The sequence below is a fragment of the Colossoma macropomum genome, unplaced genomic scaffold, assembly GCF_904425465.1.
Source record: "Colossoma macropomum unplaced genomic scaffold, Colossoma_macropomum, whole genome shotgun sequence".
NCBI lineage: Eukaryota > Metazoa > Chordata > Actinopteri > Characiformes > Serrasalmidae > Colossoma > Colossoma macropomum.
In genome coordinates, this window is record NW_023494788.1 from 12264718 (window position 1) to 12323895 (window position 59178).

Sequence of the window (59178 nt, forward strand, 5' to 3'; positions counted from 1 at the left end):
ATCCTTCTTTAAAGGTTCTTTGTTACAGGCAAGCTTGACATTGTAAAGATTAACATAATATGCCTTCACCATGAATGGATTTATTTATGTATTTTTTTTTTTTTTTAAAAAGGGTCCGTCTATTATTGCAAGTCATAATCATAATAATAGAAGAACCCTTTTTGGTGCTTTATAGAACCATTTTCTAAAAAGGTGCAACTTACAACCATATTCAACACATTCTTCATCAATCTGAAGAACAATTTCACCATGCAAAGAACCATTTAAGCATGCAATGGTTCTAAATAGGACTATTGCCTTTACTATAGAACCCTTGAAGATTCATCTTTTTTAAGTGTGTATTGAACACTCCTGTACTGCATCCTAAAACCACATATTACACTATACGTACCACAATAATGGACAGACTACAAATGATTGTTTATGGTGACATATTTTATATGGTACTATGCAGTTCTGGGTGTAGCCTAGTGGGCTGTGTGGATCTACATGCTTGTCAGCTCTGCCAATAAAAATTGCGGCCATGGAGGTCAAGTAAAATCAAAGAAAGACGATAGGAATGCGAGTTTCATTCAACTATTTGGATGCATTCCTGATTCACATAAATGTAAAAGTTGGCAGCCCTGTATCTGATAAACAATCAGCTGTTTTTTCCTGGATTTAAAGGGGACGTCTTCAAAATTCCTACATAATCCTGTTATTCATAGGTAAACAAAATCATTCAGAGTGGTTTGATGTGAAATGGTTCAGTGCAGAGAGACATACCGAATCAGATTTTCTTTACAGTGGTAGTGATAGGAACCAGGGGTCGCAATGTTTAGGATACAAATACAGCCATTTTATTTACTATTCAAAATGACCAGTGGACCTACATGTGTCTTCTAAGTTTGTATATGTAATTATAATAATGGAAAAAAGTAGTAAATCTAAAAAAAAAAAATCATTTTCTATGGGGACTATTTTGCCTCACAGCACCCCGCATGTACCCCTCCACGTTGAATAGATTTTAAAACCTATGTTTTAGGCCACATCCTTGTCTTAATACTACTGTAAAACAAAGTATCAGGTAGCATATTTGTAACCAATTCTGATGCAATTTGAGAGTGAGAGAGTGGAAACTGGTGGAAAGGTGGGTGTGTTACAACAGGGAAAAACAACATGGAGGGCAGAGATACTCCAAGACTAAGCATGTAAACCACTGTAGTTGCCACTTTGCATGGACAGAGTTCATTTTAGGCCTCAAAACTCTTAAAAATTATTTTCCACTTTACGCTGTCAAATCAGATACTATGAAAGTTTTTTTCTGAAATGTACAGCATTTTTTTCTGAAATGTACAGCATTTTTTGCTATATATACACACACAAACACACACATTATCTAAGCCACTTATCCTCGAAGTCTTTATATAGTTTTTTGCTCTCTAAACCAAAGAATATTGCAATATTTCTTGTATTAGCAATAATTGCAACTCATGACTCTTGTTACCAAATTGACACTTCTGGTAACAAAACCTACTAAATCAAATGTTCTAAGACTGTTTTCACCAAAACTGACTGAATAACAGGGTCAAAGCGAGCAACAGGGTTCAACACAGAGATCATATTGCCCAATACACTGACATGAATGCATTTGCAAATTTGGTCTAAAATAAGCTCACATTCAGGTGAGGTTAACTTGACATGGTGAACATGTTGCATGCTAACAATGATTAACCAAATAGTTTATGTAAATGTTTAAAATATAAGTAAATCTTTTTTCCTAACAATAATTTTGGCAATAGGGTTGAACGGTCAGTCTTTATTCATGCAACCAAAACATTTTTTGTGTGTGAAGTGAGAAAACAGAATGAGAACACTTACTCACTTAGAAATCAAGATGGTGCAACTTCCTTTATATATCACAATAAACGGAATGTTCCTTTTTTTTACGAGAGGCAGCAGGTTTGGGTAACAGTGCTGTGCATAAAAAAATATGAGACCCAAGCTGAAATGACTTTTTCTATTACATTAAATAATTGAATAGAGAAAAACAACTCTTTTAACATTAAAATGCTTGGAAATTAACCAAATAATATTATAATGATGGTATTACCATCACCATATTAAAGGGGAATTCCACCAGTTTTCAAAATGACTGCATAATTCAGTGGTTGAGATGTAAACAAAGTCATTTACAGTGGTTTGATGTGAAATTTGTAGAGAAACTTACCAACTCACACACATAAAGACATTTTATTTACAATCAAAAACCACCAGTGAACCTGCACATGTCTTCTGAGTTTTATATGTAATGTTGATGATGGGACTATTTTGCCTTAGAACACCATTCAGGTATTCCTTCACCATGCATAGATTAAAATAAACTGGTTAAAATGCATTTACCCTTTTTACAAAACTAACATAAAATAATGTCTCAGACATCAGGCTGATTATTCATATGCACTTCATGTTATAACTGTCTCTGTGTAGCTTTTAGAGGCATTAACACGTAAGACGTCTGGTTCCTATCACCACTACTGTAAAAATTCAGACTCTGTAAGTTTCTCTAGAATGAAGCATTTTACACCAAACCACTCTGAATGGCTCTGTTTACATCTTAACCATTTAATTATGCAGATTCAAAAAAAACAACAACAATCACTTTTTTGCTTTTAAAAAGGACAGAAACCGATCTCTACTCATGAAAAGAATCAGTAGCAGATCACTGGCTACATCTTAGCTTAGTGGCACTTTTTAATCTGCTTTCCTTAATTTTGCCTGATCTAATAGCCATATGGATTTACTGCCGTTATGCTTAGTGAGGACGCTTGGGCTACAGATCAGGCAGAATACAGCTGACAGGGAAAGGAAGTTTCCTTCGGATGCAGCCGCTGTCTTACAGCACGTCATAGCCGTTACTAGACACTAATACAAACCACCACACGATGTCGCTGTTTCTCAAAGTTTAAGGTAATCCTATTTTGTCGACATATGGCAATATGAACCGCGTCAAGACAAACTACTTTTATCTTGACACTGCTTTATACTGAAATTCAGCAGTTGGCCTCACGTGTTCATGAGCTCGACTCAAATTTACTCCTCCGAAGCGTAGCTAGCTACTTCTGAAGCAGATGAAGGAATCACTGCAACGTCTGTGTAGCCCACACCTGACAGAGAGCTGGTAGGTAGCTTTCAGGAGATGGTTCTGTCATATCAGGCCAGACGTTTCGTATTTGATTACGGCATTTGCCTCCTCCTTCAGCAGACTACGTGACGTTGAGCGGACAGGTGGATCTGATGGATCTGAGTTTGAGAGATATGGCGCAGTGGACAATGTGGACACGGCAGAGGATCGGTATGTAGGCTAGAGCTTATAATGCTGCCTCACGGTTTCAGGATGAAGTCATAGCGACGGTTAAAACGCACGCGGCCTGATGTAAACAATTTTAAACAGGACTGAGGAGCAGCGACGCGACGCTCGTCCTTGAACGCTTGTGAACTTCGCTGTGAGACTGTGAGGGTCGTCTCTCATCGGTTTCCCCTCAGGGTTTAGGTGAGTATGGACAAGGTGATGTAAACAGTAGACACTGTCACGGTTGAGCTACATTTGGGAAGTAGTTTTGTTCCCTTTTCTAGAAGGATCATTCCTCAGTGTCATTCTGTTAGTTACACTGGTGTTAATGTTATCCTTGTGATCTGTTTGGTTTTGACACCTGTAGGTTTTAACTAAAGGTTACTTTTCAGTCAAGCATTTCTAACTGGGCCATGCCTATACTTAGTGTGGCATCAGCAAGGCCTGTGTCTTAAGTGAAAAACAAAATTAGCTCTCAGTAGTTCTCTTTTTTAATTAAAGTTGCTAATAAGCAGTTGATATCTATGCTAATGGCAGGCAACTTTGTGACTGAATAAGGTTGTATGTACAAACAAGACAAATGTCAATTGAACAGACTTTGAAAGTGCTGGTCAGTCACTTTAAACTCAAGTCAATCACTATGTCATTCTCAAATTCATATTCATTGTGTCTTAAACTATGGCATGAATGAAAAGCAAGATATGTGTCCATTGGGTCATTGTCTTTGACTTGTCATGTCTTCTGCGGTGATGTTATCAGGCTAATGGACCAGATCGTCTGCATTCCAGGAAGTTTTTCATACACAGTTCCGTCCACTGGAGCTAAGGGCCACTCCTCGGCTTCTGTGGCAGCGGAGAGCTTTTTGTGCCATTGTCTGAGAGCTGGTCAAGTGCACTCTGAGCATGTGCGTTTGTGGCTGAGTTTTACCCTGCAAGGTTTGCTCTTCACTATAAAAATGGCTCAGCAGATCAACCTAAAAAAATACTTGATGTAGTAACTAGTAAATTAACTAGTTTTATTCACCCTAAATAAATACTTTGAATGAACGATTCTTTCGATCAATGTAATTGTTTGAGTTGAATAAAACTAGTTTAATTTACTTCTTACTACATGAAGTGATTTTTTTAGGTTGATCTGACGAGCCATTTTTTACAGTGTTTGCCCCTTTTTTGCTTCAGTCACATTTTGTTTATTGTGTTTTATATGCTTTTCACAGTCGTCTGTGAGTAAATCTCACATGTTGCAACTTAAAAGTGAATGTTCCCCTCTATGTGAACTTTGCAAAGTTTGTGCAAAGACTTGTGCACAATGTGGTGAACGTTTTTGCACCTTAGTAGTGCCGGGGCCTTTTTTTGTTTTGTTTTGTGATGGTGTGCATGTGTGCATCCTGTCACAGAGCACTGCTGGCCCTGTTTAGACCGCAGCAAATGGGCCGCTTCCTCAGTGGGCGTCGCTTCCTTGCCACTGGCTGCTGCAGTCAGTCAGTCTATTCATCAGTGTGTGTGTGTGTGTGTGTGTGTGTGTGTGTGTGTGTGTGTGTGTGCATGTGTGTGTGTCCTTGCTGGCCTTATCCCATTCCCTGCTGCTAACAGCCCCTCCTTTCCCCAATACACTCCTCCATTGACCCACCCATCCCCCCTCCAGTCACACACTCATGCCACACGAGGCCCTGCAGTCTGACTCAGTGGAGAAAGTTACCCCAGTCTGAGTGTATGTATGTGTTTATGTGCCAGGCTGTTCTCCCACTGGAGCGCACCACCTTCCACCGCCTCTCCCCGTGCTGGGAGCTCAAGCTTTGAGTTCTCTCAGCAACTGAAGGTAATGATGCACTTTAATTGATCTTTCATGTGATCAGTCCTGTTGTTAACCTGTCGTGTTTGTTCCTGGGTAGCCCACCAGGATGGTCCACTGCACTGCACCACTTTAAACCAGGCTTGGAGCGAGGCAGTGAAACATGCTGAGCTGGAGCTTTTTCTGTTTGTGTGCATGTGGCTTGGTTGTATGCAATCCAAAAGATTTGCTTTGTCAGATTAAAAGCTGTCTGTAGCTGCTGACACAGCAGAGCAGAAAAAGGAAAGTAAAAAAAACTGAGAATGATATTGAGACTTATCTAGCGTCGCTTCTTCATTATCTTGTAGAAAGTCTCTAATTGTTGGATTGAAGTGTAGCATCTAATGTGCAAAGTCTTGGTGAGTTGTTAAGTGATTGACACATGTAGCATCTTTTTTGGGTCTCTGAAGACCCTCCTCCATGAGCCCACAGTGTTCCACCCCAGAGAACATCAATGAAACAATGGAGACCGCTTGCCACCTAAGTGGCAGGCTGTTATATACATTGTTTCCATCTTGTGAGCTTCCTCTTTGATTTTTTTTAATCTTACAATTGCTTTTGAAATTCTCAGTGTTTGCCAAGATATTACTGCTGTCATGTCAAAACCTTGGTAACTTTGGTAAAATATTTGAAAAATATTTTTTTACTTAAATTGACTACATCATTTAAACACAAACTGTTCTTGCATTGTGTAACGATTTGATGATGAATGGCCCAATAGAAATGCCCCCAAAATTACTTGGAATAAAATCACTTTTTATTTACTTACATTAAATGTTTTTGCCTTTTTATGTTTTAGTGAGCATTGTGACAAAGTTTGTTACGATAGTGATAAAATCATAATGGGTCATTGTAGTTTACTCAGCAATTATGCTGATGCCTTCTTCCCTTTCTTTCATTCTTGCTGTGCTGGGCACCTTGCTTCTGCTGTCCTCAGAGCTCTGGTTCTCTGTTCAGTAAGGTTCATTTTAAACATTACTTTAACACTTTCCATCTGCGTCTGTCCTGAACCCAGGTAGCCCTAGCATGAAGCGAGCCCCCAGAACCAATGGATCTACAGCAGAGAGCCTGAGGAGGCAGGAAACAGCAGAGGAACTCGCCAAGGAAGTCAAAGAAGTGGCTGGACAGGTCAGAGGCCCGAGAACAGTATTTGGGATGGTGAAAAACATGGATGGACCTGCTGAGGACCTAGCAGAGGAGGAGGAAGAGGAGAATGAAGCAGAGAGAAAGAAGAAGTCTGCAGCCGAACAGGCTGCAGCTAGAGAAAGGGCAGCTCAGAGGCAACTCATGGCCATCCAGGAACTGATGGACACGGAGAAGAACTATCTGAAACACCTGCAGATCTGCACGGTCACTATCCGCAGCAACCTTCAGAAGCTACAGGTTCGCCAGATGCACTTTGTGGCACTTTGCGTTCATGCTGTCTTTGCTCTCAGATTCAAACTGCTTGTTGTTGTTATTGTTGTGAAGTTGGCAGATGTTCATCAACAAGTTCAGTTTCCTCACCACAGACTGATATCATTAGGTAATCAGTGTGTGTCCTTGGCTCACTGATTTCAGATTTTGTTTCAGTGTAAAGAAGGTCTGTACTATGATTAAACAGTCTGTGGTGTTGTCATAAATTAAACCACTATACAGATAAAAATCAAATGTACACAATTTGCCCCCTACTTTAAATTTCGGCCAAAAACGTTTAGTGCAGAAAGTTTGTATGCCTTAAACCATGTCAAGCTGTTAAACAGAAATTCCGCAGATTCCACAAATGTCAGCATAATTCAGTGGTTGAGATGTTAACATTGTCATCCAGAGTGGTTTGATGTGAAATGGTGGAATGTAGAGAAACAAAAGCAGCTCAGATTTCTTTACAGTGGTGGTGATAGGAACCAGGGGTTACGATGTCTACAACACAAATATAACCATTTTACTTATTATCCCAAACCACCAGTGGACTTACATGTGTCTGAGTTTTTATATGTTATGTTGATTATGGTAAAATAGTTCTAAAAAGTTTTCTTTGGCAGCTATTTTGTCTTACAACACCCTACATGTACCTATCCACCATTAATAGACATAAAAAAATATTTTAGGCCAAAAATTGACCTCAAAACTCTCATAAAACAGTGTATTGTGCATCAGGCAGCACATTCCTCACCATTTCATGTTAAAACTTTGTGAGAGAGCTTTTACAGGCATTCAACTCTTTGGCTGTCTGGCTCTAATCACCACCACTATGAACAATTCTGACTTGGTAAGTTTCTCTAGAACAGAGCATTTCACACCAAACCACTCTGAATGACTTTGTTTACAGCTTAACCATTAAATTTTAGATCATTTTATTACTACAGGATACTATAATAATTTCAATTTAGTAATCTCATATAGACTTGTTTATGTGGTATTTGACACTGTACAACATACTGTAATCTATAAAAATTGAGAAAAGTATGGCGTAGCATCTATTTTAAAACCTGAACTTGTCTGTACTTTTGTCCATTTTTATAGACAACAGTTTATGTAGTGTCAGACGTGTGATTTATACATGCAGGTTGTACAGTGCTGTTGAGTGGGTTTAAGCTTCCATTACTTGTTATAATGTTGAGTGCGTCTGCGAACATTCATTGGGAGAAACCTGGCAAAAAAAAAACAGCAAAGTGAAAACACTACTCTTAAATTTCACATCTTCTATTATCCTCTATCCAGAAGTATAGTGTCATCATATTTTAATAAAACCCACCCCAAATCCACTAATTTCTGCATAATAAATTTGTTGAGATGAAAGCAAAGTCATTCACTGTCGTTTAATGTGAGAGGGTTCACTGTAGAGAAACTTACCAACTCAGATTTCTTTACAGTGTTGGTGATAGGAACCTGTCTGCAACACAAATAAAGCCACAAGTGAATGTAATGTTGATGAGGGTAAAAAAAAAAGGTAAATCTGAAAGCATGTTTTCTTTGGGGTTTTCTGTTTGCCCCACAACACCGTGCGTGTGCCTCTCCGCCATGAAAGTACTAAATGAAAACTTTGGTCAAAACATTATTTCAAAACTATCATTACACAATCTCTTAGGCATCAGGCAGCATATTTGTAACCACTGCAACCAATATCTTTCTTTGAGGTAGCTTTTAAAGGCATAAAACGCTTTGGACGTCTGGTTCTTTTCACCACCACTGTGAATAATTCTGACTAGGTAAGTTTCTCTAGAATGGAGCATTTTGCTGTAAGCCACTCTGAATGACTTTGTTTACATCTTAACCATTTAAATATGCTGATGTTTTAGCAGAAAAAAAAGATAAAGAAAAAGAAATTCAGGGAATAAAACCTGTTGTGACTTAGCCCTAAAGGACTATCAGCTAGAAGCTGCTGTCAATGATCAGATCCATGCAAGAGGATTTGGCCCATATCACATTAAAACTAAGCACTATGAAACAAACCTTAGCCTGCCAGTTTCTAATGTCTGTATCTTATCCAAGGTGGGTGGCACTTCAGTTTGAGTCCCCTATTTAAACCTACACTATGTAACATTTGGCGATTTGGAGACCTCTCTGGTGGAAATGTGTAATTTCACACAACATGTAGAAGAACCTTTTGTAATGTTAGTTGTCCTTCGGACCCTTTCCCCAAGCAGATCTGATGATTGTGAGCACGCTGAAAGAGTATTCAAAGAGAACTCAGTCAAAACTTGTAATGTTCTACTGTTGTCCTCACATCTTCATCAGCATAATAAAGCAATAAGCCACGAGAGACCGTGGGTTACTGCGATTTTATCACGGGGAAGGGTGTTCTTGTCTCTGGACATGAAGCGGAGTGCCGAAAACTCCCTTCCCTGTGATAAAATCGCAGTAACTCACTGCCTCAAGTGGCTTATTGATTTCATAAAACGACGGCCAACATAAAATATATAAAACACACAATGTTTTAGATAATTATCTAAGTTATTATTAATAATAGTCGACATAAACAAGTATTCCGCCAAGAAATGTAGTTCCTTTAGAGTGCGGTATCGTTGCTAAGCAACCATTGACTGCTGAATGAGGAGAAGAATGTTCGGTCGCCAATCACTGTAAACTGCAGACATTTCATGATTTTTTTACAACGTATAACAGTGAACATGTGTAACGTAGCACTGTTTAATGCAAAAATATTCAGTTTCGAAGCACTTTTTGGTCACCAAATTACCACCGTGAGTCTTCCTCTGCCAGTCTGACGATGGCACTTTTCACGCTGGGGCTTAATCTCAAACGGCACCCTGCTCCCTACATAGCTAGTGCACTACGTAGGAATTTAAATACTCCTGCACACTAACAATGCAAAATATCGCTAAAAAGGTCATTTGGGATTTATCCACATTCATACTCGACAAGCAGTGCACTATTTGACAGGAGAAGCTAGAATTTCTAAACTTATTGTTACACAGCATACTAACGCTAGCTATTTAGCTAGGGAGTACGGAGCCGTTTGGGATTCAGCCTGGGTTTGACTCCTTCTAACTGAAACACGGACATTTAAAGCCTGTAAGCCATTCGGTTGACATTCTTTAGACTTTTATACGACCGTTTTTCAGTGAATCATATTGTGAGTACTTTAATTCAAGCCTGTGATAATTAATGTTGGAGTTGTTTAGCATGTTTGCTATATTTTAGCTTGTTGGCTAGCTGGCCAGCCTAGTTCTAGATAAGAAAATACGTTTTCAGCCCCTCAGTTTAAACAAAAACGGGTTCTTACTTCATCAGTACACTCGGTGCTCCGTGCGAGCAGCATTTGAGTCAAAGATTAATCCATTAATAGCAGAAGGGTTTTTCGTGCCGTGGCGCAGTAATACAGAGTTCAGTTGGTGTGAGGCGGTCATAGCCGCGTAATATTTTAGAGAGATTTTAGGACCGGAACTGTCCGTTTTATAATGTTGATTTTGCGCGAGACATTATATATAAAGACATATGACGTGATCCAAAAACACCTATGAAATCCGTCCCCCTCTGACTTTTACATTCTTATTTCAGGCCTTACAGGATGACTCGCAGCAGTGTGCAAACACCATATTTTAGTGTGTTCATGTTCCTGACTCAGTAATGCTACTTTGTTCAGTTTTAGCGTTTTTTAAAATTTACATTGTGCTGCTTTACGTGCTGGTAGAGGAAACACTGTATACAGCTACAAAATACTTTTGTAATGTTTTAGCGCAATTGTGACTGAAAATGCTCATGTCAGCAGAGTTTAAATGAACTGAACTTTAAAACAACACTCTGAAATTAATTGCAAGTAATTGTGTTTTTACAGTTAGTAAGTAAGAGCTTATAGTAATTAATGCAAAGTGATTTAGTCACATGAACATTTAATTCCCTGTAGCCCCCCCTGGCGAATCTGGATGGGATGTTCCAGCACATAGATGAAGTGATGGACGTGTCTGGCAGACTCCTGAGCCTCATGGACCAGGCGCAAATGCGGCCCAGTGATCCTCAGTATCTGGAAACTCTCTGTAAGTATCACAGGCTGAACTGGAATGTCAGGTTCACATTCCTCTGAATACTTTCCTTGAATGAATGCGTAAGTAGTCCAGAGATTATAGATACCTGAAAATAGTCTGTAAATATTTTAGGACTAACTGGAACTTCAGGTTCAAAGTCTTTCGAGCGTTTTCTGATGTAGGACAGTGCCTGAACCACTTCAGGGGAATGCACTGAAACTAATACAGCTAGCACACTCATCAAGCTGCTATGTAATGATGTGGCAGTACAGCTACATGTGACTGAGTTACATCAGAGCCATTGTAATTTTTTTATTATAGAAGAGAAAAAGTAAACTGACAGGAAGTTTATTTTTGGCCTCTGGGCATACTCGCCTAGTTCAAGGCTGCTCTTAATTGTGCGGGTTGAAATGAAATGTTATTGTCATCTTCCTTGGAAAGAATTTTTGCTTATAAATTTAGAGCAAAGTAATTTCATGCCTTTTATGCTGTTTACAGTGTTGCGGGCATAATGCCATTTTTGTAGGTTTCTGTTTGTCTGAAGGGTTTGCAGATTAAAAACATTTGTTTGCTGATGCTAGCCATGTCTGACTAAGTACAGTAATGGACGTTGTCTCCTAGGTATGGCTTTCCTGAACATGTCACGAGACATAGAGATGGCATATAAGGAGTACCTGGCCAACTACAATAACATCACAGCAATAGAGAACGGCTACAAACAGAAGGAGGCCCTGTGGATGGAGATGGTGAAAGTAATCAAGTCCTCTGCGTGAGTTAACAATCTTGCTGATTGTCTGCTGAATGCCTACTGTATTATTGCACTGTAAAGGACATTCTTTATGGTAGGGAAAGCCAAACATCTGTGTTGTGCTCTAACATAATTGGGAGTATTCCTAAAGAGTGATGAGCAGAAATATTTGGAAACTTGCATAGCAAAATGAAAGAATAAGATTTCAGTCACTCTACCCATTGGTATCCAACTGCAGAGCTACAGTGTTGCAACAGACCCACACTTTCAGACTGAACTTTCAGCTCCCTTACAAGTGTGCTTCCAGTGGTATATGCAGCTGCATTTTCAGCTTAATGTTAAAGCTGCACTAAGATTTTGTAGAGTACATAGCATTACTGAGTCTGAGAAAATAAAACGTGTCAAAATATGGTGTCTGTGCACTGCTGCAAGTCATCCTATAAAGCCTGCAGTAGTAATTTAGATGCTCTGTAGAGGTGTCTGATCGAGTCAAAAAGTTTTTCAGACCATGTCATACGTTTTCACATACGGCTGGATGTTTAGGTCTGAAATGCAGAATCAGCTTTATAATGATGAAGATGTGATGACAGTAGTAAATAATTAATGCATTCTCTCCTTGCACACACTCACAATTATCAGATTCATCCACTCAGGCAAGGGGTCTGAAGCACAACTGATGTTACAAAATGTTCTTTCACACATTAAATGCAATTACACATTTCCACCAGCGAGGGCTCCAAATCCCTGAAACTTACATAGTGCAGCTTTAAATGTGTCTTATGTTAATATCATTGCAAAACCTAGTACTTCTATAGTAAACTATAAGATATAGTACTTCTATAGTGCTGTAAATCACTTCCATAATAATTTGATTTTGGATAAATTAATTATGTAATAATTGCTGTATATTATCTTATAGTAAACTGTGGTGATTTTCCAAGTGACTTTAAGATTCTTATAGGAGTCCTGTAGAATTTCATGTAACACTGCTGTAGATCCTAAGGGTATGTTCAGGGGTTAATGTTTCCATTCTCAGTTTGTTAGAGCATTTAACATTACAAAAGTATAACAATAGAAACTTTAGAATGGCATGGTGGAGTTTAGCGTGAGCCATCTAGACTGGTTTCTTAGCAGCATAGAAATACCAAACAAAAACTGTGAAAATATGAAATATGATCTCATTGTAACAACAACAGCACTGAATTGTTGTTCCACTTACTGACAGAAAGGTGGTGATTGTGCAGATGAGTGGTCATGCCACTGCAGCCACAAGCTAACAGTGTGTTGAACTTCATTTGCTTCAGTGTGTTGAATGTATTGTTCCATGCCTGCGTGTAGGCCCTGTCCCAAACACTATGATACACTTTAGCCTGTTGTAACAGCCCTAGTAACTACATAGTCTCTCATTCACCATGCACATCATACCTGGAGGTCAGAGTGCAGGTCTGAGTGTGACACTGTGGCTCTGCAGATGCTTCTTAGACTGTACAGCAGAGGTCGGCAAGCACATGCACATTTTCATCCTGACCACAGAAATTGTATTTGTTATTTAGTTTATTTATGTGAAGTCAACAAATTCTGCTAATTTTCAAAAAATCTAATTATTGAACCCAAAACTTTGAAATGACACAGTGTCCTTGAGAGCCTTGAGGCTGAGCTTCAGCATTAAATATAGTTGATGGTGATAAAATAAAAACAACATCCCATTCCGCTCACCTTTGTACCATAACTTTTACTTTTACTCATATGAAACGGCCTGGAAAATACTCATGTCCTAAAAACTATTAAAAATGCAGTGTTTTGGGCTGTTTAGTTTCAACATGAATCAGAAATGCTAACGCATTTTCCTTCAGTACCATGGCATATTTCTGCGAACAACACGTCAGGGAGGGTTTCTGAACTACCTGAGTGCTTTCTGTCAGTGACAGATGTGAAAAAATGAAACATTTGGTTGGTTAATGTTATTTTTCCCTGTATGGTAGTGTACAGTGATGTAATCAAAGCTCAGAAGATACTTTAGAGGCAGGCAAAGGGAAAAGAATTTTGTCTTTTAAATCATAAATATGCTTAATATGTCCAGGGACATGGATGAAAACAGGTCACTTTTGATTGAGATTTGACCTTAAGACTGTCATAACTAATAAAAACACCTTTACCTGACAGATGAGCACAAGACTGAGGTTGTGCCCATTGTAGTGCAGACCACTACTATGCAGTCTGTACTTGCAGGAGCCATTTCTCTCTTCATTTCTCTTTATTTCTCTCCCTCAGGCCAGAGGTGAATGCTTCCACTCTGAGCTTTTTCCTGGTAATGCCCGTACAGAGAATTGCCCGCTACCCCCTGCTACTACAGACCATTCAGAAGCACACAGATGTTCAGCACCCTGCCTATGCCCTGTTGGAGCAGACTGCCCACACAGCTGTCCAGCTGAACTGCAGGATCAATGAATACAAGCGCTTCCGTGAAGTGGGTGAGAACAGGGCCTGAGTTTGGGGAACTTACTTAATGACAAAGCAGTTTGCTTATGTAACCCCCTAATGGCTTACTATTGACTATACAAGTAACAGGAATCATTCACAGGGAGGAAATCTCATTAAATGTTTTTGATTTTTTACTTATTTCCCCCATCTTTAAAGCTGATAAGTATAAGAAAACAGAAAACTTGACAATCAAGGACAAGATCAACCGATTGAGTGGCCACAGTATTGCCAAGAAGACAGCCAGGCTGAGCCAGTATATTAAACATGAGACTGGAATGGTAGCAAAGGTAAGGCATTATTTACTTAAGTGATCTGTCATAAACTGCGATTACATCCTGAAAAATGGCTTAATCTTTAAACAGGGAGGCATTGCCTCTTTTGTGTTATGTGCATACAATCTGCTTGGCAATCAGGTGTGTGCTACCTGAATAATCAGAGGTCATTCAACTGTGTTGTGAAATATAGTACAAGAAAATCTGCCCAGTACAATCAGAGGTCATTCAACTGTGTTGTGAAATATAGTACAAGAAAATCTGCCCAGTACATCAGGATGTTGTATTCTGACAATTAAAATATAATAATGTCATATAATATCAATAATAATTGATAATGCGTTTACCAAGTCCAAGACTTGGTAATAAAGTATTTCCATAAAGGACAATAAAGTCTATTCAGCTCACTTCAACCCAACCACTAGCTGAAGTAACCATTAAGCTCAAACAGCCTTACTATTTACATTTAGAATGGATCATTAATACTTATTTTCTTTCTTTTTTGATTGTAGGTAAAAGATGAGGAGTTTGATGCCCATGTTGGCTTTTTCTATATTCTGGAAAAGGCCATCATAGAGCTGCATGACAACATGGACGCCTACCTCAGCCACCTGCAGGTGCAAAAATAAAGCTGTTCTTCTGCTTTTGGCCATCTGGGCTACGTTTTCCGTATTTTAAAATTGAAATTATGTATTTGTGTGTTTTTGCTTTTCTTGGTTAGTTTCCATTGCTATTTCAGCTGGTGAGTTCAAAGAAAATCAATATGTGGTTCACCCCAGGACAGGCCATGCTGGAAAATGCAGTGATGTTAAAGCTCAGGTCACAGCTGTGCACTGGTAGAGTGTGTATCGAGTGTTCTGAGCTGTAAATGTCTGTTTTTTGTAACAGCGGTTCCTGAGCTGCAGGCCAGAGGAGGCTGACTTGGACCTGGAGGGAGAGAAGGCCGCCCTGTTCTCAAAGGAAATCACTGTGGCACTTAGACAGTGGATATACCCTGCATATGTAAGTGGATAATATAAAGCAGTTATGAAAAATGCAGTATAGGCTTGCGTCTCGTGTCTCATTCTGTTCACTGACTGACTCAGACCAACACTCAACCTAATGTAAAAGTTACAGTTCTACAAATATTGTTTCAGTACATTTGCTCACGTTATGTAGTTTAAACCTGAGCCGCTCCTATGTTTGTATCTTATACTCTAGGGCAGTTTTAGTGATTTTGGTGCCCTAGGCAAGGTAGCTTATTAAAACCTGGTTTGGGAATTGACAGTACTGAAAATAACTGCTATCATGGCAAATAACAGCAATTTTGGTATTATATATTGTAGCATAAGTTATTTAATACAAATACATATATCAACATTATATTTTTTATGGGACCTTGGCTCCTAGGGGGCCAAAACAGCCTGCCATTGCCCAGTAAACTCTTCCACCTGCTCACACCACCTCTTGCCCGACATCTTCCCGTAGGAGGCCCGTCTGAAGACTCTGGTCTTCAAACCTCTGTGCTCTCTGCGGGAGCTGATGACCGGTCCGCGCAACCTGATCCGCAAGCGGCAGGACAAGCTGCTGGACTTTGAGATGATCGAGGAGAAGAGTAACCTGAACTATGACGAACAGGCCGTGGCCAACACCTACAAAACCATCAACACGCTGCTGCTGACCGAACTGCCTCAGTTCAATGGAAAAACCTTACAACTGCTGTGGGCCACGCTAGGTGCTTTTAGCTGCTTGCAGAGGGACCTGGCTGCAGACATGGAGCAGCTTGCGACCAGCTTCACGCATCAGGTAAGAAGACCAAGGGAGCAGAGTAGATTAGAGAGTAGTATTTTCCAACACGGTCGTCAGGGTTTCATTCCCAACTCAGCCCACATTTTTTTCTCTATCTGAGCTCCCAGCACATCTGTACCTTGTTTTTCAATCCAGACTTCTGACTGTCACCAAACAGTCTAGTGAGTTCTGTCAGTGCACCAAGCTAAAGACCAACTACTTTGACAGTCATTTGACATGTTTTTACGTGATGTGTAGAAACGGATTGTCAAAACGGTGCTGCAACCAAACCAGACCCACAACAAACAAAGCTGTATACATTGGCAAACACAGCAGGATCTCATTTGCTGGCTGCTAAATGCTTCAAAGAAAACTCATGACTAACCTGAAGATGACATACATACATACATCATCTAAACCGCTTATCCTTCTGGGTCGCGGTGGGGTGCTGGAGCCTATCCCAGCTGTCATTGGGCGGAAGGCAGGATACACCCTGGACAGGTCGCCAGTCCATCGCAGGGCAGACAGACATACATATACAATCACACACACATTCACACCTAGGGGCAATTTCAGCATTTCCAATTGGCCTGACTGCATGTCTTTGGACCGTGGGAGGAAACCGGAGAACCCGGAGGAAACCCACGCAGACACGGGGAGAACATGCAAACTCCACACAGAGAGGACCCCGGTCGCCCGGCCGGGAATCGAACCCAGGCCCTTCTTGCTGTAAGGCGACAGCGCTACCCACTGCACCACCGTGCCGCCCTAACCTGAAGATGAGATGTAGTGAATTCATTGAACTTAATAAAAAGGCTCATTAGCGAAGTTCCCATCCAAAATTTTTACACATATTTTACATATATTATACATATTTTAACACTTCTGAAAGTTGTAGGCTATGGATATGGAAACTTCTGAGCAATATTTGATGTATCTTTATGAATGAAACTGGATAAAAATATTTCCAGTGTGGGTTTTCTTGACATTTACAGTATCAGCAAACACTTTTTCCACCAAAGCCAAACAGGAAAAAAGTTTTGTCGATTCCTGAAATGGCTCAAACCTATAATGGAAAAATTTTTTTCTGGAAAAAATAACGCATTTATGGATTACTTCATGTGACTTCTTCTCTTTTATTGCTAAACCAATTTCAGGAAATTATGTCATCACACATTTTTATGTCAGCACTTCATTAGGAACACCTGTACACCTACACATTCATGCAGTTATCTAATCAGCCAATTGTGTGGCAGCAGCACAGTGCATAAAATCATGCAGATATGGCCCAGCAGCTTCTGAGCAAAATCTGAGTGGCTGGTGATAGAAGCCGTTTATAATGCTTTTTGCAGTCTTGTTGAAAGTAGTTCACTTTACATAGTTACCAAATACATGAACACAGTGCATGATTTTCAAGCCATCTTTCAAGAACAAGTTGGCTTTCTATTCACCAGCTTCTTGTTAGAATTTTCCTGTTCCAACTTAAATGGTGCAACAGTTTCAGATGATTTAGTGCAACATTAGGAATGTAACCTCTGCACTGTTTAAAGTGGAGCAGGAGAATTTTAAGAAACCAATGCCAGCTTTGTTTGTTTTCTGTTTTCTGCTGCCACAGTCTTACCTGAAGGTTTTCCAGAACAGCGTGCCCGTTTAGAGGAGAGTGCAGAGTCAAGTGACTGGTGTTGGAGAGAAAGCTAAAATTGAACGTGCTCTGTGGTGTGTGCAGAGAATGTGCAGTTCTGTTGCATGTCTCTCTTTGCCGTGGATGAGCTGCTATCATGCTTAGTTTTTCTGAGGTTTTTCCTGGCTCTGATTTTCCCCCTTTTTCTGTTAGCACCACTCATCAGTGAGCCCTCTAAAATAAAAATGGGTGGAATGTGTTTATTTTACCATTCAGACATGGAATAGGAATTAGACACATTATAATTTGAAATAGTAATAATTTTTAATTATCATCATTATTTTTCACATACTGTGGTATACCATATTACTGTCATACTGCACAAACCTACTGCAGACTCCAGTGTCGAACCGAAACACATTGTGGCAAATTATCAGATCATTGGCTAAAAGAATCAATATAGGATCTCATCGTGATGAAACTTGTGATTTGCAACCCTCATATGTAGTTATAATATGTGTTGTACATTTTTCAAACTCACTTTCTAACTACCTTATTTATTTGTATATTGTTTTGTCTTTATGGTTCTTGGCCCACTACAAACATTGCATTTTGGCCTCCAAAGACAAAATATTTGTGCATTCCTGAATTAAACAGTTTTTGTATCTGTAAGGCTGAGTCCAATCTGTAGGCTTGTCTGTGCAGGAATTTTGGGTAACTGAAGCTTGAAGGAGTCCTTTGATTTCTCATAAACAAAGGACATGTTTCTTGGCCGCATTTGAAGGGTCCTACAAATGGGACAGCCTTCTGTGACATAACGGCCAAGAAATGCAGCTTTACTCTGCTGTATCCTTGGCTTTGAGACCAAGCTTGTACCAGATATTCAGTTATTGATTGAAGTGTTGGGAGAGAGTAAAACATGAAATGTCTGGGTGTCCTCAAGACTGAGTTGGGAAACGGTGAGCTTGTGTAAGGAATGTTCTAACTGTGGTTATGCAGGGCTAGAGTTCACCCTGCTAACACACCTAGTATCTAATAAATGTGGCGATGAACTGATGAGGTGATTAGGTTAGTTTGAGCAGAGAAATCACAGACATGCTTGACTCCAGGACTGGAGTTGTGCACTTCTGGTGTTGTGTAATCATATTTAGGTGCAGCTTGGGACAGCTTATTCCCATGATCGGCTGTTGGTGAAACAAACAGTCTTTGTTTTGGGTCCTGTTCCAGTTAGTGGTTAATGATCTGGCATACAAGCAATGCATTTTACTACACTGATTTAAAAACCCATGATTTACGTTAGGCATTTGTTGACTCTATGATAATCAGCGCTGTAACAAACGTGCTATTGCTATGGAAAGTGGAACTGAATTTATCTAATGTGTGCAGATGTTGTTTATGTGCTTCTCTGTGTCTCCCTACAGCTCCCACACAGCTATCTGGACAGTAGTGCATTCTGGGAGTGGGCAGAGGGCTCGGTGCTGGAGGAAGCCAGGAGGCTGGAGGCACTGTGTCAGAGTGTTCAGGACGAGCTCAACGCGCCCATTGTGCAGGTCTGTCCCAACACAGAGCCTAGCCATTGTCCACTCTTGGGTGGAGACAAGTTGCTAAGCAACAGCTTGTCCACCCACAAGTTGTTATGGAGCTTGTGAGCCGTGGTGGAAAGGAAACTTTACTCAGTGCAGCCATTCACCTTAAATTAGCTCACACATGGGTCATGTGTTTTGGATGAGTCCGTTACTATCCAAGCCAACCATTTTATGACTAGGCATACTGTATTACAGGTGGAAGCAGACAGCTGTGTTCTATTTGGAGTATTACTCTAAATATGAAAGGAAAAGCCTGTGACAGAACTGTGTGCCGCAGGAAACATAACAAAGTCTATTTGTACAAGGTTATAATCCATACATTTTGTTTTGACAGCATAAGTAGCCGTGACACTGTTGTCATAATTCATAGTGGTGAATCTCTTAGATTTTCTAAAGCCATTACTTTACCATCTGTGGTTTTTGATGATAGGCATGAGGCCATTACTTCAGCTGATGAGAATGTTGAAAAGGTAGATTCTGACAGATGAGTTTTGTCAGACTGGTTCAGCTATATCTGAGCACAGGTTCTAATCAGTGCCCCATTGTCTGCTGCTGTCACTGACATATTCACACTGATGTCTTCATAAGTAAGCTCTAGATGATCAAAAAGCAAGGACTTTGAATGGATGATGCCATACAAAGTCCTGGGTAATTGCATGTGAGGAATCAAAGATGATTATTAACTTATTTAGGTGTGGTCCATCATTTCTTGGGTGCTTGACCTACACTGTCAGCTGTACCAAATGAATAATAATTCAAATATCATATTGCTTGAGCATTGATGTAAGTTCTGCTGTCATATCTTGTTAGTTTTTGATGTGATTCTAAATATTTTCCTGTCTATGTTCTCGGCTTGATTCAGCCTGGCAAGACCTCATATGGCTGACTTGTTCAGTGTCATAAACAATAATTAGAACATACAGTAAGATACTTCTTGCCTAGTCACCATTTTACTGCAGTGACAGAGTGTCTGCAGTTGACAGTTGAAGTCCACAGTAGACAAAAGTGCACTAGAATTATAGTAATCCTTAGATTTCATTTTGTTTTGACTAAATAAGTAGCTGTGACACTGTTGTCATTATTCATAAGTCTCGCATGGTAAATATGATTACTTCACTGTCTGTGCTTTGGCATAAGGTCATTACTTTGATTTATACTTGTGCTCTAATGGGCTAATTTCACGTGTATGCTTTGTCAGACCCTCAACTCTGTGTCTGAGAAGCGTCTGAAAGCTCTGATGGACAAGTACAACCCGGAGAAGATCTACCAGCTAACTGGGCCGGTAGTGGCAACCCGTGACCTGGACCTCACACTGAACAAGGGCGAGCTGGTGGCTGTGGTCAGTGAGATGGACACACGAGGGGACCGCCGCCGCTGGCTGGTAGACGCAGGAGGTATAATTTCTGGGCATTATGGCCAAAAATCATCTCATGATATAATTTAATATTATCATAATTCAATATTGATTGATTATATGCTTTCACCAATTCTTAATTATATTTTAAGAATAGTATTACTCTTGTCTTGTTCTGTTTTTTTCTGTTTTAACTGATTTAAGAAAACCATTTCAATTCTGTACTGCAGAGGTCACATGGCTTTTTTGCCACAATAAACTGTTGTTAAGAGACATCTTCTTTTAACTGGAGGCTTTTTTAACTCTCTAATTTCAACCTTGAAAATTGCTCGCTAGCTGTTTTAACTCTCACATGGCGCGCTGGTTTTTGCTGTGGTGAGTGGATGGCTAGACCACTTCTTCCTACGCATCTAGCAAGTGAAAGATGCATGTCGCCCCCTTGTACTGAAAATGCAGTTGTCCAAAGGTCAAGCCTTTGCTGCTAATACCAGAATAACAGAGCGGCATAGTCATTTTAGTGAAAATACCTTAAACGTGTGCCATCAGCATTGAAAAAATGTTTGATTTCACTAATATTGATACTACTACCCAGGAGTAACCACAAGTCTGATCTGAGTTCAGACAACCTAGCTGTGCTTCATTTCTATGTTTTTTAATATAATGTGGAAAGCAGGATCTGTAGGTGATCACATGAAGTGTTGAACTAATTATTAGATATCTGCACAAACTGGCTTTTGTGTTCAGAACTACTTGAATGGAGTCCAGCCTGACCCACAGTAGAGAGAGAATAATGGTGATCGTTAGAAACACTTCCTGGTTCCCCATTGTTTTTTATCCTGTTTTATGTAATGTGTTTATGTGCTTTTCTGGATCAGAATGACCACACAGAACTGTTCCCTGTTTATGGTTTACATTTTTTTAAGAAATTGTAGTTCTTTAAAGTTGTTCAGCAGTAATTTAATTCAGTTTAAAGAGTCAATTTCATTGGAGTATTTGTGTGCAGAACAGCTGCAGTAATGAACGAGTAAGGCCTTCAGAATACCAACAGGGACATCTGCTGACCACTCTCTGTCATTGCACTGGCCTGCATGCTAAGGCCTTCTTATACAGCAGCCAAACTGGATGTGCCACAGCATACCTCCTGAGATGCCCTTTAATGTTGCAGGGTAGGAATCCTGAGGAGATACTGAGGAAAAGCGAAGGAATCTAATCTGATGCTGTCATTAATCTAGCCTGAAAATAGCAATGCTGCAGACCTTAAAGGGTGCATAGCATGAAAAACTTAATTTCGCTCACTTTTTTTAAATAAGAGAGTTTGATGTAGCATGTAAAAACCACATATGGAAACAGTCCATATACGGAAACTAAGCTCCAAAAACACCCTGTTTGAATTGACTGTTTTCACACAAACCATCACATTTACATATATCTGCCTGTTCACCTTATAGTTTAGCCCACTCACACTGAAGTTATAGAGTGTTTCTGCCCAGATTACTTTTTGAATGAGGTGCGATGCAGGGCAGCTGGTCAGACCAGAGATCTTGTGACAAATAGCAGTCTTAAAGGCACAGTAACAAAATCAGTTCAGTTCAGTTCAGTTCAGAAATCTGATCAGTTCTAAGGGATGAGAGGTTGAGAAATGGTCATGTAAAAAAGAACTACATCTCTTTTTGATACATAAAACCTTAAAAAATGTAGGATATGAGCTCTTTAAAGGGGTTATTTTTAAGACGAGTTTGCATGATCAGTATGCAACAGCAGCACAAGTAGCTTGTCGAATCTAAACACTGTAAACTACTAGGATTTCACAAGAAGAGAAGCTGAATAAATGTCACGATATAGATGTAAATGCTCAAGTAGTAATACAAGCAATCCCAGCACTTACTGTGTCCATTATAATTTCATGTGAAATTACAGTTGCAGTTGACAATAGTAAGAAATGCAGATTCAGTGTTCAAAAAGTACTGTAAATTTCAGGAGTCAGTGAGGGAGGTGGCATGAGCAGTAAGAGAGAGAGAGCTGAGAGTGCTGGGTGTACATACAACACAGTTAACCAAGACAATAAATATCAACATCCTACAGACAGACATAGTATCACAAAGTGAAGGAGAAAAAACACAAATACTGTCGTCTTGTAAAAAAAAAGTTAGTCTTTGTTATTTGTAGTGTCTGTCATATCTGTTTATGACATCCATGCATGATATCTGTAAAAATAAGTCAGCCCCTCAACATTAGATTAGTATTGGCCAGTTCAAAGTTTTCAGAATCAGCACTGGAACAGAAAAAGTGGTGTCCCATTACTTCTCATTGTGGGTAAAAATGTGTCAGGCATTGTAGAGCATTGATCTGAAGGTGATTGTGATTAAGGTGTTATGATTGATTATAATTATTATAATACTCAGTAAAGTATGTGCTCATTTTTTTGGCCAAAATAAAATTTGCAGGCTCTTTTACAATTTAAAAACCTCCCCCCAGAAACCTTCCTGCAGTACGTATTTCATGTATTTTTAAAAGTAATTCTCAGTTGTTCTACAGTTGAGATGAAATCTGAGATGTAAAGATGTACTGAATCTTTTCCTGCAATATTGTACTTACATAGAATCATTGTGAGATCAGAGATTAATCCGTTTGTTGTGAATGTGGCTGTGTTTTCAGGTCCCCGGGGCTATGTCCCGGCTTCAAAGCTGAACCGCTACCAACGTGTGACCACAGATCCACCACCTCCTTCCCCGAACCTGACCGCCACGTCCATTGGGCCGGGAACCAGGAGACACTCGTACACGCCTGGAGCTCAGCCTGTGGTCAGCATGGCCCTGCCCTGCTTCCAGGTGCAGTATTTGACATTTGAGTGACAGGTTATGAAGGCCAGTCATTTAGTTTGGATAGATGGCGAGATGAAGAGATTGATGGTGATGCTGTACCACCTCCAGAGCATCAATCAATCCCTCACGCACATGTTTAAACAAGGACAAATGTGTAGCGGTAGCAGCAGCATGTGAGAACGCCAACGTAATGAACATAGAAATGAGCAGCCTAGCCTTGTCAGCTGTATTAGATTACCATTTTGCACTGCTACCCACACTCACCGATTTATTCATTTATGTGGTTACCTGTCAAATAGTGGCATATTATTTGGCCGGCTGGTACTGGTGAAAAAGCCGAAGCCAAGACAATTTGCTTTGCGCCTGCACGGGTGGGAGTGTGAGATATATGGCCCTTTTTGATCGTAAAAAGTGTGACAGATTTTTGTACCCGACCTTTCAGGGTCATTAATCATTGCAGTAGTGCAGAATCCTTCCTGTACAGAAAAACACAGCCAGGTGACATCCAATCTCACAGATGCATTGCATCCTTCACCTTTTATAAGCTAGGTAGGGGGTGTTATAATTTGGCACCAAAGTCAGGCTAAAAAAAAAAAAATCTTGGCAGTATTTTCTAGCTTGGACTTGGAATAGACTCCAGTGTCAACCACAAGGGGGAGTGCTTGGTCCTTGTTGTGAATTGAGAATCTTCAGTCCTTCTTTTCTTCAGCTGAGAACTCTCTCTTGATACCATCGTTATTTCTATTATGGATTATAACTCGCTATCAACCAAGGACGCTCTCTGTTTCGAGCATGTTTTGTAATGTCTAAAAGACCACTTATTAGTAAACTTGAATAGGGCAAGTAGACTTAATGATGGTAATGCTAAAACACTCTTAAGTGCACTTTTAACATCCGCCGAACATTCTGTTCCACCTCATGGACAGATGCTCCTGTTTTTTGCTTTTTTTTATGAACATGGAATTCAGAATGCATGTGCACAGTCATTGTCAAAGTTCCTCCCAAGAGAAAGCATAGTGAAGGCCAGTTAATTCCACACAACTCTGTTAAAGAAAATTTAGAAATTTTGTCAAAAAATCAAATTTGCACTCTTAAAGCATGATCAATCAACCAAGACATTGTTTAATTCTTTTGTTTTGTACTGTTATGTGCAAAAGTGGAAGAAGTATGGACACAATTCAGACACGAATAAGGCTACTACTGCTGTTTTCAACTATGTAACTTTTTACCTTTTTAAAGTAGAAAATGCCATTCATTGTCAGAAACCATATAATCAAATCTATTTGAGATTACTTAACATCTTGATGCGCTTTCAGGCAAGTGCATTTAAATTTAGGCTTGACATTTGCCTGATAATAATGGGTGGGTATAAGTTTCTTCTACTTCTTAGCTACTAGGGTTGTAACAATACCAGTATTTTGATGTGGTGTAGTATCACAGTATACAAGTGTAGTATCACAATGCTGGATACCAGTGGTAAAAATTAAAAACTCTTGCAGTAATATTTAAAATTTCTACAGCTTAATTAACATGTCTGTCTCTGTTTTAATCAATAAAAAATTAAAAAGTGGCTAAATGTTTTAAACATTTGGTATGGTATGATTAGCAGTTAGAAATACATATAGTTGTATGCAAATGTTTTGGTGCGTCTGGTCAAATTACATGTTTTTACTTCTATTGGACTGGGGGTATTCAAAGTTCTGCTAATTGCTTGATTGCTTCATGTGCTTCACGTGTGTGTGTGTGTGTGTGTATATATGTATAGTATATGTAGTTCTGGGCTGGAACCATATGGTGTTTATCTGAAAAAGGTGCTTCACGCTTACAGCTCATTTATAACAATGAATTTTTAAAAGGGCCATTTATTAAAAGGTTCTTTAGGGGAGCAAAAGTTGTTGCTCTATGATATACAAACCCTTTTTGGTGCCTTTATTTTTAAAAATGAAGCTGGTGCTGCTTTTTTTGCCTAAAGAACTGAAAGAAATGAAAGTATTGAATTGTTTGCCACATTTGCAGTATTGAGTAAGTATTGACCATCCGACACCTCGAGCGACTCTATTAGCTACATTTGCCTACAAAAAATAAATGGACACCACACATTTTTGAACTATTCCTTTAAAATGACTCACTTGCAGAATCTGAAACTCTCTGTCATGTCTCACTCTCCAGGTCTATGCAGGCTATGACTTCACAGCTCGGGGCAGTCATGAGGTCTCTCTTCGTGCGGGTGAACCCGTGCGGGTGGTGGAGCCACATGATAAGCGGGGAAACACCGAGTGGAGTCTGGTGGAGGTCCGGGGGCAAAGGGGCTACGTGCCCTCCAACTACCTGGCCATGCTGCCCTCTGTGGTCGCCTCGCCCACCCTGCCCTACCCCTAGCGTCCATTGCCGTGGACTGTCGCCATAGCAACTGTGTCTCTGCTGCTGCTGCTGCTGCTGAAACTCTGTGTTTTCCTGCCCTCCACACACACATACATTCACACATAGACCACCATGAGCACTCTTACTGAAGGGCTCTTTATAACCACGGGGGTGGGCGATGATTCTACTGACTGGTGTGCGAGCTGGAGTGGTGCTTGGGCCCCGCCATGAAGAGGTCGTTCAGGCCCTCCGGCTTAGCCTTGCTTAGAGCCGCTGCAGGGAGGATCACACTAACAGGTGGAAATGAGCCGTGTGGTGCTGATGGAGTGTGTGTTCTGTGTGTGTGTGTGTGTGTGTGTGTGTGTGTGTGTGTGTGTTTTGAGACTCTTCAGCAGCCCTGTTTGTCTGTATGGATCCGGCTGTTCTTTAAATGTGATGAAGGGTGGCTGGATTCTTCTTCAGAGTGGGGCAGCAGAGTGACTGACAGTCTTTGGGCTTCATGCCCTGCTCTGCGGTGGAAAGAAGCTCACGATCCCTCAGATTTGCCACTGAATATGGATTTCAGGACATGAGTCAGCTCTCTTCTGCTCTAATCTCAGTGCTGGCTCCTTTGCAGAAGGAGAAATGATCGCCAGCACTGGATGAGCTTTGGATGACTAGTTTTAAATTAAATTTTAAATTGTTTCTGGCTGGAAAAGCTACTAATATTTTAGTTCTTTTCATCTTATTGACTGTAAAAAATCTACTGGATAAAACTTTCTCTAGTTGCATGACACTGTGATACTGCATACCTGTGAAGGAGTTTTTGCTCTTAGTTAATTACATTCAGAAGTGAATACTGATTTAAATGTAAAGACTTGTTTAAAGCTCCAATTAAATATTACTAAAACACTGCTACAATGACAGCAGGCCTAGCTTAAAGTTTACTAGCATGGTGGCATGATTAATGGTGCACATTGTATTAGGTGCTGTGGTATTTTTGTTGCTGTGCCAAAAAAACATCATACCAGTTAAACTGGTTCCTAGTTGAAGTTTTGCCATTATAACCTAATTGTAACTGAAGCCACTGTTGTATTACAGGTTTGGTTGGCATTTGGTTTGCTGCAGTGTGTGCTCTGCATGGTAAGAGCCTCCTTGCTGTTACATCATCCCACCACTAGGGGCAGCAAAGCATCATCTGCAGAGCCTCCTCTAGCATCACTGGCCAAAAGCTCGTTCTGTCCACACATCACTCACAGTATGTACTCTGTAGGTTAACAGACATGGACACTCTGTTCTGCACAGTGTTTAATAGACTGCGTGATTGCTTCGTGAGCAAGTATACTTGAATGTGCAATGAGCAGTGCAGCAGTACGAGCTTTTGGCTAGAGCGTTACCTCAGTCAGTATTGAGCTTAATCCCAGAAAACAGAATGGTGGGCTATATTATTCTCTGGATTCTCTCACAATTGCCTTACAGGGCTCTGGTGAGAAGCAATCACTTGCCTTCTGTTCCCTGGTGAAGCTATACTCTGATACAGGAGTAAATTCCGTCTTATTTATTTTTATTTATTTTACCTTGGCAAAGCCCTGCAATGGTGTCTATACTGATAATATGAGACTAGGTTGCTGATTTGATTTTGTATATTTGCCAATATGCATCATTGTTTCCATTTAAAATTTGCTCTGTCCTCTTTTGCTACAGTAAAATGATGTGAAACTGCTATGAAATTGGAATATTGATTTTGTTTATACACTGTAATTTCCAAAACGTTTGCTAATTCAACATTTTGTCTGAATATTAACAAAGAGCTTGTGCCATTTAATAGCCTCTGCTCTTCTGGGAAGAGTTTGCTGGATGTTGATTTTTTTTTGTTTACTGGATGTTGAGGTTTTTGATGCTGTCAAGGTCTACCACTCTGTCCACTAGCATCTAAAATAAACCTAAATGTTTACATAAGACTATCCAAGATAAATCATAACTAACATGTACATCATGTTGCAGGTTGTGAAAGATCCTCTTGAAACCAAATAAGATGCATTATGAATAAGAAGATGATGGAGGCTAGCTGGTTAAAAACATTGGATCTTTCTGTAAGTCATGAGTGTACTGTTGTGTCAGTATTTGTATGAGGGTCCCAGTAAAGATTTTAAGGTGGCCCAGTCATCACAATCACTATACCACTCCTCCAACTTATTGGATGAAGCTTCATCCCTCGAGAAAACACTGTTCTGTTGCTCCACAGCCCAGGGCTGGTGGGCTTTATCCCAGGGACGCATCATGGTCTCACGAGGCCACTGGGCAAAAGTGTCTTTGAAGGCCCTCCTCTCCCAGACAATGACAGTAATGCAAAAAGGTAGATCTGCAAAGTAACTTCAAGGGGTCCATGTCATGGAAAATTTTATTTCCTCACTTTTTCTGCAATAAAAGAGCTTGATGAATTATTCCCACTCTCACTGAAATGTCAGTAATCCATCCCTGCTCCCCTCTAGCTTACGCTTGCCATTGGGCAGAGCATCCTCTGTGATTAAAGCTGCACTACATAAGATTTGGGGATTTGGAGACCTCTCTGGTGGGAATGTGTAATTGCAGGTGACATGAGGGAGAACATTTTGTAACATTGGTTGTACTTCAGACCCCTTCCCCAAGGAGATGAATCGGATGATGAGTGCATTTAAAGAGTATTCAAAGAGAAATATGTCAAAACTTGGTGAAGGATGTTTCTTCCGAGGATGTAAGTGAATGATCTACTCTTGTTATCATATCTTAATCGGTGTAATTTTGCAATTAAGACTTAAACATTGAGCCAGAAATTCTTTTTGAGCCTGTGCGTGACATTAATACATAAAGACGTATGATATGGTCCAAAAACTCTGCAACATCCAACTTGACACGTCTGACTTTTAAATTTTTATTTCAAGCTTTACTGGGCATCTCACAGCAGCACATTTACACCCAGTTTTAGCCTGTTTCTTTTTTCTCCTTACTCAGTAATGCCACTTCTATCAATCTTAATAAAAAAATCTTACATAGTGTTGCTTTAAGCTATGTGCGTTTAGTTGGAACACCTGTGTCCGTAGTAACTGAACTCACTAAATAGAAAGGGTGTCTGTATACTTTTGGACATATAAGTAAGTATACAGCCATTTAGAGGCGTGATGCAATCGAAGAGCTGCATTTCGCTCTGATTAGGGGGTTTATTTTGGAGCGCAGCAGTGCGGGTTTGATGCTGCATTTAGCTCAAGCAGCGCTATTCCTCAGAGAGCGTGTGAATGTCACTGCACTGCCGATGATGGCTGTATCTTTCGTGCAGCATGCTGTGCACAGAGGCAGTGTGTGTTTCTCTCTCTGTGGATGTGTGCGTCCGTGTGTGTGTATGTTGCGTTTGTCAGTATCTCCTCCCTCAGCTAAGAGCTGCTTGTCAGCAGTGATTTGATGCATTGACTCCCCCCGCAGCTCCAGCTCCCTCACTGTGGCAGAGCCCAATGCTCTATAAATACATTTTTCTATTCAGTGGTCTAAAAATAGCCTCTTGTCAGCAGGATCCCTCTGCCACACAGCGCTCCCCCTGCTGGTGCTGTCAGAAATTGCAGCTCTTTTTTTTCTGCCTACCCCTGCCTCACCCCCCTCCACATGACAGACTTGCATACCCCTGTGGGAAGGAGAGTGGATCACATAACAGTGAATCGTGCCTCCTCTATTTTTTAACCCTCATCTCAAAGCCAGGGTTACGCACTAAGGTAATTAGATATGGGTTACTTCCCCACTAATAGCATATACTATGTAAGTGCATCTTAGAGTGAAGGCAAACAAGCCCAATGCTCTCTATGCTCTCTAGGTCCAGCCTGAGGCACGTGTGTGTGCGTTTTGAATGTATTAGGGAATGTGTGTGTGTTTGTGTGGTGTGGGGATCAGCTGTGCAGCGACGTTTTATTGGGCTGTAGTGACCTCAGTGCCGGATTGGATTTATTGTCCATTTTGGGGGCAGGTCTGGGCACTAAGAAGGCACATCTGTATTCAGTAGCCACGTTAGTCCCGCTCGAATGAGTGGCCCTGCTGCTGCTGCTTTGAAGGAAGTCCTGCAAGGCGCAATCAAGAGGAGATGATCTGCTGGGGGCTGGAATAGCAGCCGTGTCTTAACTCCAGCCCAGGCTTAAAGGAACACGCCAGCATTTTTCAACCTCATCTCTATCTACCACATCTGTACTGTATCATCAATTACCATGGACAATATTTTCAACACACTTCTCTGTACTTAGAAAACAACTGAACACTTGTGTACTCAAAACTCGCTTATAATAGGAGCCATTGGGCAGTTGCTGTATTCTGTGAATGAATGTGTGAAAATATGATAATGCAAAACAAATATGAAAACATAACCACAACAGTACTTAAGTCTTATAAGTCAGACATGAGAGAAAGCTGATCTTTTTATCCAAGTTTTGACCTCTAAACAGCACAGTAATATGTTGGTAACGTGTTGAATTCATCCTTCGGGATAGCTAGTAAATTCTGCAGATTTACAGCTTCGAATTTGAAATTTACAAATACATTTGACGGAGCTGAGTTGAGCATCAGATGTCCAAAATGATCTCACGTTGGGCAGCACAGTGGCGCCGTGGGTAGCGCTGTCACCTAACAACAAGAAGGGCCTATGTTCGGCTCCCCGGCTGGGCGACCAGGGTCCTTTCTGTGTGGAGTTCTGTGCATGTTCTCCCCGTGTCTGTGTGGGTTTTCTCCCAGTCCAAAGACATGCAGTCAGGCCAATTGGACACGCTAAATTGCCCCTAGGTGTGAATGTTTATGTCTGTCTGTCTGCCCTGCGATGGACTGGTGACCTGTCCAGGGTGTTTCCTGCCTTCCACTCAATGACCGCTGGAGTTGGCTCCAGCAGCCCCCTGCAACCCAGAAGGATAAGCATCAAAGGTAATCGGCTGTATGGTTAGGTTGACAAAAGTTTCTTTACGCCAAGTTTCAGCTTCATATATTCATCATAATTAAAATAGTCAATAAACAGTGTAAAATCAATAGACGAAACAATGCATACAATGAACTGGAAATAAAAGTGTGAATAAAAGTTGTCGCTGTCAAAAAAAGAAATAAAACATGTACTCCAAAACAGCAACTTTCCAGGACAAGGCAAGAACATTTTTCATTTTTTAATGTAAGTTAATGTAAATATATTTTTTCCATGTAATTCTGGAGCATTTCTATTGGTCAGGTCATCCTGATATTTTCACACAAGGTGCTGTGTTTGAATGATAAGAAAAAATGAAAAATGGAGCAAATGAAAAAGCAACAATGTGTCAAATGTATGTTAACACGTAAAAAAACATACTGTCTGAATTTATAACATTACTTGGTTAACTGACCTTTTATGACCCTTTTGGCACCGTTGTTGGGAATGTTGAGGAGCTATCAAGGTAATGATGACCTAAACAGAGGCTCCTCCCACCTCCTGCCTCTCAGTAAGAGGGGGGCTTAAGATGCACGTGAGCCACCTCCCACACAGCCTTCACACACTGACACACTCCACTTAACGTGTGTGTGTGTATGTGATTATGTTTGTGCTGGAGGGGAGACTCAGTAAGCCACACAAATAAAAGTAAAGGCATGGTTTGTGAACCTGTTGACCCTCATACACTGAGGATCACTGACCTTTCTCACACATGCAGTCAGTCTTATCAGTCGCTCTATCTAGAGCCAGAGAGTTCTAAAACCTGCCCAGCCTACACAAGTCACAGTATGCCAAATAAATCACTCATCCACAGTGGGTCTGGTGGGTCTATTCTGGTGGGTATTTCTCAAAGCAGGGTTTCTCAGTAACCTGGACAACAACAGCAATAGTTTGGCCCAAAATCTAGTTTACACAATTTGACCCTTACCCCAAATGTGGTCAGTCAGCCAAGACATGTTTTGTGGCCAAAGTTTCTTTCTTCAGTCGTACTCTGGAGCTACAAGGCTAATGTAGCTAACAAGTAATGGAAGCTTACAGTCTGCAAAGTACCCCTTGATATTCGGTGGGTCCCATGTTGCCTCACTAATCCAGCTGCTCACTTGCCATAGTGGCACTGTAACAAGCTTCAATTCACTCCTTTCACCAACCTCTTGGGAAAACTGGGCAAGTTTTCAGGTTTACAAATACATTATGGCATGTTGTACAGTTTTTCCAAGCTATTCCGGGCATACAGTTACAGTTACAGTTGCTAGTCTATGACAGACCAACTGGGTGAACTAGTCTGCTGCAGTGCCAACATGAGGCAGACCAGTGCTGCCGAATACTGAAGACAAACCTCGCCATTTGTGAGAGAAGCAGGTTAAACAATGACAGCATAACATCATAATAAGTTTATTTTCAGTAACCCCCCAGAATCTTGATTTTGAGACATTTAGGGGGTCCAAGAGGTTAATTAGGAAGGACCCCCTGTATTTCACACCTTATGCCACATTAATTAGCATTCTGGGGATCAGTGCTGGACTGAAATCAGCAGAAAATGCTGGACTTAGAACAGAAAAAACAGCAGTATGGGCTGATGCTGATTGTTTCAATATCAGTATCAGAAGAGAAAAAGTGGTATTGTGCCTCCTCTAGTGCAAACTGCATGCCTAATTTAACTTAAACTACTCTGAATTGTTAAGTCTCAAACAGACTTGCTTACTTCATGTCTGACACAGTATACCATACTGTTATCTTTAAAAATAGACAAAAGTACACTGCCTAGCACAAAAACGGCAGTAGCAGGCATCTTGAAGCCTGAATGTTGTTTGCACTTTTGTCCAGTTTTATTCTGCTGTTATTACGTGTTAGCTATGTTAGCATTATAACTCTAGTTCATAACTAAAGAAGCAAGCTTTTGGACACGGAACACGTCTTGGCTGATTGACTACCTTTATCAGAGGGAAACATCCCTTACATCTCCTTACAGGAAAGTCGAATTTCACAGGTGAATAAACTTGTGGTTCTTGTACACTTTACATGTGAAATGTACAGTATGTGACTTTTCTGTAAGGGTCTTCTACTGTCAGACAGGAAACTGGTTCACAAAGCAGAGAAATTCTACTTTCAGAAATTTCTTGTTCTGGGTTCTGTGTTACGGCCTCCAGCGTCATTAGAACTTATCTGTCAGCAACATGGGCTTTGATCATGTCTAGTACTATGTGTGAAATGTAGCACCTGGCCACTGTTTTGTCTTGCAGAAGTATGTGTGTGTGTGTATGTGTGTGTGCATTTATATTTATGTGCTGATGCGTGTGATTCTGCCATGGCAGGATGCTCAAGGTTTGACTTGTCTTTCGGCGGGAGCTTTCATGGCAATACAGTACTGGGCCACGTGCTGCATCAGTGTTTAAATACACGGGATATGTATTCTCTCTCTCTCTCTCTCTCTCTCTCTCTCTCTCTCTCTCTCTCTCGCTCTCTCTCTCTCTTTTTCTTGCTCCCCCACTCTCGCTCTCCCTATTTCTCTCTCTCTCTCATGCTCTCTCACTCTTGCTCTCCCTATTACTCTTTCTCTCTCGTTCTTTCACTCTCACTCCATCTATTCTCTCTTTCTTTCACTCTCACTCTCCCTATCTCTCTCTCTCTGTCTCTCTCTCTCTCTCTTGCTTCCCTATCTGCCTATTCTATCTCTCTTTCTCTTTCTCTTTCTTTCTCTCACTCTCACTCTCGCTACCCCTTCTCTCTCTGAGGTTCTTGTAAACAGTGCTGACCTAGAATGTAAATGATGTCAGTCATCAGCAGTAGTGCTCTGGTGTTTTGCTCCAGCACCAGAATGTGTTGTTTAGTGTGTGTGTGTGTGTGTGTGTGTGTGTGTGTGTGTGGGTGTGTGTTGTATGATGGCTAATGCCCAGACCGAGGGGTGCCTAACGTGCCCCGCTGGAAACCTGATAACAACCCTTACATGACACTCAAGCTAAAAGGTGTCACTTACTGTGACATGTGAAGTTCAAACAGCTAACTTTAGCTTGGCTCGCAAGCTGTCAAGCATATTTCTGTTTTCTTGTATTTGTTTTTTTTTTGTATATGTATTCACAATTCTTTCCTGCTAGCAGTATATTTTAATGAAAAGAATAGTCTATAACACATTGAATTGACACGTTATAGTGAACATGTATTTCATAACGTGAAGGTGATCAGTATTCTATCTCATGGTGCTGTCAGATTTAATATTGCACTGTATTTCCATTTTCATTTTTAACTCTCATATATCATGAAGTAGCCAACTCCATAACGCTATTGTGAGAGAACTTGGCAAGGCTGAATGTATCCTAAATGGCACCGGCATTGATTGAAGGAGCCACTCGGAGGTTCAGACAGTGTCTGTACTGCATGATAATGCAGGGTGGAGTGAGATACCGTCTTCCGTGTCCACATGTATTTCTCCTCCACATCTGCACAAAACATTCCTCTGGCGCTTCAGCTTTCCGCAGACCACCAAGATTTATGCAACATGACTCACACTATAGCTGGAAAGATCTCAGTGGGAATCCTTCCAATTGTACCAAAACACGCATGCACACATTCTCTCTCTCCCTCAATATACAGTAGGAAATTCTGTGACCTTCATACCTCCATGATTCCACCTAGTGCAACCATACCTTTAAAGCTGCCATGCTTTACTGATGTTCTTTCTACCTCTCCTGGCCATAAAAGGAATGAGTGGTGATATGTCTTTGAGGAGAGCACTCTCCGATGGCCCTTCCATAAAGAGTCTATCAACAGGCCGCCCCTTCCCCACCGATATCCTCGGGATGTCACAAATCCAATTATCATCAGGTCAATTTTTCATCCTGTTCTAGCCTACAGTTGTGGAAAACATTTTATGAATCAATTTTTAACTCTGTTTGGCCTCTCTGGAGCAACCACTTCAAATATCAAGACATATTTGTACAGCATTAAAAAGATAGTTTGGTAAAATGAAAAAAAATCGATACAATCTTCCTCTTTTCCCAGATGTAGTTGATCAGCTCAGATGTGTTTGGTTTCTGAAGTTTGTCTCTCTAGTTTTGCACTTCAGGGTTAATAATTAACAAGCAGTAGAAGCACAAAGATGAGTACATTGGAGAACATTTTAATATTCAAAAAGAAACTTGACTTCATAAGATTGTCAGCCCAAACATACATGCTTAACTGAGAATATGAATGTAGGCCAGTTTAAATTAAAATGGAGGAAACCATGTTTACATGAATCAGCCATGTTGACATTGCCCTGCTAGCAAAACCAGACCAGCATGGCTGGTCACCAGCAAAACTAACCTGTTATGTTCTGGATGCTGCTATGCCAGTCAGCAGTAATGAAAGTTGTCGTGCTGATCACAGCCAAATCCAGGATGTGTTGTATTTTGGACACTAGTGTGCTGGTCAACCAGCATGAACATTCTGGGTGACCACCTACACTAGCACCAGACCAGCATAAGATGGGCTAAGCTGTTTTTTTCAGTAGGATAACCAAACTTTTTTTTTCAGTCGGGTAACCAAATCTCTTCTAGCTTTGACACACTGAAAAGGGCAGGTTCTCATGTCTAATAAGGAGGGGGTTTGAGTTATAAGCTGCCTCTTTAGATAAGCTGCTGCCAAAGCTAACAGCTATTGAGCTATTCAGAGCAGGAGGACTGAGAAGGACTTGTCATGTTTTACACAAGGTCTTTTAGCAAAGTTTAATAAAATGATGCAATTGACGAAATGCAGAGAAGTACGTATCTTTACACAGAATGATTTTAATCGCAAATGCAAGCACAGCACTTCTTTATCATGTTAAATGTTAACAACTGCGTCCAGAAAAGCTAACTTAGGGCGCTAACTGATCTTTATATTGTTCGGTAATGTTATATCTCATTAGATATCATATTAAATTGTGTAATAGCAAGTACAGTAAAATACAGATACAGATAAAATTTAGCTTTCAGGATAGTGTGAATACCTCTTAGCCTACTATTTCTGACCAGTTTACTGCCACTGTCATTCTCACTGCAGGTTTGTTCTGTAGATTTTTGTCTGAGTCTCTCCCTGAGGAGGACACTGTTAGAGATGGTTGTGATTGGCTGAGAGGCATGTCAGTTATTATTTTGCAAATGGTCAGTTGGTGGTTATGTGCTTCCACTGCTTGTATGCTACATTAGCCTTGTAACTCTAGTGCAAAACTAAGGAAGACCACACATCTTGGCTGACTACATTTGAGGAAAGTGGAAAATTGTGTGTATTTTTGCCAAACTGTTGCATTCATTGGTGTTAATTGCCATTTTAGTTTTTGTTGAAAGACTGTGGTGTTTATGCTGCCAGTATCGCCCTCTGTGCTTTTATTTCTGGGGTGGACTCAGACATCCATCCCTCTTCAGAAAAATGATCTTTGCGTATGAGTGGAAAATAGCCCTGCCATTCACGTTTCCATGGCCCTGCGCGTGTCCAAGCCTCCACCTCACAGCCCAGATCTGACACCTGCCCATCATATGCGGCCTTTTCTGCTCTCCCTCCAATGCCTCATGCCTCATTCTTTAATTAGTAGCTTTGTCCACTCTCCCGCACCAGTTGGATCAGCCTTGAAAGTGACAGGTGAAGCAGGGATGTGTGCTGACATTTCAGCTACTGTGCACTGTGCTGGTGTGCGGTTCATTTAGGCAGTCCCAGCACACTGCTTTAAGAATGCGCTCGCAGGGAACTCAGGGAATGTTTGGGGAAACAGTGAAGTAGATTAACAAAGAGCAGAGAGACTAAACTCCCAAACAGAGCCATGGAGACCAGGGCAGGCTGACTGCCATGGATACATAATGATGGACGCTTCAAACACTCTACCTAATAAACAGCCCTGCAGAAAGCATTTGTAAAGAAAGCATTTGCCTGACCTGATCCCATTCATTGTTAGCGCAGAATGCAAAGAGATCGAAGAGGTCAAATAAGGTTTCATGTATATTTAGGTCATTTAAAACAGTGCTCAGTAATACATTATACAGTTGTATGCAAAAATTGTGAACATAAGTTAACACGATGTCAACAGGGACACATCTTACAATTACTGTTTATTTGTTGAATTTGACATATGAAAACAAAAAAACATAAAATGTGGCATGTGTAAAAGTTAAGGCACATTTAATATTTCATATTTTATTTATTTTTTTTTAATATGTTATGTAATATGTAACTCAAATAAATGTAAATAAATAAAAAGTGTGTCCAGTACAATTTGTAGAAAAGTCCCTGTAGAGGGTTTTTTAACCTTTTTCACTTAGAAGGGCAACAAAATTTGTAATTTGACTGGGCTGTATTCAGACTTCTGCATGCACCTGTATTCTCCATATGATGCAGGCATTCTGACAGATTGCCATACACTGTAGGAAGCATTAGGGAACAAATGGCTTTTGTTGTTTCATTGCGGCACAAAAGAATAAATCGCTGGTCACAAAAACAGAGCTTTGAATGATGGTGGCGATCTAACGGGGGCAAAGATAGAGGAAACCACACGAGACAAAATGGTTCAATAAGAGTTGATAGATTCATTGATTATAGAAATAATCTTCAGTTGTAGCTGTAAATGAATGTGCATCGGGAAATTATTTGAAAAATGATTCCGCACCCAGATATCCAGCAACCTTGACTTCTTCCAATTGATCTTCACCGTATTGCTTTTCTCACCTTCTCAATTACTTGCCTTCTGCTATTGACCTCAATTTCTACAGTGCCTTGCCTCAGCTGCCACCTGCCTTAACCCTGCAAGGGTGCCTGTCCCTCCCTGTCTCTGGCCATTCAGTCAAGGTTGGTGAGGAGATCAAGGTCACTCACATAATAGTGCTGACAGGCAGGGAATGCACCCGGGATAAAAATGTCGTAAGTCAGAGGAAGAAGACTGAGGGGTCTCTCAGGGGCCAACCTCAGATGGCCTAGAAGCTTCTATGTTTCCTTAGTTCAAGATAGGGGGTCAATGCTGGAGCATTTTTGAGCTTCTTCTCCCATGCATTTAGGCAAGTGGAGCAGCCAAGGGTCACCTCTCACCACGTTACAAACAGCTGTTTCTCTCACAGCTTAATCCGCAGTGAAAATGAAAGGATTTTGGAGCCCAGCTCGGAAAGGTGAAACAGGTCTCCTCCATTTAGTCTGTAATTACTCAGCAAATACGGGAAGTGATTGTTTTGCCTTTACTGTAATATGTTTATATGTAAACAGGACTCATGGTGGTAACGTAGTAAACAGTGTTGGTAGTGTAAATAAGCCATGCAGTAGATACTGAAATAAAAACACTGGCTTGGATAGAGACGATAAACTGATGATGTTAGAAGTGATAATAACCTGTGAATATTTGCCAAGGATTTTCAGGTCACAGAAACCTCCAGGAAAGGTCTGTGAGTTCATCCATTCATTTATCTTGTCCAGTTTAGCTTTTGAAGCCAAGCTTCTATACTTGCATAAGATTCTAGTAGACTCCTAGTTGTATGAACTCTGCCACAAATAAGTAGGTGTATTTAAATGGTTATATAGAGCAGTTGTAAAAGCCAAAGGTTTCCCTCTTTGATGTATGAGCGAGGCCTGGTATTCCAAGCTGACTGAAGTGACACCTCATCCTGCCTTGTCAGCTGTAAATTCAGGTTAGTGTCACTGCCTGCTTCTACTTTAACCTTATCCCCATCCTGTTTGGCCACTAGAGGGTGCAGCCTTTTTCTCCCACATGGTGCTGAAGCAAGCAGACAAACTTCCCGTTTCGTGTATCTCATCTTTCATAATCAGTCTGCAGATCACTAGAATGTGATAATGTGTCTTTCAAAAGGGAAAAACAGTTTCCCACGGCCCCTGACACACCGCACACTGCGTCCTCTCTTCTGTGCCTGCGGCAAATGGAGATTTAGATGCACCAGTCCTTCTCTCAGCAGGCTTTGATACTGAAAGAGGAGCGAAAACAGAGATGGAGCGAGAGAAAAGAAGTAGAAAATCAGAGTTCATTTCTATGAACGGAATATAGAACCTGTCCCCCTCCATTGTGTAGCTGTAAGCCACGGGGCTCCAGAAAAATAAAATGCACTTTCAGCTGCACAGAGCACGGCAGACACTAAATTGTGCCCTGATAAGGTGTATTGTCACCGCTGTCAGCTTAAGTGGTGAGCCTAAAAGGGAGACGGCCACGGGGCATGTCAGGATGGCTGGGGTAATTGAGCACAGTGTGCTACTGAAGCTGGGTAATCTCAGTGCCCATTGCGGCACTGACCTCAGCACCCTGCTGCCCGGCTTGGATTTGCCACAGATTATGGCCTTGCGTGGGCACTGCCGTCACTTGCACTTCCCTCCACACACAGGTAGCGCTGTGTCAATGGCAAACCCAGCCCTTCCAACAAAGCCTCCATTAAGACTCTTAAGCCTGATTTGATTACATCATGATGGACAGCAATCACGTCCGACAAGCTCCCGGGATTTGATTCCCACTCTTAAGCACCGGCCATGCCAGCGTTCCTGTAATACCCACAAAGCACCGGGAATAATAGGATGTGGAATGCTGCATTTTCTCTTTAGCATGGCACTGGGGTTATATATGATCAACATCATGTAAGATTATCTGAGGACAATAATGGGACTAAATATTGCTTTCTGGATGTGGGTTGCCAGAGAATCGCAGCCGTCATCCATCTCACGAGGGCCCAAAGCTGTATGTTGCACTGAGGCAACAGTGATGCACTTGCAGGACTAAATTTAGGCTGTGACTTGCCTTCATTAAACATGAGCTTGCGTCTGGGGCTTTTAAAATCTCTCTCTCTCTTTCCTCCAGCCTCTCTTCAGCTGTGGCTCAGAAGCTTTTCCTCTTGTTGTCATTATTCTCGACTCCAGCCACTGTGACGTCTAGATCCAATCCGCTTTCACTTTGGAATGGAGTGGAATGCAACTGGACTGGCACCGAAAAGCTTACGTGAGGGGGACAGAAGTGTTTCACTGACACTAGGCTCCATTGTCTTCAATATGATGAGTCATGTCTACAGTTATGCGATTCAGTTGAAGGAAGCAGGAAATATACTTGCATTTGAAAAGAAAAAAAGTTGTTACACTGAGCCCTAAGATCAAGATTAGGTTACCATGAACAGACTTGTATTTTTACCTGTAATTAAAAAGGTACTTCTGTTAGCAAATGAGATGCACACTTGAGAGTGCATGCATTTCCTCCTATGATGGAACATCTTTGAGTACAGTTCTAGCTGTATTCACCTGCAACAAAGATTACTGTATCATCTCAGGACTGAACTTGCACTGTCTACTCAGCTCTTATTGAGCAATGCAGTATTAAAGTAATACCAACATACTATTCAGTTTTCTGATGATGTGTACTTAATGCCACTAACAGATTCACAAAGCAAGCCCTGGCTCACAGATACAGTTAAACTGAACAGGAAGTGGTTTATATCAGTCTCAAACCCACAGGAAACACTTGAACTTCTGTTCCTCAAGGTATATTATTCCTAGTACTGCAATAGTTATTGTAGTTAGTAACCTTTTCCTAGTACATGACTATACAATTCATGGCTCACATTCTTCTCACATTTTATTTATCTGAGGTTCCCTTATATGTGGGTTTACACTGGTTTAGACACCAAAGACAGAATGTTGCTAAAATTAGCTTTTTCTAAAGCTAGCATTTTCTAACCTCTCTTTATCCATTGTAATTATATAGGCTGTTTTTGTTACTGAGCTTTCAAGACCAGTATGCAATACTGTACAAAAGTCAGAGGCCGCCTTTTTCTATATATTTAAAGGAGCAACATTTAACACTGACAGCAAGCGTTTCAATTGGGTACTGCAGTCCAAGTTCGAAATACTGGAGAGAGTTGTCTGCCCCACCCCCACCTCCCAAGACTCAAAGCTCACGTGAGGTGCCAGAATGTGGACACTGAACCTACATACCCATTCTACCTTAAATGATGCAGCACTTACATTCTAGTGCCTCAGCCTATTTGCCAGCTTCTTGTTCGAATTTTCCTGTTCCACCTTAAATGGTGCAGCTGTTACATTCTGACGGCAACTAGGTGCCATTTATGGTGGAACGGGAAAATAAGAGCAAGAAGCTGGCGAATAGGAAGTGAACTTCAGCCTCATCTGCCTTGATAACCTTGTTGCACATGGACCACAGAGTATGAATGTGAGTACTCAAATGTTCTCTTTACTACACTGCAAAAATGGCTTTTCAGTTCAACCTATAAAAAGGACTTCATGTGGTAACAAGCAAATGAACTAGTTTTATTCTTAGGTCATAGAAGTATGTAATAAAACTTTGAGCCCCCCCTCCATTTAAGAGGTTAAAGACCTTCTGAGCTCTAAGTTGTCTCCATTTTTCAAGTGCATCACTAATATTATAATTATAGAATGCATTTTACTGCATCTCTGGTCATGGAGCTTTTTAGAAGAATGCCAGGACTTTTTAGGTTGAGAACCAGTTCGTTTGTTTGCTTCTGGGACTGCAGCATGCTGTGTTTGCTTACCAATTTATTTCATATCTGGCAACCTAAATGTCAAAATGGTGCTGGAAATGGGCAGTGGGCAGGATCATAGGCCAAAACACAAACAGAGTTTCTGCTCCGGAGCAAAAATGTTAAAGGAGAACATACTGGCTGTAGTACTGTTGTTGAAGCCAGTATTTCAACCTAGCATGTTTCCTCAATCTCTGATGATACCTCATGGTCATTTTATGATTTAGTAGAGTAAATGTATTCCATATTGTTCCTTAAATCTACATTATGCATTTGTCAGTGTCAGAAACAAGCAGGAAACATATATTTAACAGATAATTACACAAAGGCCTCCAACACTAAGTATAATACCAAATCTATCAGTATTTAATTTGCCCACTTGTTACTTTTGTGCACCTACTGGCAGTATTACTTTTCTGTCTTTCTAATCTTAAAACCAACCTGTTACAGCTGGTTCCTCCCAACAAAAGCTGTTCCCAAAGGAGTCACTAACATTGATCCACACTAACACTAGCTACAGCCCAAACTAGCTAAAGGACATATTTCTAATAATAATCCACCTGCATAAGGAAGGGGAAGCCAAAGAAAAATAGTTGAAAAAAAGAAAGCTTATAAAACTGGAGTTGAAGTAATGATGAAAAGACAAAGAGACTCCTAGTAGCTATGCAAGACCTGGTAGACCATCAGCTCTTTCACCATAAGATAAACAGCACTTAAAGTTTCATTCTTTAAGAAAGAGGTAAAAATCAAGCTCCACTCTTGCTGCAGATCTGAAAAAATCCACAGGTGTTTCTGTCCATCCTTCCGCTGTGAGAAGACAACAACACTATGGGTCTGAAAGGATGTAGCTGTCAAGAAACTGTTACTGTGAAAAAGACAGACAAAAAAAGAAGAGAATTTTGGAACACTAGAACTGGAACACTGAACTGGACATCTGAGATGTGGAGTAAGGTTTTATGGACTGACAGGTTTTTAAAATTCGGATTATTTGGATTGTGAGAAAGAGAAAATGTAACCAACTGCTAAGGCCCAATCCCATTTCACCCCTTGCCCCTACTAATTAGCCCTACCCCTCCGCTTTGCGCATTCACGTCTAGGGGTAGGGCGTCACTATTTACTCTGTTAAAAAATTATAATAACCATGATATTATCTTAGTTTAATGTCGTTTTAATATATCATGGTCCTTTTCTCCATTCAAGCATAAAAAATCACTAGTAGTATGCTGACATCTCGGTAGCTAGCTAAATTTCCTGTTCCACCTTAAATGGTGCAGCAGTAACAGTCCCCCTCTTTGAAAGCATATGATAGCCCTAAATGTAACTAAAGCCCAGCAGTGAGGTTGCCGACCTTTACCCTCCTCTGCTCACACTGCAGACTGGCAGGGTCGCCTACAGAACACCACTAGTAGCCTGTTAATGAAGTAATGTTCTTCTTTATTTGAGGGTCCCATTTAAGAAGAGAAGATCTCAACCACTACCCCTTGTAACTCAAGGTGACATATGAAAACAAGGGCTAGGGGTTAAAATATGAAATGGGATTGGGCCTAAGCAGACTAGGCTGAAACACTCAATGTAAATGGACATGTCTATATTGTTGGAAGCTGAAAGGGGGAATAAATGTAAGTTTTCCATAGGTTTTCCATGATACTGGATCTTAAAGACAATGTTAACAAAGATACTACACATAATGTATCACATCATGACTGACTGTTTCTCAACTGGAGGATTAGTTACAGAGGCGTTCATTTCACTTCCTGTTCATGAAGACAAGCAATGTGCGCATATAGATGAGACAATAGCAGGACTGCTGAGTTCTAGAAACTTGAGCTCTGCAGGTAATCTGACTACTGCTCTTCCCAATGATCCATTTATTTATTTATTTGAGCCGGTATCTTGATCACTAGTCATATAGTACGTAGGGACCGTCTGGAGACATGGTTATGGCGCAGATGATTACTTCATCAATAGCTTGTCCAAGCTGCTCTCAGGATCAATACTACACAGCCTCCAGTGATTGCTTATTCCTCTGAGGCTCTCAGTCACATGTTCCTGTCATGTTCACAGCAGGTTCAGAGGGATGCACTGGCCAGATTGAGGTGTGTGTTCTGCGCCACTGATTCTGTCTCTCCTGGGAGATGATGAGTATAGCGCAGTGCAGTCTCTCTCTCTGTTTCTCTCTCTCTCTCTCTCTCTCTCTTTATCTCTGTCTTTCTCTGTCTCTGTCCCCATCTCCCTCTATCTATACCTCTTTAACTTTCTTTCTCACTCCTTCCTTTTCTCCCTCTTCCCTCTCACTCTCTATTTCTCTTTCCCTCTTCTTCTCTTTCCCTCCTCCTTCTCTCGCTCTCCATCTCCTGTCTCTTTATCTATATCATTTTACCTCCTTCTTTCTCTCTTCTTATTCTTCTCTCTTTCCCTCACCCGTCTCTCACTCTCTCTTTAACTCTTCCTTGTCTCTCTGTCTCTCTGTCCTCTTTCTCTCTGTTTCTAGGGTTAGGGTTTCTTTCTTTCTTTTCTTTCTTTCTTTCTCCCCCCTCTCCTTCTCTCTCACTCTTTTTTCCTACCTGTCTCTCTCTCTACTTATTATCTCTATCTGTATCTTTCTTTCTTTCTTTCTTTCTTTCTTTCTTTCTTTCTTCTTTCTTCTTTCTTTCTTTCTCCTCTCTCTCTCTCTCTCCCTCTTTCTCTCTGTTTCATGCCTCTGTTTCATCTTTTTGCCTTTCTTTCTCTCTCTGTCTCTTTCCTTTTCTCTCACGTTTTCTTTCTCCCTTCCTGTCTTTCTCTCCCTCCTCTCTCTGTCTCTTGTCTCTATTTCTTTCATTCTTTCTGTCTTCCTCCTCTCTCTCTCTCTCTCTCTCTCTCTCTCTCTCTCTCTCTCTGTCTCTCTCTCTGTCTCTCTCTTTCTCTTCGCTCACTCTTTCTCTCACCCTACCTTTTGCCCTCTCTCCATGTTTATGGTGTGCTGAGTGAGAGAGAGATGCGTTCATCACCACTGAGCGCTTAATCCCAGGAGATGGAGCGCCCCGCAGGAGCCGAATAAAGGACGGCTGGCTCAGCGCCTCGCTGCCCACTTGTCACACACAGCCGCAGGCCCCCAGCAGAGCACACACACCAGCACACGGGAGCCCAGCAAAGCAAGGACAACGTAGAACAGGACAGGGCAATGTGTTCTCATGCTGTAATCTCGCCTTCAGGGGCGGAATATGGTAAAACCCTCATTGAGCAAGCGCACCAATCAGAAACACTGTGCAGCAGACAATTACCTGAATAAGGTGCTGGTGGTGCACTCTGAAGGGTAAAGGGTACATGTGTGCACCAATATCATACTATCTAGACTTCCCCAAGCATGTCTTCGGCTAAATTCATGAGTTTGACTCCTATCTGACTTGGATGTTGCTGGATTGAATGCACAGCCTTGGAAAGTGTTCTTTATGGAAGGTCAAACCTCAGATGTAGTCGACAAGACACTTCTTGGTTTAGCTACACAGCTAAAGAAGCTGTTAAACAATAAACACTAACACCCTGCAAGGTAACATCCAAGATGCAAGCCTTACCTCCTCAAACCACATCGAGATACCACATAAAGGCGAATTCCACCAATTGTTAAACATTTCTAACCAGTTCAATCATTCAGATGCAAAGAGGATGTTGATGTGAATGAAACAGTCTAGAGAAACTTCCCTAGTCAGAATTGTTCACAGTGGTGGTGATAGGAACTAGACATCTGAAGCATATAATGTCACTGTGAGCTACTTCATAGGAAGTTATTACATGAAATGATTACATATAGTTTGTCAGGGACATTCAGAGTATGTGAGTGGAGTGGAGCTCCAGATTTTTGTGTCGTTTAAGTACATCATATTCAGAGTGTAACAGCTTTGAAACATCTATTCGTCCATTTATGGTGGAAAAGTGCATGCAGTGTATTCAGAGTGCAAGATAGTCCCCATAGAAAACTCGATTTTTCAGATTTGCCACTATTTTACAATTATCGACATCACATATAAAACTCAGAGGAAGTTTACTGGTCATTTTGGATAGTAAATAAAATGTCTATATTTGTGCTGTAGACATCACAAGCCAGTCCTGACCTGTCCAGGGTGTTTCCTGCCTTCCACCCAGTGACTGCTGGGGTTGAGTCCAGCACTGCCCCCACCACCCAGAAGGATAATCGGCTTAGAAAATGTATGTGTGTGTTTTTGTTATTATATTGTTTCTATTGTATGTAGTTTTAACAAAGGTTACAGATAGAACTAAATAAACAGAAAATGAATTATCGGTACTGACTTCTGTGATCTGCATTGTACTTTGCATTAACCGTGTATCTATGCAGTAAGACAAGATATCAAATCAAATCATAACTGCATTTTCACAGTCTATCAATACCTACAACAACTGCATTTGCCATATTAAAAGTCCATTTGCTAATAATTAAAATTTCAATACTGGATTGCAAATTCATTTCAAAAGGTATTCCAAACAGTAAAGCACATTGGACAATATTTTGGTTATTTTCACACATTTATATTTGCATGGTTTGCATGTGTAATATTCCCCTTACATTTAAAATAAATGTATTTCAGCATGGACCGCAATGTATTTGAAATGTATTTTAAATATATAAAAACACAGGTCCATACATTTTTTATCCATATTGGTGTGCCCATTTTTTATAGATAACAGTTTGTCATACACCACATGAGCAAGTCTGTTTAAGATTACTTAGCAGTGTCATGTGGAGTAATGCAATTTATCTAGATCGCATGATGCTTATTGTGAGAACAAGCTGCCATTACATGTTAGCTACATTAGCCTTATTTTGCCAGTGCAAAACTAAATGACTAAAACTAAAATGAGCTTCAGACACCAAACATATCTTGGCTGATTGACTATATTTAGTGTAAAAGGAAAACTGTGTACATTTCACTAACAACTGCTTTAAAGGAAGGAACATGATTAAACCTTGCCTGAGCAAACTCTCTAATTAAAATCACAGTGCAACAAACAGTCACTTGGCTAAGGTGTCAGCCGTGTATACTGAAGGGTAATGCATCTATGTGTGTACCAATGTCACTATCCCAGGCATGTGTTCACGTGGATTCCTGAGCATTGCTCTCGTCTTGCTTAGCTGTTGCTGCACTGAATGTATCAACTTGTAAAGTATGATTTATGAAATGCAAAAGCTTGGTTTAAATGCTGCCAGTTAAACACACTGCCAAACTCACATTTTTTGCCTTCTACCCCTGTGTGCTAATCTGCTAAGCAAGCCTGCAGATGTTACCCTGCCCCAGCTGCTGCTGAGTATAATCCCAGAGTGGATTCTGCCATGACATCAGATACCAGCTCACATGCCATGCAGCATTTGCCATATTTCAGGGAGCAGCAGGGTCATTGCTGTGTCCTACTGTAAACTTCGTATACCTTTGACATTATCTCTGCACAGATTCCCATCAAGAGGCCGTTTCCCAGGCAAACCGTAACACACGCAGGATCAAAGTTAATGTTTGATGGTGAAATAGTTGTGGCCTGTTTGACTCCAATTTGCCCTTCATGCTAATGGAAGTTAGCTCCATCGCCCTTTCCGCCGTATTTGCTTATGGCTGCAGCTTGGCGCATGGCAAACCATTAACAGCAGTTTGTTAGCCAGATAATTCAGACTCTCATAATCTTTCTGCAAGAATGTGTAAAGATTATATCCCTGAGATAAGACTGACCTCCAGTATGCAAAGTCACCTGTGAGCTGTGTTTACAATTAGCTTTTCAATGGGCTTTTCATGGGTATTTTAACCTAGTGGATGACCAGCCTGAAGCTATGAATGTCTTGCATGTGTTAGCAAGCTTAACCATCACCATTCTTGTGTTGGCTGCACGGCCGTACGGCAGTAGCGTTTTGCGGTTTTAGTCAGAGATTTTTTCAGATTTAAAATTTTGGTCTGAACCTAAACATTGCCTGATGAGTCCAAGCACCTGAGACCAACAGAGTTCTGTCTGAAGCTAACCCGAACACAACCACTACCAAACACCAAATCATGCCCTACTTTCCTAATAATAGTGCCTGCTAATTTATTTTAAGTAATCACAAACAATGACAGTCATCTGATCACAAAAAATTCTATTTAAAAAAAGATGAATTTTTAGCTACCCACAAATATATTTAACCCTTTACTGTAGAGTGTTACCATCTGACAACACTGCCTTTCTTATCATTTTTGCATAAATGAAACATTAAAAACAAAATTCTTTGGAGAAACTGTAGGCTTTTTTTCTGATCACAGCTCTAAAAGTATGTCTAAAAGCATGCAATTCAATAATCACACAACAACAGAGTCAGTGGGAAATTATGATTTTTAAAAAAAAAAATAAATTCAAAAAGTGTAGACACTACTAGTTTTATATAAAATGATAAAACATAATTGTTGCCTTATGGCAACAGCATGCAACAATATAACTGAAAAAAACAGTTTACACAATGGGGGTAAATGAACACAGTGCCACTGGTCACTGTCACTTTTTTTACAACTTTTTTATATTCCAAGTTCATGATTTAAGCAGTATTATTATTTTCATACCTTTCTGTTAATTAAAAACATTGATGCATAAATCGTGCATATATATATATATATATATATATATATATATATATACATATATATATATATGTACATGTATATATACATGGAGGAGTACATATGAATGGATGATGTATTCATCAATTAGTGCTTGGAAACAACGTTTTAGGCTAGATAAACGTTACATAGGCTAATGTTGCTTTCATGCTGACCTCATGAACCTTGCTTGATCTCAACAACACAAGTGACTGCAGCATGCCTCATCAAAAAATTGTTTGAGGTAGTAAAGTTTGGCGGGTGAGGGGGGAGATCAAGCATGGACAAATTCAGGCCTGAATACGTTAAACAAGATGGGCTCTGAGAAACCATAAAGTAAAATCCAAAACCAACTGACAAATATTTGAGAAATGATGTCTGAACCAAACCAAATAAAATGTCAGTTGGGTCCTGTCGTGTTCTGACAAATATCTTTAGTAACAATGAGCACTACTGCTCTTCCCTCCCATGTTAGCAAGGCCTGCTCAATGAAGGCCTGCTCTACTCTGAAGAAGCCTTGTCGGTGTGCCAGATGCACGTGATATATAATATATATATACTGCGCCTCTATGCATTTCAGTTCTACATTCTGAAGAGATGACTCACTGCTCTTTCCTCCAGAGACCGAAAAAACAGTTCGGGTGGCGCCGTGCTAGCATGTTTAAGAGAGTGATCCTCCTGCACACGCAGCATACGCAGAGCTGGGCTGGCTGAATGCAGCTTCTCTGAGGGCGAGGATTTGGGTGTGTGTGCATTCTGACTGACGGCTATTTCTGCTCGCTGTATTGATGGGATGACCCCTAAGCCAGGGCCTGCAGCAATGCTGCTCAATAATGCATTGGCTTGCTCTTACAAGAAAGGGTCCAGGTATACTGTAGCAGGGAGTTTGCGTTGAGTGCGAAAGCCTACTCTCATGTAACCCCGCCTCATCCATTTTCCCCCTGCTACCTCTATTTTTCTTTTTCATTTTTATTATACAGGCTGCAAGCTGTTCTATCCATTAGTCATCTGCATTTAGGCTAGTGTGGCTCTTTCTATTGCTGTGAGTCAGTGCCGCCCACACACACACACATACACACACACACATACAGACATTCAATCTACATGTGTATACTCACACATTCACACATGCGTGTATATATATTCTACACACACTCTAAAGAGGAAGGACTGCTAGTGCTTGTCTGCAGAAACAGTTGTGAAGTGGTGGGAATGATTCATAACCAGAAACACAAAGCATGCTTGGAATGTACCTAAGCACATACATTTTAAGCAAAACTTAAAAGCAGTTGGTGAAAATAGGCCAGTAACAACGGATGCGGGAAAGTGTTTGTAGTTGGCGGTACTGAAATTTTTCATGTCGCTGTTTTAACCCTTTATTGGAATATAAAGGCCAAAAAGCAGAGCAATAATATTAGGATTTTACGTGACTTTCTGAGCTGAGTTACTCGCTGATGTTGACATTACAGCTCAATGATGTCAGGCCAGTTAGGGCCAGCTCTGCTGAATGGTCTGATATGTGTATCATGTCTGTAGCTTAAACCATTCTGAAATTATGAAGACTAGAAGTTACTACCATTTTGCAAATTGCAGGCTTCGGGTTCAAAGGGTAAATAAGTAGCCTTATTTTCAGTTTTTCCAAGATTTTTCCACACCTCAGTTGTTTACATTTTCTGCTTCTCATGATTAGTAATCCTGCATAATATGTGACATAGAATGTAATAACTGCTCCGTCATGTTGGGTATTACAGCGTTTGTTGTGTCTTTAGAGAATGCCAGTTGCCGTCTTACATGTGACTTTGAACACTGATCTTAAGCTGCTATGTAACAGGATATGTTGCAATCCATGTTCACACCAAGCACATGTATGTGCTCTGAGGGACATGCAGTATATCTCATGCATAAACATGCAACGCTAACTTATCTACTTGCTCACTTCCGATATGCACTTCAGTTCATATCTGTTTGCCTTGCGCTTTCCAAGAACCAGCTGGTGAAGCCCGTAATGTTTTTTGTGACCTTTAGTCCCTAATATGGTCATATGTCAAAGTGAATATGTGTGCGCGTGCGCATGCATGTATGTGGGGGTATGTGGGGAAGTGGGTCTTCCTGCTTGTTGTCATACGTGACAGATGCATGGGCCTCTGCTCAGCTCTAATGAGAAGTATAGAAGCAGGTGTTTAGGTGGCTGAGGTTGCCGTGGCGACGCTGCTCTTCTTGCTCGGCTGCCTGGACACAGTTGAGCAAAAGCAGAGACACGGAGACATGCAGTTCTGGAGAGGACCTATTCCAGAAGGACAAAGAGAGGGACGTGGGGTCTCCATGGTGCTCTCTCTCTCTCCCTCCCTCTCTCACTCTCTCATTCTTACTTTTTCTCTCTCTGTCTCTCTCTGTCATGCTTTCCTTCTTTTCCTCTCTCCCTTTCTTGTTCTTTTACTAACTCTCACTCCTTCTTTTTCCCTCCCTTTATCCCTCTCTCTTTCTTCCTCTCATGCTTTCTTTTTCTCCTTCTCTCTCTCTGCTTTTCTCTCTCTACTTTTCTCCTTCTCACACTCTTTTTCTCTCTTCCTCTTTTTATCTCTCTCACCCTCTCTGTTCTCTCTTTTGCTCTCTGTCTTTCTTTTTTCTCTCTCTCTCTCTTGCTTGCTTTCTATCTTTTTGTCACTCTCTTTCATGCTTTCTTTCTTTTACTCTCTCCTTCTCCCTTTCTTTCTTTTACTAACTCTCACTCTTTCTCTTTCCTTCCTTTTATCCCTCTCTCTTGTGTCTCTCTTTCTTTTTCTCTCCCTCTCCCCTCTCTCTTTCTTCCTGTTTTCCCCTTTCTCTCTCTGCCTTTCTCTCTCTTCTATCTTTCTTTCCTTCCCTCTTTCTCCCTCTCACTTTTTTCTCTTTCCTTCTTTTCTTCTCTCCCTCTCTTGTTCTCCCTCTCTTGTTCACTCTGTTTTCTCTCCCTTTTCTCCCAGTCTTTTTCTCTCTCTTCCTGTTTTCTCCTTTCTCTCTCATTCTCTCTCTCTGTTTACCCCCTTCTTTCTCTTTCTCTTTCCCTTTCTCTCTCTCTCTCTCTCTCTCTCTCTCTCTCTCTCTCTCTCTCTCTCTCTCTCTCTCTCTCTGTTTCTACCCAGATTCTTCTGGACCTTCTTTTGAAATAAACCTGTCACTGCAGATTCTTCAGAACATCAACAAACTTGCTGCAAAATGTCAAAATACTGCAGCCGGCATCAGGATAATTTGTGTGAATGTCAATGTGGGACATTTTTTCAACTCAGCTCTCACTTCTCTTAGCAAGAACCATCATTTGAAGTTCAGATGAAAAATTTGTGCTAAGAAAAATTTGTGCTAAGGGACTTTGCATTCAATCAATGAAAACAAATCAGGACTAACAAGACTAAATAAACAAAGAAAATCCATTTTTACTAAAAAATAAATAAAAGCGGCTAAAAATAAAACAATGCATATAAAACAAATAAAAGTACATAAAAAACAACTAAGGTAATAATCAATAAAAAAAAAAAAATAAAAAAAGCAAAAGGACTGATATGAGATAAAACAGTTGCAGGCTGAGTGGAGTTTGAAATGGTCAAGTGAGACCAATTTTCTGTAATGTACTCCAGATTGCACTGTAGATAAAAGTAGATTTACCCAATTCAGTAAAAACTCTAGGAACCTTACAGGTGATCCTGTCACTAGAGTGAGTCTGATAAACACTGTTATTTACAGAGAGCATAGATGCAATATAAGACGGCAGAGAGAGAGAAAGAGAGAAAAAAGGGAGACTGAGTGAAAGGGTGAGAGAGAGAAAGAGAGAGAGAGAGAGAGAGAGAGAGATGGGAGCAGTAAGTGAGCAGTATGTGAGAGAAACAGTGCAGAAATGGCTTCTCTGTAACGTGCAGGTGTGGGTCTGTGACCTCGGCTCTAAAGGTGGTCTGGGTTAGTCTATGCAGTGAGTTAACGTGCTGTAGAGTCGAGTCTCACCAGGACTGATACGTCTGTGCACATACAGATCTGATAAATCATTCAGAGGCCAAATCTATTCTCATCTCCCACCTCCACCGAACACTAACCCCCTAAACCTCTCTCTCTCTCTCTCTCTCTCGTTCTCTCTCTCTCTCTCTCTCTCTCTCTCTCTCATCTCTCTTGCTTTCTCTTTCTTTGTTTCTTTCACACTCCTTCTCTCTCTCTCTCATCTCTCTTGCTTTCTCTTTCTTTGTTTCTTTCACACTCCTTCTCTCTCACTCTGTTCTTGGTTCTCTCTGTCTTGCTGCCTCTTTCTTTTTACTTTTTTTCTCTTTCTCATTTATTTCTTGCTCTCTCTTCCTCTTCTCTCTCTTTTTTGTCTCCCTCTCTCTTTCTTTGTTTCTTTCTGTCTCTTTCACTTATTCTCTTTTCTCTATCTCTTTCTCTCTCTCTGTTCTGTCTCCTTCTCTCCCATTATCTTTTTTTTTCTCCCTCGCTTTCTGTGTTTTCTTTCTCTGTTCTCTCTCTGCTCTCTCTCTCTCTCTCTCTCTGTTTTCTCTCTCTCTCTCTCTCTCTCTATGTTCTCTCTGTTTCTCTCTCTCTGTTCTTTCTCCGTCTCTTCCTCTACCTATCTTTTTCTCTGTATCTCTCTCTCTCTCTTTCTCTCTCTCTCACTCTCTCTTTTTCACTCTCTCTCTGTTATCTCTCTTTCAAATCAAATCAAATCAAATCAAATCAAATATCCTTTACTGGCATGACAGTATATGAGACCTATGTTGCCAAAGCTCTAAAATACGTGTTAAATCGAATTATTATTAAAATATAAATGAATAAAAAAAATAAATCAATGAATAAAAAAATATTAATAAATAAATTAAACAAAAGTGCATATGGACAAATAATGTAAACAAAGCTATAAAGTTTGAAATATAAATATGGTAATACATATCAGCATAGAATGAATATGGACATGCCAAAAGTAATAAAATAAAATTAAATTAAATTAAATACTTTCTCTCTCTCCCTCTCCTTTTCTTTCTCTCTCTCTCTCTCTCTCTCTCTCTCTCTCTCTCTCTCTCTCTCTTTCTCTCTCTCTCTCTTTATTTTGGGTGCTGCTGTGGAATGGGGTGAAATATAAGGGGGGCTGAGGTTCACCTCTGAGAGTTGTATTTCCACCATACCAGAGAGGGCACTCGGATCTGTTCCTGCTTTGTGACAGGGGGCTATTTCCAGAGCCAGTCACATGACGACAATAGACCAGCGTGTGTATGTGTGTATGTACCCCCCCTCTGCTCACCCCCCTCCTGCTCTGTCTAGTAACGGCCAGAGCAGAGTGGTCCTGCACGCACTTTGATATGTTTAAACTTTAAACAAATCCTGCCTGCGTGGTGCAGCTCCGTGTACCCTCTCACAGTAAACAGCGGGCTGAGAGTGTTGTGTTCTCTCTGCCTTCAGCAGAGTTCTCTGTTCTCTGCGTGATGTGGAACCACCTCAGCCCAGTCTGACTTCAGAGGGATGCATGTGTTAACGCTCTGAGCTCCTCAAATTACCAGCCAGGATGCAGTTTTATGAGCTAATCCAATGAGCCTGCATCTGTCAGAGACACCTGCTTTGTGCGTGTGTGTGTGTGTGTATGTGTCTTTGTCTGTGTTCTCACTACCTCTGTTTATATATACACTCAGTAAAAAGACATTTTGGCCAAACACTGACAACTGCCCCAAATCTGATTCATCCCAAAATCAACATGAAAGTGAAGTACGATTGTGTCACTAACATTCTCTAATAACTGGGACAAACAATACAATACAAATCTAATTTAATTTCCAGTTAAAATGATCATTAATTAAAGGGCTTTTTTTGGGCATCAGAGGAAAAGCATATCGCTGCTGTCAGAACAAAACCTCACATCTCCATTTTTGTTGTTTTTCAGTTTTTGACATAATTTGACAATGTCTGTTGGCCTTTATATTCTGTGTAAATTTGATGATGAATAACCCAAACGAAACAGCCCAAAATGACTTGAAAAAAAGTCTGGTTCTACTGACTTACATTAAAAGTAAATTATGTTTTTCCTTCTCCTGTAAAGTTGCCATTTTGGAGGTACAGGGTTTTGTTCTGACAGCAGCGATATATTTAACTGGAAATTATGCAGAAGCCTCAATAAATATAATATTAATTTTACAGTATTCTAGTGTGTCCACTCTTTGCCGTTAGCTTCCATTCTTTTTGGGAGACTTGGTTTCACTTTTCCAAAGAAATCTACAGGAATTCCTTCAAAGTTCAGTCTTACAAGTTGTTTCATTCTCTGCTTCTCACCATCCAAGTAATCCTAAATACACTCAGTGATGTTTAGGTCTGGACTGGGTTCTGACTCTCAAAGACAAAAGCTTTAATAATGTTTATCGAATGGTGACAGTTTTGGTGGTCTTCCAGGTCCTGCACCATTGGTATGAGTTGAAACAAACACTCAACAGACTCTCAGTAATATGTCAAAAACATATGAGTGTTAGGATTAGGTGTTGGGTTGAGGTTAAAGTTAGGGTTAGGTTAGGATTAGGGCCAGGGTGAGGGTTAGGTTTTGGTAAGGTTGGGTAAGGTTAGTTTTTGCATAATGGAAGTAACATATTAGCAATGAATCTACTTACTGTAGGTAATGTATCAACAGTACATCTTCAAGATACTTAATGTAGTCAAATGCCTCACTACTGCTACTTCATGGATATGTTGTTGATGCCTTACTGATAATCTGTTAAGAGTTTATTAATCATCTACAAAGGACCACTCCAAATGAAGTGTTACCTGATTATCTTACATCTAATGTCTTTGGAAGTAAGTCCAGAATAATGAATGACTTGTAGGCTACTTAATGGCTGTTTTGACGTGGTCTGATTTTTCTTTTCCTTTCTTTTTTCAATTGCAATATACATGGTAAACATTTCATGATAAATGAGCCAGAAGAAAGGGTCCAAAATTGCTTGTAATAAAATGTTTTCACATCAGCGTACAATACCATTGAAATGTTTGCAATAATATAAAACCAAGCAGATGGTATAAAATGATTATAAAATGATTCTAATATGATGCTACAATACTAATAGGCAGGAAGCTGCAAAATAAATAAATAATAATAATATATATTAGACATGTCCAGAAGTATAACCAGAGCTGCAAATGATCCCATAATGACATAATGATGTAATGATTCCAAAATATGTTAATAATTTCATTGGTGTTATCAAAAAACTTAGAATACGAAATGAAACATCTTAACTTCTAGTGTCTATAGCATTTCATTCTACACTGTGAAATAAATAAACTGTCCTAGCAAGACTGAGCTGCTGTTCATCCCTGCAGCTACAGGTCCTCATTGTGATCTTGCCATCTGATTCGAGAACTCTCTGATTGTTCTGTCTGAAGATGCAAGAAGTCTTGGTGTGATTCTGGATGGCCAGGTATTGTTCTCAGTTCATATTGAGAACCTGACTTGGTCATGCAGGTTTCTCCTGTAAAACATCTGGAGGATTCGACCCTTTCTCACTCAAGAGGCCACCCAGGTGCTAGTTCAGTCTCTTGTCATTCAAGGCTTGACTACTGCAACTTGCTGGTCTTCCTATACGAGCCATCAAACCCCTGCAACTCATCCAGAATGCAGCAGCACGGCTCGTCTTCAATCTTCCTAAGTTCAGTCACGTCACTCCACTGCTGCGCTCCCTTCACTCTCTTCCTGTAGCTGCACACATCAGATTTAAAACCTTGATTTTCGCCTACAAAGCCAAAAACGGACCAGCCCCTACCTACCTGATGGCTATGGTCAAAACTCAAACTGTACCTCGAGCCCTTCGAGCTTCAAGTACAGCTCAGCAACTGAGCTCAGGACTAGCTTTCTCTTTAGCCTATTTGTAAATAGCAAAGATACTTTCTCTACGTAGACAAAGCACTTTTTGTAAGTCACTCTGGATAAGAGCGTTTGCTAAATGCTGTAAATGTAAATGTAAAATGTAAACAAATAACATAACAGCAATTATTAAAATGTTATTCCAAACAAGTTATTCCAAATTTTTATGAATGGCAGTGTATATTGAAGTTAACATCTTTTCCTTCTCCAATGCAGTTATCATTTCAGATATAGGCCTTTTTAGTATACATTATGTCACAGTATTGTTGGAATTGCTATACAGGACAATTACAGATAACTACAATATAATTGGTATGTAATATATGATTTATATCCAATGACATGCTCTTTAGATGGGCCTTATAAATAGTACTTGTTCTTGCTATATCTTCTTTACCTATTTAATCTATAATATGCAAATTTAGAGAAAGAGAGAGAGAAAGCTAAAAAGAGGCATACAGTGAGAAAGGGAAATCACTCCTCCCTCTCACTCACTCTTTTTTATATATTTTTGTTGCTTGATCTCTCACAGCTGAATCCCCTCTACACATACAGAGATGGAAAAGCGAATGTAAATATCAAAATTTCTGGCGCACCCCGGGTGAGCTGAGCACATTTACGAAAAAGCCTCTCTCCTAGGCGGGTCAGGATCAGGGCTGGCTTTCTGTCGCCTCCTCACCAGCAGAGAGGGTCAAAACAGCAGCCCAATACAAGCACAGCTGCCTCAGTTAGCCCGACGTCCACACACACACTCACTCGCTCCCACCTGCAAAGGGTTAAAGAGCATGTGAGGAGGTTTGCTTTCCACGATATGATCCTTGTGTGTATGTTAAACAAACAAAGCCGGACTTAACCTTTGCACACAGTTATGAAAACAAGTAACCGTGGCGGGTTTGGTAGAGCAATGGGTGGGGGGGGGTGTTATGGAGAGATGGGGGAATGATCACATGAGCCTGGTGATGGAACGCCACGCTCTTGTTTTGAATTCCGGTGCTCCAACTGTCCAAATAACTGTCCTGGGAAGCTCGGCCCAGGCTCTAGCTAAGGAAAAGTGAACAGCCCTGGAGACAGGGGTCCAACAAGTGGGTGGGGACTTGGGTGAGTCAACCTATGTGGGGTCCTTATTAGCTCCTCCATTGGCTAAACCAGCTTCAGCAATGCTTTTCCTCTTGTTCTCTTTGTTTTCTTTGTAAATCTAGCCAAGAAACTGTTTTATTCTAGTTTAATTGACTATTTAAATCTACTTTAAACCATCAAGCTGATTATAATGTAAGGCTTTCTTTTTTTCTTTTTTTTGGTAACCACATAGAAAACAATGCAAACCAGGGAGCCCTGGGCATTTAAGCAGTTAATAAGCAGTTAATGTTTAATGTTTATTTGTACTTTTCCACTACTAAACTGTACATTGTAAGTTTATCATGGAAAACAAAACTTTCCTCCCTTTGTTAAATAGTTTGATTTGCTATGTAAACATTTATGTCCCATATATGGAGTCTAAGTTACAAAAACAGCCCATTTTGAATTCATAGTTTTTGTGATGTTGCAAAAACCAACACATTTACATATATCCACCTATCCAGCCTACAGCAGTTTAGCTCCATTAACACTGAAGTTATGAGCATTTCAGCCCCGACTGCTTTTTGAATGAGCTCATTTACATACAATACTGTGCAAAAGTTTTAGGCACCTGAGAAAATTATATTTAACCCCTTAAAATCCCAGGCTTATTAGATCCTGGGCTTATTATTTAATGACTACAGAAACTTCAGTGCAAACTGACTGAGCTATTCTTAGGTTATGTAAGTTTATAATACAACTTTGGGCCTGCCCTGGCCATTTAAGGGGTTAAAAACTTCAAGTCAAGTCAAATTTATTTGTATAGCGCCTTTACAACAGATGTTGTCACACAGCAGCTTTACAGAGAATCCGGGTCCACGCCCAGAGTGAGCAAGCCTTGGCGTCAGTGGCAAGGAAAAACTCCCTCAACAGGAGGAAGAAACCTCGAGAGGAACCAGATTCAAAAGGGGAACGCATCCTCTTCTGGTCGACACTGGATAACAGCACAGACACAAAACAGTTTAAGTGGATGCAGTTTTACACTTCTGTACAGTGCGCGCATCAGATCCCCCTGGGACGTCATTGAGTGGTGTTAACATCAGACCCTTTTGGGACGGGCAGCCACTCAGCTCAGGGAAAGGGGGGGGGGTATAAGGGGGACAGATAGTTAGTTCAGCACCAACATTCCCAGATTACCATAGGACTCTCTGTCCCAGATCTGCGCCTTTTTCTAACAGGAAAACTAGTTAACCAAAGGCTCGACTAAACAGGTAAGTTTTTAGTCTAGACCTAAAGATGGAGGCTCTGTCTGAGTCCCGAACACTGACTGGTAGGTTATTCCAAAGCTGGGGGGTGTTGTATGAAAAGGCTCTTCCCCCTGAGGTAACTTTATTAATTCTAGGTACTAATAATGAGCCCGCACCTTGTGATCTAAGTGGGCATGTCGGTTGATAGTAGGAAATAAGGTCGTCATTCAAAGCTTTGTATGTCAGTAGAAGAATTTTGAATTCAATGCGGAATTTAACTGGCAACCAATGTAAGGTACACAAAATTGGGCGAATGTGGTCAAATTTCCTGGTTTTGGTGAGAACTCTGGCTGCAGCGTTCTGGACTAACTGAAGCTTGTTAAGATTTTACTGGGTGGTGATGATTTATTTCCTCACAAAAACACATATTAGAATAAATATAAATAACACTGAAAAGTGTTTTATGTTTAAAACATTTATTTAACCAGCTAAATAAATTAGATGACTGCCCATATAAATCATTTTGAACAAATTGATTAGGTGCCTAAGACTTTTGCACAATATTGTATTCACATATATTCACATACACTATACGGCCAAAAATATGTGGTCACACCTACTTGAGCTTGTTGGATATCCCATTACAAAAACCTGGGCAGTAATATGGACTTGCCCCCCTTTTGCAGTTATAACAGCTTTTACTCTTCTGAGAAGGCTTTCCACAAGATTTTGGATTGTGTCTTTGGGAATTTGTGCCCATTCAGTCAAAAAAGCATTTGTAGGGGCAGACACTGATGTTGGACAAAAACCCTTGCTCACAGTCAACATTCCAAATCATCCCAAACATAGTATTGACATTACCCTTCACTGGAATTGAGGGGCCGAGCCCAAACCCTGAAAAAAGCCCCAGACCATTATCCCTCCTCCACCGAAGTTTACAATTGGCACTATGCATTTCAGTAGCTAGCATTCATCTGGCATCTACCAAACCCAGATTCATTCATCAGACTGTCAGACAGGAAAGCACAAGTCATCATTTTAAAGAACAGTTTTCTGCTTTATACCACTCCAGTTGATGGTTGGCATTGCACATAGTGATCTTAGGCTTGCGTGCAGCTGCTTGGCCAAGGAAACCCATTTTAAGCTCTCAATGCACAGTTCTTGTGCTGATGTTGCTATCAGAGGCAGTTTGGAACCCTGTAGTGAGTGATGCAACAGAGGATAGGCGATTTTTAGGTGCTAAGTGCTTCAGAACTTGGCTGAGTTGTTGCTGCTCCTCCTGCTTTCTTTTCACAATAAAAGCACTTACAGTTGACAGGGGCAGATCTAGCAGAGCACAAATGTCACAAACTGACTTGTGGCAAAGGTGCCATGTTTA

General features: G+C 40.6%; 1 protein-coding gene across 9 annotated transcripts; it reads left to right on the forward strand.

The window, feature by feature from the left end:
• The first annotated feature begins 2963 nt into the window (after window positions 1–2963).
• arhgef37 (Rho guanine nucleotide exchange factor (GEF) 37) lies at window positions 2964–27337 on the forward strand. Of its 9 annotated transcripts, none has more exons than XM_036568489.1 (17): window positions 2964–3160; window positions 3242–3334; window positions 3434–3532; window positions 4091–4235; window positions 5065–5149; window positions 6177–6544; window positions 10506–10635; window positions 11245–11392; window positions 13643–13842; window positions 14009–14139; window positions 14637–14741; window positions 15013–15126; window positions 15592–15909; window positions 18934–19062; window positions 20297–20492; window positions 23108–23280; window positions 25444–27337. In XM_036568489.1, the coding sequence occupies exons 6-17, from the start codon at window positions 6188–6190 to the stop codon at window positions 25651–25653; spliced, it is 2211 nt and encodes a 736-aa protein (XP_036424382.1). In that variant the 5' UTR covers window positions 2964–3160; window positions 3242–3334; window positions 3434–3532; window positions 4091–4235; window positions 5065–5149; window positions 6177–6187; the 3' UTR covers window positions 25654–27337. The 9 variants fall into 9 exon arrangements, with proteins under 9 accessions (XP_036424382.1, XP_036424384.1, XP_036424376.1 ...); XM_036568491.1 differs by having other exon boundaries at window positions 3245–3334; XM_036568483.1 differs by having other exon boundaries at window positions 3242–3532.
• The last annotated feature ends 31841 nt before the right edge of the window (window positions 27338–59178 follow it).

What these genes read in the sequence shown, in the direction of transcription:
- arhgef37 (XM_036568484.1), top strand. Translation starts at nt 6,188, where the DNA reads ATGAAGCGAGCCCCCAGAACCAATGGATCTACAGCAGAGAGCCTGAGG. An exon ending in AAAGTAATCAAGTCCTCTGC is followed by an intron (nt 11,393 to 13,642) that starts GTGAGTTAACAA and finishes TCTCTCCCTCAG; the next exon opens with GCCAGAGGTGAATGCTTCCA. An exon ending in CCTACCTCAGCCACCTGCAG is followed by an intron (nt 14,742 to 15,012) that starts GTGCAAAAATAA and finishes TTTTTGTAACAG; the next exon opens with CGGTTCCTGAGCTGCAGGCC.